We start from the raw sequence: 72,089 nt of genomic DNA, 5'->3' as shown, positions 1-72,089 counted from the left end.
CCGCTGCTGATGAGAATATTATTCGGAATCTGATATCTTCGTTTGGGAATAAGTTTACAATTGTTTTTCTGTCATTACGCTCTCTGATATCCAAGCTTACAATGGAAATTTTTATCTTCCTGTTTCGACTATCAGTTTCCGCTGTTGAAAACTATCGAAAAAACAGTGGAAGCAAAGTTGTGCACCTAATAACTAAAATTTCTTATTCTTCTGAATGTCCCATATTTGTCTTCATTGAGGCAGAACTACTATATGAAATTTTTATCAAATTATTTATGACTGTTATCGGAACATAAAATATGCAGACTACCAGGTGGGATCGCCATTAACTGGCATTTCTTTATAGTTTCTATATATTTTTATTCTTCAAGAGATTGGAACCAGCGCACATTAAATTTTTCCATAGCCGAAATGTCTTTTTTTTGAAAAATGGTAGGGTTCCAAGAGATGTTGTAAATTTGGCCATATATGAATATGGCTGTAATCTGAATCCTTATAACAAGTGACAGATTTAATTACTTGTTCAATTTTGAACAATCTTATCTGTTGTTTTCATTAAATGGAAATTCTGAATCAATATCAAGAATGTCATTTATATAAATGCCAAGATAAGGTATACAAGAGACTTTCGCAGTCTGCATATGGTTCCGAAGATTTTTAAAATTTTGTTTCCAAGACAGCAGATCAGAAAGATGGCTATAGGATTGCTTTTGCTTTTTTGAAAGGAGTGACCATGTAATTTTTAATCGCTTGATTGGTTCGCTTTCTAGAGCTGTAAGTACTGCAATCATAGAATTAAAATTTTTTAATTGATGCAGTTCCTCTGCAATTTTTATAAAATGGCATATAGTTTTCGATCGGCGTTTTTGGCAGCTTTCGTATAGAATTGTGCGCTGGCACCACATTTTTACATGATTGAAGTGAGCACATGATTCAGCGACAACTGGTCCGAAAGGGGGATAAAGTAGTTCTGCAAAGCGAAATTTTTGGAAGATTTTAGCCTCAATAACAGTCAGTTGCTCGGCGTAGATTTTAGCAGAAACATCCACGAATTGTGCAGCAACAGGTATATTTATACTTGGAACAGGAATTAATTTTCTTTTCAAATAATACCACAAATTGGATGCCATTTCGAATCGTTGCTTGAGATATTAAATTGCTGAACTGGAAGATCAAAAAAGGTTTCTTTAAAGGTCAAAAAGTTATTCTTAGTTCTGAAAAGAACTGTTTTTTTTTCTCCGATAAAAATATAATTTTTATATTGAGAAGGATAAAGTTGATGATGTTATTAGATTAAAAAGTTAATATAAATAAACAAAATAGCTCAATATATCGCAGTTTAATTCGCTGCGATGGAATAAACAAATGATAAGAAAAATTTAGTTCAATAATAGTTTCGTTTATTAGTTGCAATAATGCAAAATAATTAACACAGTATAAACAATTCATTTAAGAACATTGTTTACCTTGAATGTTTCTAAGAAAAAGCCCACACACACAAAAAAAAGAAAAATGAATTTGAATAATGTTGTATGCACAACAGAGGTTTCAGAAGGCAATTGTTTCAAAATTATTTCAATTTTTAAACTTTATTTAAGAATATATATCTATACTTATAATAAAGCTCAATGTGTGTGTGTGTGTGTATGTGTGTGTGTGTGTGTGTGTGTGTGTGTGTGTGTGTGTGTGTGTGTGTGTGTGTGTGTGTGGGTGTGTGTGTGGGTGTTGGCGCTCTACAGGCCAGTTCATTTGACATACAGCTATCAAATTTGGTACATGTATACCTTAAAGGTCGGGAATGTGCACCTGGGTTCCCTTTTTTTTGAAATTTTAATTAGTATTTTAATTATTAATTAAAAACTAACTTTCCCGCCAAAATAATATTCCATTTTCCCCACCGCCAACTTTGCCGCCAAAAAAATCTATTTTCCCCACCGCCAAACGAGTAAGGATTCAGTTTTTTTTTCTCCCAACAGTATTGAGGTTAGGGTTAGCATTTTTCGGCGGATTATTTCAAACGATTCTGTTTATTTTCTTAATGTTTTATGCATTTATAATTAAACATTGTTAATTAATCCATGTTTCAGATTCATTCTGAAGTACTTTTGAATTAAAATAACACAGAATAAAGGAAATTAAAAATGTATAATCTGCATAGCGTTACCCCAACTGGCGTAGAAAAATTGACGCATTTGCGTTACCGTAAAAGGAGAAGAAAATTCAGGCATGCGCATTGTTTTCTGATTGTTGGCATGGCAACCATTATCAACGGACGATTTCAATTACTTTTAGGTGTGTTGTATGCTTTTGTAAGTAAATTGTATTTATGTTAGTTATATATTTTTTGTATATGCTTACAGTTTTAAGTACATCGTTTTTTAAGTAGTTTTTTTAAACCTGTTTTCGACCGATTATTTTAAACGATTCATTTTATTTTCTTTGTGTTTGATGCATTTAAAATTAAACATTGTTAATGAATCGATCTGTTCATGATGAATCTGAGAAAATTTTGTTGACAAATTCTTGAGATATTACATAAATTAAGAAAGATATTCTTTAGTGCCCATAAAGTGTAAACGCTCAGTGACTCTATTATCAGTAATCATATTATTAAAAAAAATGCTTTTTGTCAGTAAAAAATATTATTATATTAATTGCAGATTAATCATTTACACTTTAATTTAAATCATAAATTCTACGAGGGGTAACAGAAAATGAAAGAGATACATATCACGTTATGACTGAAGGCGTTTATAATATTATGAGTGAATTATATGACTATCAAAATTTGAAGTTTTAAAATATTTTGCTGAAGAATCTATTAAAGTTGGAATTGCGTAAAATATTTAAGGGTACGATCGGAGTTTAACCCCCTGCTTTGAGCAATTTTTAAAAATCTCCAACAATGGCTTTACGAAATGTTCGAAAGCAAAGGAGCAGATGTTCAATTATAGTGCATAATAAAGATTGCCAGCTTTGGCGCGTTATCGCAACTTGGCGAAGAAGGGGGTTAAACTCCGGTTCAACCTATTTAATTATTAAAATTTAAACGAACATTAAGATTGGTGAACCGGCTGGTCGCCAAAGGCGGCTAGTATTTAATATATTTAAAACCTTTTTCTATTTTGCTTCCAGATATTATTTTTTTCTTCTTCTTTTTGCAATAAATAATTTTAAAACTTAAAGATGTCCAATTTAATTTTGACCATTTCTTTCATATTAGTATACATTTCAAGAAATCATGATTATTGTTAATAATACTTCCGATATATAAATAGTATACTTTATGTAAGAAAAAAAACTGTAGGAATTTGCATTAGCCAAAAGTATGCAAAACCCGCTTTCGAATGGGATAATTTAGACAATAATAAATTTAGATATTGCACAGTAAAAACACACTCAAAAATGCAAACGGATTCAATGCTGAATTTTATAATCCAAATTTTTCGAAACAGGGAAGTATTCAGATGAAAAATAAAAACACAAATATTTCCTGAATTTGATATTTTTATTTAAGAATCACCATAAATAATATTTCATCATATACATTTTTTTTTCAAGGGGTTATTAAAGTAAACTAAAGAGGAGTTTAGATTATTGTCCCTTTGAAATATAATTATAATAATGTCATGATTAAAAGTAAAATCTACGGATGTTTTAGATTGGACATTGAAATTCTATACTTTATTTAATGGATGCGGACGACACTTGATATAACAGCTACTTCTTCATACTTCTGGACCTCACTATTTGGGATGCTTCTCTCCAAAGATATAAGATTTAACGTGCCCTATTCCAGCATTAGAATAGATCATTATCAGAATTGGATTCCGAAAGGCCTTACAAGGAGAGGGCACGTCTTTGAAAATTCAGTTCTGAATGAGGTTTAGTATATTGGTAGTATAGGATGCTCACTCATGAAAATATTAAACAAAATAGCCAGTCCATATCTAAAAAATGGCCCTCAAACACTGTGCATAGTTTATATACTAACTAGCCGCCTTTGGCGACCAGCCGGTTCGCCAATCTTAATGTTCGTTAAAATTTTAATAATTAAATATTTTATGCAATTTCTACTTTAATAGCTTCTTCATCAAAATATTTTAAAACTTCAAATTTTGATTATCATATAATTCATTCATAATATTATAAAGGCCTTCAGTCATAACGTAATATGTATCTCTCTCATTTTCTGTTAGCACCCGTAGAATTTATGCTTTAAATTCAAGTGGAAAGAATTTATCTTCAATTAATATAATAATATTTTTTACTGAAACAAAGCATTTTTTTTATAATCTGATGGCTGAAAATAGAGTCACTCAGTTTAAACTTTATGGGCACTAAAGAATATCTTTTTAAATTTATGTAATATCTCAAGAGTTGGTCAACAAAATTTTCTTAGATTCATTATGAGCAGATCGATTAATTAACAATGTTTCAATTTAAATGCATCAAACACTAAGAAAATAAAACGAATCGTTTAAAATAAACGGTTGAAAACAGGTTTTAAAAAAACTACTTAAAAAACGATGTACTTAAAACTATAAGCATATACAAAAAATATATAACTAACATAAATACAATTTACTTACAAAAGCATGCAACTAACCCAAAAATAATTTAAATCGTCCATTGATAACGTTGTCATGGCAACAATCAGAACAGAATGCGCATGCGTGAATTTTCTTCGCCGGTTACGTAACGCAAATACGTGATTTTTCCTACGCCAGTTGGGGTAACGCTATGCGGATTAGAAATTTTTAATTTCCTTTATTCTGTTTTATTTTAATTCAAAAGTACTTCAGAATGAATCTGAAAGATTGATTAATTAACAATGTTTAATTTTAAATGCATCAAACATTAAGAAAATAAACAGAACCGATTGAAATAATCCGCGGAAAAATTTTAACCCTAGCCTCATTACTGTTGGGAGAAAAAAAAAACTGAAGCCTTTCTCGTTTGGCGCTGGGGATAATGGAAGACTTTTTTGGCGGAAAAGTTGGCGGTGGGGAAAATGGAAGATTTTTTTGGCGGGAAAGTTAGTTTTTAATTAATAATTAAAATTCTAATTAAAAATTCGAAAAAAGAAACCCCAGGTGCACATTTCCAACCTCCAAGGTATACATGTACCAAATTTGGTAGCTGTATGTCAAACGGTCTGGCCTGTAGAGCGCCAACACACACACACACACACACACACACACATTGAGCTTTATTATAAGTATAGATATAGATAATGTGCCACTAATGCCGAAGCTAGAATAGTATAGTGGTTAGGAGACTGATATAACAAAAAGAAGACCCACTTTCGATCTTGGGCTAGCATTTTTAGCTTTTTTTATTAATTTTTTCAAATTAATTAAACAATTTGCAAACAGCTTTTTAATTAATCTTTTTTATTTTTTTAAGCAAAAATAAATGTTTATTTAAATGCAAAAAAAACAGACGGATGCATCTTCAAAAGAGAGTCACTATCATTATCATTGCCATTATTCTTTCCTTTTATCGAATCTTTCAAAAAATCTTTTCTAAAATGAAGTTGATTATCAGAAGAATTTGAGATATCATGGTTTCTTTTGGTGCCAAGTATACCGGCACGTTTGGCAGCTTTGTATTCTTTTACTTTCTCAATTTGATCCGAATTTTTTTATTTGCTTTTTGTTGTCACGGAAACTTTTAGAATTAGAATTTAGTGTAGGAGTATTCTTTGTGTAGGCAGTGTACTGGAATGAGAAACAGTTTTGTTTAAAACAAATTGTGTATTAAATGAATTAGCTATGGGAGGTATAACAGCATTTGTAAGAGACTCAGAACTAATGTCTGTGGAGCTAGTTAGAGATTTTTGAAGAGTTGGAGAGACAGAGGGAGAGGTGGAAGTTTCTTCCCAAACTTTTTGAATGACAAATAGTGCGAGCTAGTCGCTTTTTTTAATTGAAATTGTATCATGGTTTGCTGATGAATTCACCATTGGAACTGCAGGAGTATTATTTTTAGCAGAGGATATTTCTTGCGAGTTTTTTATATTTTGTTCTGAAGGTGGAGAGGTTGAATTTAGTGCTGATGAGTAACTAAACCCTGATTTCGGCATTCTGTCACTATTTTCCGAGCTTCCGGGAGCGAAATGTTTTTGTAATTTTAATAATTTCGATCTCTATTTTTTGTTTATATTTTGGACATGAACGGGAATAAGCAGGATGCTCCCCATTACAATTAAGACATTTTGTTTCCGTAGAAGCACAGTTATTACTATCGTGATCAGGAAGAGACCAGCTGCCTCAGATTTGTTTACCTCCTCAAGCTATTATGATGTGACCGAAATTTGGATACTTAAAGCACCGTAGTGGATTTGGTATGAATGGCTTTACAGGACAGTTTATATATGCTATTTTAACTGATTTTGGCAATGTTGGAGTGCTGAATGTAAGAATCAAATGTTTGGTTGGAAAGATTTGACCGTTTCTTTTTATAGTAATTCTGTGGATTGCAGTAACATTTTGATCGTTATGGCAATCTAATATATCTTCTTCAAGATCTCTCTGCAGCTCACGATCGGATACTACACCTCTGTAGTGATGTAAAGTACGGTGTGGAGTAACTTTAACATTGATGTTTCCTATTTTTTCCAGTGTAGTAATATTTTCAGATTCTTTTGCATTCATAGTTTCAATGAGTAATTTTGAATTATTTAACGTTTTAATAGATTTTACGCTACCTACAATTGAAATGACAATTTTGTGAATCAAAATTGGGGAAAAATTTCTTAAATCATTGTTGTCAAAACTAATTATAAAAAAAATTAGGATGTGCATTAATGTGGTGTGAATTAGAACTAGCCATGCGACATTAGAAAAGATCCGGGCCTGATGGCATCGCCCACTACTGAACCCAACATGAGATGGCAGCTGACGAGTCTGTAAAATCCCAACCATGACACTTGCCATAATGCTAGAAAGAGCCTATATGTTGAGAGTCACCACTGGGGACAGTGACCTCCCCTTCAGCCAAACCCAAGAAGTGACCCCTTTACTTGATATCCTTGAGCAGATAATTATAACACTATTAAAAAAGATGAATTCAAAGAATATAATGTATCTAATTCTAGGTAAATTAACGAGTAAGAAACTTAATGCGCAGATGTTCACCCAGGAGGTGAAATTGAACCACTCTGACTCTCATCAGCTACGGGTTTGAAGCCCGCACACCGGACCACCAATGCTCATCTGGGCAATTTGCTCTTTAAAGGACCTAGCTATGTATAGCACTTATTTCATAGGGAAATAAAAAAGTGGTAATTTTTTTATTATAAATGATAAATTTTTCTTTCTTTGATAGCAAAATATATAAAGGTATTTTTTTATTGTGCAGTTTAAATATTCCCAGTGACTAAATAATATATTTTCACGGATTTTATAATGAAAAATTTCCAAATTTTAAAACAACTTTATTAATTTTCTTTGCAAACACAAAAAAATTAACGAAAATGTATACGACTTGTTAAATTTATTTACATGGCAGAAATGTAGCTTATTTTTCATTTTTAGTTTTTCTGATTTACATAATTTTTGATGTTCCGCCCTTACTGGCCTCCAAGATATTACAATTCCTTATAACAAAATTTGGGAAAGTATACTGGAAGAAAGATGGCAGGAATCAACTGAAGAGCGCCGAAAAAAATATTTGTACTATTGTCAAAATTTTGTTGAACAAACGTTTAAGATTTATAAAAATCTTTTTCCTAAAGTTATATATGAACATATTCATAATACACATATTCCCAAATTAAGCTACAGTGTTATTAAAAATTCCCAAAGTTTTAGAATCAAATTTCATACTCTATTGAGCAAAAAATTTCCAAATTTTCGTTCGCTGCTACAACATTTTAACACCACATTACTTTAGTTCACTTAGTTGATAAAATCTGAATAGTAACTCTTTCAGGAAAAAATATGGCCAAGTGAAAGCTCTGTTTTCTTTTATTTTTATTTATTTTTACTAGAGTATCTTAATGCTCAAAGTTTGAGCCAATAGTTTATGAGAATTACAAAATTGTGAGAGAATATTGAAATAAAAATAAGAGAGATTTACAAAATGGGCCCATGGTATGAATTTGAACTTCGACTACAGAAATTTCATCGCAAAAAATTATGAAATTTTCGCCTATTTTTTAATTAAATAATGCAATTTTAAAACAATGCCATTACAGAATCAATCATAAGTTGTTTTTTTTTTCATTATGTGAAAATAATTTAATATGTGTTCATGTTTATCATTAAGGGAAAGTTGTGAAATGAAAAAAAAAGTAGATAAAATATTTAATTGGTTTAAATTATGAACTGTTTCTTAATAAGCTTCTTTTTAGCACTGCGATAAAATAGGAAATTTAAAGCATTAATAACAGTAACAGTGATTGAATTTTATTTAATCAAACACTATAAATATGGAAGCAAATTATGTACCACTTTTAAATAAGTCAAGTTTGATTTATATGATTTCAAAAATCTTCAAAGCCTTAATGGTAACTTTGGACAACCCTTTTGATACTATTTCGGATCATTAGCAAGTTGTTGAACCTTGCTTCATAATTTTAAATAGGAAGTTTGCCTCCAGTAACTATATGCACTTTGGCATGTTAGTGAAATTTCGGAAATAAAAGTTTGTTGCAGCTCAATTGTGTCGGAGTAGTTGGTAAAAAATAACTTTCCACTTTAAATTGCTTTCTTTTGTTCCAAGTGAGATAAAAATTGATCTAAAGATATATAAAATAAAGCGCTTGACATTTATTAACTTAAAAGATTTCATAGAATTATCCGCCGATAGGTTGCGCTGTAATACTATTATATCATTTAATATGCTTTATACAGGATAAATAATGTAAAAAACTAGCATTAAATCTGTTCAATCTATTTCCCATCATATTTAACATTACATTTTAGTCAAAGAGCCGTGGTTCTGCAGTTTTTAACCGAACAATATTGCTTATAATGCCTTTTGTTGCAACATGGACACAATTAGTAAAGAACTAACTTTTCAATCTTTTTTATATCTAAAAATAATGCTAATTGTCCTCTGAAAGATTCTGTAATGGGAAAGTTATTTCTTGCTAATATTGTAAGTAATTAAAATTTATTATTCATAAATTTATATCTGTTAAGTAAAATTGACTTTCGAATCTATGCCAAAATGTACCTTGTCACAATGGCAAAGCAGCCTAGATGATTAAATTACTCATTGCCTCAGCTGAGACCTTATTGCAAAGAAGTTTGGAAAAATAGTAAAAATTAATTATTTATAAACTAACGAATTTTTCAGCAAATTTGTATCCAGTTTCATCAAAATTTCAAAATATTTAAATGCCCTTAAAAATCAGTAAAACACAAGGAACATCAGTATTTAAAAAGCACTTTAAAAATATTAGATAATAAATTCATCAGTCACCTCAACGTTTAATTATAATCTTGTGAATCTTTCTTATAAAATCTTATAGTATATTGCAAATATTTAAAAAAAAAATGTTTTTAGTATTTTTCAAAAGATTGTTTCATTTTAAGCAGGGAGTCTAAACAGTACAAGTAAGTATGAGGTTTTAATAAATTAAATTACAAGTATCCAAATGATAAGCATACAAAGCATGTTAAAACAAAATTGAATGATTATCATGTTGGCTTACAAAAAATATATACCTGCGTAAGTCATTGACTATTTAATTCATCATTACACTGCATCAAACAGTTAAATCAAATACAAATGAATGAATTGAGGAAGAAGAGCATTTTTTATTATTATTTGGTTTTACAAATCAAAATCTAACTAACAAAAAATTAAAAATCCTAGCTGTCGCCTAGAATGTGGAATTGAATCACTCTGACTCGGTTATTTACGGGTTTGAAGACTGCACACCGGACCACCGATGCGCATCTGGGTAATGCATTGTTTAAAGAACTTAGCTATATATATATAGCACTTATATGCTAAGGAAATAAAAAAGTGGTATTTTTTTTTTTTTATAAAGGAAAATTTTTCTCTATTTCATAGCAAAATATATAAAGGTATTTCTTCACTGTGCCGTTTAAATATTCCCAGTTATTAAATAATAAATTTTCCTGAATTATATAATTAAAAATTTTTAAATTTTAAAAGAATTTGATTAATTTTCTTTGAAGACATAAAAAATGAAAGGCTGTTGAATTTATTTGTATGACACAAAAGTAACTTATTTTCTTTTTTAGTTTTTCTGCTTTACATAATATTTGATGTTCCGCCCTTTCTGGCCTCCATAATATTAGAATTATTTATACAAAATTTAGGAAAGAACTGGAAGAAAGGTGGTAGGGATCAACTGAACAACATATTAAAATTATTTGTACTTCTGAAAAAATTTTGTTAAACAAAAGTTTAACATATTTATAAAAATTAGTTACCAAAAGTTATATATGAGAATTTTCATAATACATTTATTCACAAATTAAGCTACAGTGTTATTAAAATTTCCCAAACTTTTAAAATCAAATTTCATACTCTTTTCAGCGAAAAAAAAATTCTTTTAATGTTTCAACATTTTAACACCACATTATTTTTTTTCACTTAGTTGATAAAATCTGATTAGTAACTGTTTCAGTACAAAATATGATCAAGTGAAAACGCTGTTTTTTATTAAATTATTGTAATATACATTTTTTGTTTACCATAACATTACAATATTTTATAGAGTATTTTATTATATTTCAATCATTACCAGAATGTTTTAAAGCTCAAAGTTTGAGGCAATAGTTTATATGAATTACAAAGTTGTGAGAGACTGTTGATATAAAAATTTGAACTGATTTACAAAACGAGCTCACGGTTAAGAATTTGAATTTCGACTACAGAAATTACATTGCAAAAATTATGAAATTTTCGCCTATTCTTTAATTAAATAACAAAATTTTAAAACAATGCCGTTACAGAATCAATCACTAGTTGTTGTTGTTTTCCATTATGTTGAAATAATTTATTATCTGCTCATGTTTATCACTAACAAAATGTTGGAAAATGGAAAAAATAGGTAAAATACTTAATTGGTTTAAATTTTGAGTTATTTCTTAATTACTTTCTTTTTAGCACTGCGATAAAATAGAAAAAAGAAAGAATTAATAACAGTAACAGTGATTGAATTTTTTTTAATAAAACACAATAAATATGGAAGCAAATTTTGTACCACTTTTAAATATGTCCAATTCGGTTTATAGAATTTGAAAAATCTTCATTTGATATTCGTTTGTAGAATCATTTCTGATCAGAAGCCATTTGTTGAATCTTGCTTCATAATTTAAAGTAGGATGATACGGGTTTGAAGCCCGCACACCGGACCACCGATGCTCATCTGGGCAATATGAACGCTACAGCAGAGAGCTATATATAGTACTTGTTTGCATGGGAAACAAAAAAGTGGTACTCTGATGACAATTTTTAAGTGTATCTGACTTCCCAACTATGATAAATACCTCAATACATCTAAAAATCAATACTATTATCATATTTTGTATGATTTTAAACCTCATAACTGTTTTGCTTTCTCTATTATGTAATCAATTTACATCCCCCGTTCAGGAAATGTATTGTCCTATTAAATCAGCTTGGAATCTACAGATTACATGAGAGTTTTGCGAATTATGTGAAAAAGTATATTTATTTTTATAAATTTATAACATCATTTTAACATAATTTTATCATATAATTACATTTCTCAAAGATATTTAGGTATCATTTTTTTAAGTTAAAGGAACGATAGTTTGAAATGTATAGGTTGAATAGACATAATAGCTAAGAAATTAAAATAAATTAATCCAGATGAAATAAATCAAATATTTTCATGTTGTATACTAGTAATCAAATTCTAATGTTAGAATTTTTAAGATTAAATGGCATGATTCAAATAAAATAAGCTATATTGGAAAATTATCTGCAAAATTGTCAAATTTCTGTTTACAGTTTAAGAATGCAACTTTAAAATGATGGAATCAAAATTTTTTGAAATAAATTTATAGATCGAAACAGAATAAAATATTAATTTTTATATATTTTAAATACTTCTGAAAGAAAGACATAAAAATTATGTTTTATGAAAAATAAGGAAATGATTTTTGTAAAAATAATTTGATTTTTTAAAAAAATATTGCATACATTGCGGAAGTTATTCTGTAGTGCACATAAGATTTCAATGTCAAATTATTCTATTTTTTGTATTGTTATCTAAAAAAACATGCTTGGTTCAGCAAAAAATGATTTTGTAATAATTTTTTAATAATTTTAATAGACCACTTGTTTTATTATGTAGATATATAGGATTAATGTTTGCACAGAATTGATTTGATTTGATTGTTTTTTAATGGCGCAAGGGCCAATACTGGCCAAGCTGTGCCAAACTCGAATTAACTTAAAATACAAAAAAATAAACTCATTTCAGTAAGGGGATGTAAAGTTAAAATAACAAGGTGAAAATAGAATTTTAGATATTATGCATGAAATGAATGTCAAGTAAAAATGAAAATACATTAATATGGAAAGGTTCGCCAATTATATCTGTCAAATTTGGATAATCACTGCCGAAATATTTTGTTCTTAGAAAGCGGTATTTAGGGCATTCACATATGATATGCCGAACAGAAATTATAGCATTACATTTTGTACAAATTGGAGCTGTGACTGAATGAAGTAAATGTTTGTGAGTAAAATGAGTATGACCTATGCGAAGCCTTGTTAACACAACACTCATTCTACGGCTGAGAGAGTCATTCTTAAACCCAGAAATAAATGGTTGGATGGAATGCAATTTATTATCAAGTTGCGGGTCCCAAGTACTCTGCCATACACGAAGTGAACATTGCTTTAGAATTTGATCTAAGTCTTGAAATGGAACAAAGGTTTCCTCATTTGAATTAGCTGTTTTTGCGGCAACATCAGCTTGATCGTTCCCAAGGATACCAACGTGTCCGGGAATCCAACAAAATAGAATATTAAAATTACGATCCAGCAATTTAAAATATAGTTTTACTGTACTGAGCACTAAAGGATGGCTTTGTTTAGATGAGTTCAAAATTGCTTCAATTGAACTTTTTGAATCGGTATATATGATCCAGTCTTTCTTTGATAATAGTCTTATCGCTCTTAAAGCAGTGTAGATGGCAAAAATCTCTGAGGTAAAAACAGAACAATGTTTGTTTAGCTTTCTGGAAAGTACAATGTGGTCAAATATTACAGCTGAGCCAACGTGGTCACCGATTTTGGAACCATCTGTAAAAACAGTGCCGTATTTTTCAAACGACTGCCTATGATCACAAAAAATTTGTATGTAAACAGATGGTGCAGTTGTAGATTTTGGTAGCTTATTAAAATCATCGACAGTTAGAATGCTTTTGCATGTCCAAGGAGGAATTTCGTCTTCTTTAGTTAAAATGTCAATGTTCTTTAGGTTAAAACTATCTAAAAGAGGGCGGATTCTAAAACCGAATGATGGAATAAATGAAATCTTTTTCTCGTATAACTGTCCATAAATCGGATTCACGATTCTGTCATATAAAGGGTGTGACGGATTCTGATTTATTTTAAAAAAGTATTTGAGAGAAAATCTCTGGCGTCGTAATTGTAAACCTGGTTCTTTAGTTATTATATATAAGCTTTGAACAGGAGAAGTTCTAAAAGCCCCTGATACAAGTCGGAGCCCCTGATGATGTATTGCGTCAAGATGCTGCAGAATAGACTTTGCTGCTGAGTTGTAAAACAAACTACCCTAGTCTAGTTTTGATGAAATGACAATTTTGTAAATTTTTAATAGAGTTGAAGTATTGCATCCCCACGTTGTATTTGACAAAACTTTGAGAATATTTAAAGACTGAGCACATTTTTTCTTTAGATGAAGAATATGAGAACGGAATGTTAGTTTAGAATCAAATAAGAGGCCTAAAAATTTAACGACTTTCACAACGGGAATAGCTGTGCCTTTTAACTGAATTGCTGGGTCGGGGTACAAACCATGAACTCGACAAAAATGAGTGCATTCTGATTTTTGAGTAGAAAGGACGAAACCATTTTTATCAGACCATTCCGTTATAGATTTGACAGCAGCTTGCAATTGTCGTTCGATAAAGGGCATGTGAGTACTTGAGCAATGGATTTGAAAATCGTCGACAAATAATGACCCATGAACATATGGTGGAAGTTTTTCCATAATTCCATTAATTTTAATAATAAATAAAACAACACTTAAAATACTCCCTTGCGGTACCCCTTCATTTTGAATAAAATCATCAGATAAAACATCATTAATACGAACGTTAAAAATTCTTTTCTGAAGAAATTTTTGAATAAATATTGGCAATTTTCCACGAAAACCCATATTATGTAAATCTTTTAAAATGCCATGCCGCCAAGTACGATCATATGCTTTCTCCATGTCGAAAAAAATAGATACTAGATGTTTTTTTGTAATGAACGCTTCTCTGATGGCCGTTTCCAGGATTAGTATGTTATCTAAAGTACTGCGACCATGTCTGAATCCACTCTGATATTTAGAGAGCAGTTTCTTCTCTTCTAGAACATGGATTAATCTAGCATTGATCATTCTTTCCAGAGTCTTACAGAGGCAACTGGTAAGGGCTATAGGTCTGTAGCTTGATGGAAGCTCTGGATTTTTACCAGGTTTTAGAATGGGAATAATCGTTGCTCGATTCCAGGACGTTGGGAAAACATGCTCATTCCATATTCTATTGAATAAAATTAGAAGCGAATTTAACGAATTGGAACTCAAATTTTTTATCATGTCATGATGAATGCCGTCAGGTCCAGGTGCTGTAGGATGTGAGTTCTGCAATGCTCGCTTAAGTTCATGAAGCTGAAAATCAGCATTATAAGCATATGACGCTAAGGTATTAAAATCGATTTTTCTTTTTTCTTGTTATTTTTTATAGGTAATAAAACTTTTAGGATACGATTCTTCACTGGCTACATTAGCAAAAGCTGTACCCAATGTATTCGCTATATCTTTTGTATCAGTGATGGAATTTCCATTGCTGTGTAAGAATGAAAGTTTCTGATATGATTTATTGTTCCCTAAAATTTTCCTAACTTTTTCCCACATGCGCTTGGAAGACAAATGTCCGTGGATGGAACTAACATATTTTTGGAAGGAGTTAAACTGACTCTCTCGTCTAATTCTTCTAAAAAAAGATTTAGATTTTTTAAAGGCAATAAAATTTGGGGTGGTAGGATATCTTCTGAATTTATCCCAAGCCTTTCTTTGTGCTTTTTTAGCAGCAGCGCATTTTTCATTCCACCAGTGTTTGTAAAACCTTGGCAAATTTCCAGAGGATTTCGGAATGGCTATTTCAGCAGCTTTTATCAAGCATTTTGTTATTGAATCTACTGTATTATCAATATTTGGCTGTTTTACTATGTCTTCTGTAATTTCGGAATGTGATCTAAAAAGTTGCCAGTTGGCTTTGTCAAAGATAAAACGCTCAGGTCTTCTTGGAAGGCTAACATCAGATTTTGAATATTTTAAAATAATGGGAAAATGGTCACTATTGAATAGATCGTCTGAAACTGAGAAATCCCAAAGGGGAACAAGTGAAGGTGAGCAAATGGCAAGATCAATGGTGTGAAAAGTTTTATTTTCCTGATGAAAATAAGTAACATTTGAATCATTTAAAAGACAAAGAGAATGGTCATCAATGAGTTTTTCGATCTGTCGACCTCTTGCATTTGTATCTGTGCTACCCCAAAGCGTATTATGCCCATTAAAATCTCCAAGAATAATAAAGGGAGCTGGTAACTGTTTGATAAGATCATCAAGATCTTTCTGGTGAATGGTGTCATTAGGTGGAAGGTACACAAAACAGACGGTAGTTACAGATTTGATCTGAATTTGTACAGCTACAGTCTGCAGTGGAGAGGTAATATCAATATTCTTGGACGGAAAACAGCTGGGTATGAAAGTGGCGACACCTCCAGAAGCACGAGCATTTTGTAAATAATCTTTTCTATTTATTTTATAATTTTTTATTCTCACGTCAGTCATAGAGTTGAGATGTGTTTCTTGGATCCCTAAGCAAACTGGTTGATATTTATTCAAAATAGATTTGATGTCATCAGAATGGGTGCGGTATCCATTACAGTTCCAAGAGATTAAATGAATAGCCATTATTTGGGTTTTTTAAAAAATTTTGATTTAAAATGTTCGGATGTCATGTGAGTAGAATAAGAATTAACTTTGTCCTCATCCATGCTACTTATAGAATCGTCTGACGGATGAATTTTCAGTTGTTCTTCCTTTTCGTCGATTTGATGTTTTTTATTTTCTTTTTCAAGATGTTGACAAGCTTTTACTTTATTCAAAATCTTTTTTCGCTTAACGGTTTTAGGAGGCTGGGAGGAATTTTCTTCATATGATCTTTTTATCTCAAGAAGTGCGAGCCAATCACTTCTTTTTATTGTTACAGTATCTGGGTTGGTATTTGAAGGTGTTACAGGATTATTAACAGTCGGTTTAGGTATTGGCTGCGAATTTCGTTCAGTTGTTGAGTTTAATGCAGCAGAATACGAGAGACCTGGTTTAGGTGTTCTGTCTGTTACTATTTTTCGAGCTTCTGGAAAAGGTATGTTTTTTGTGATTTTAACTGTTTGAATTTCTTTTTCTTCTTTGTAACGTGGGCATGATCGGAAGTATTCCGGATGGTCACCGCTACAATTGAAACATTTTGGTGTTGTCGAAGTGCAATTGTTACTATTATGATCAGGAAGGGAGCATCGAGCACAAATTTCTTTTTCTCCCCTGCATGCAATTATGGTGTGTTCAAATTTCTGACATTTGAAACATCGGATGGGATTCGGTATGTATGGTTTAACAGAACAGTTTATATAGGCCATTTTCACAGATTTTGGTAAAACAGGAGTGTTGAATGTTAAGATAAGGTGCTTTGTAGGCTGGATTTGATTGTTTTTTTTAATCGTGATTCTACGAACAGCTATTACATTTTGTTCTTTGAGGCAATTTAGGATGTCTTCCTCAAGGTCTGTCTGGAATTCTCGTTCCGATATAACGCCTCTAGAATGATTTAAAGATCGATGGGCTGCAACAGTGACTTGGGTTTCCCCTATCATTTTTAGCTTTTCAATGTTTACTGATTGCTGTTTATTTTTCACTTCTATAAGAAGGTTACCATTAAATAATTTTTTTATATTACTAACTTCTCCAATGAGACTAGTTATACATTTGTGAATAACAATTGGTGAAACAAATTTCAATGAACTTTTCTAAGCACTTATAACAAAAAATTTAGAAAAAGCATTACAATAGTTAGAAATAGTAGAAGCCATGCTACTTAGAGAAGGTTTCGGGCCCGACGGCACCGCCCACCACGGAGCCCAACAAGGGATGGCAGCCACCGGCTCCAGACATTCCCAGCCTCGGCGCTTACCATGGTGCTAGCCGGAACCTATACGCTGAGAGTCACCTCCGGGGACAGTGACCACCCTTAACGCCAAGCCCAAGAAGTGACCCCTTCGCTTGATCCCCTTGAGCAGCCCAGTCAAATATCTGGGATACCGGCCGATTGATACACCAGGGACCGAAATGTACCACCCGAATAAAGGGTTGCCACGCAAGGCGAACACGTGGGGTTTTTGGCTGTCCATGAGAAGCAAGAAGCAAACAGAGCGGCGACAGCTTCTCATGGTGAGCTCCTTCGCTTATCGTCGAGGGATGGAAGAATGAAGAAAACAGAAGGGGAAGGGGGGGTGGAAAGAGAGAAAGGGAGAGAAGAGAAAAGGGAGAGGGGAGAGAAGAAAGAGTAAAGATCCCTGGGTACCTCGGGATTGGGACACCCGTACTCACCTAAAGTAGGTGAGCCCCGGAGAGGTGCACAGAATTGAGGTGCTTATCATTTTAATGCAAGATTATATTTGTATTGAAAGGGACGTGGAGGCCTGGTTGTAAGGTCTCCACTGAGCCGAACATGAGATTGCAGCTACCGGCTCTGGAAAATCGCAACATCGACACTTGCCATAATGCTACCCATAACCTATACCTATAAAAATAACCAGTCACCCCCGGAGATAATGATCACCCTTAAGCCAAGCCCGAGAAATGACCCCTTCGCGTGATCTCCATGATCAGCCCAGTCAAATATCTAGGATACCGGACGATTGATACGTCAGGGACCGAAATGTACCACCCGTCTGATGGGTCGCTACTCACGGCGAACACGTGGGACTTTTGACTGTCCATGAGAAGCAAGAAGCAAATAGAGTGGTGTCAGATTCTCATGGTGAGCTCCTTCGCTTATCGTCGAGGGTTGGAAGGAGTAAACAGAGAGAACGGGCAGCGGGGAGTAAATTTAAAGAGAGAAGGAAGTAAAGAAGAGAGAAAGGTCAGTGGAAAAAAAAGAGTAAAGATCCCAGGAAACCTCGGAATGGGGACACCCGTAACAACCTAAAGAAGGTCAGCCGTGAGGGGTTTGTTTAAATAATAACAACTTAACAAACATATTGATCGCTAAATTTCCACATTAAAAGACAACAGGAGAATATGTTTTAAACGAATGCCGTTAATGAAATATACTGATTTCCTGACACACAACTATTTGAATCTGAAGTACACATATTAACTGCAGGCCATTGGGTTACAAGATTGCTCAAAAAAAGATAATTTCTACACTATTCAATAAGATAGATTCAAAGAATATAATGTATCTGGTTCTGGGATAATTAGCGTGGAGATTCGCCCAGAAGGTGGAATTGAACCACGCAGACTGTCATCAGCTACGGGTTTGAAGCCCGCACACCGAACCACCGATGCTCATCAGGGCAACGCGCGTTAAAGAACCTAGCTATGTATATCACTTATTTGCTAGGGAAATAAAAGAGTGGTAATTTTTTATTATAATTGATAATTTTTTTTCTTTGATATCAAAATATATAAAGGTATTTTTTCATTGTGCAGCGTAAATATTCCCAGTGATTAAATAATAAGTTTTCATGAATTATATAGTGAATAATTTTCAAATTTTAAAAGAATTGTATTAATTTTCTTTGCAGACACAAAGAATCAACGGAAATGTACACGGCTTGCTGAATTTATTTCCATGACAGAAAAGTAACTCATTTTTCTTTTTCAGTTTTTCTGATTTACATAATTTTTGATGTTCCAACCTTTCTGGAATCCAAGATATTACAATTCCTTCTAACAAAACTTGGGAACGTATACTGGAAGAAAGGTGGCAGGAATCAACAAAACAGCGCAGAAAGCATTTTTTGTACTGTTGTCAAAATTTTGTTAAACAAAAGTTTAATATATTTATAAAAAACAGTTACCAAAAGTTATATATGAGAATTTTCATAATACATTTATTCACAAATTAAGCTACAGTGTTATTAAAAATTCCCAAAGTTTTAGAATCAAATTTCATACTCTATTGAGCAAAAAAATTTCCAAATTTTCGTTCACTGCCTCAACATTTTACCACCACATTACTTTAGTTCACTTAGTTGATAAAATCTGAATAGTAACTATTTCAGGAAAAAGTATGATCAAGTGCAAACGCTGTTTTCTTTTTATATTAATATACTTTTTTTCGTTTACTAGAATATTTTAATGTTTTATAGAATAGATTTTCTTTTATTTTTACTAAAATATCTTAATGTAAAAGTTTGAGGCAATAGTTTATGACAATTACAAAATTGTGGGAGACTCTTGAAATAAAATAAGAGAGATTTGCAAAAATAGCTCACGGTATGAATTTGAATTTCGACTACAGAAATTAGATCAATGCAAAAAATTATGAAATTTACGCCTATTCTTTAATTAAATAATGTAATTTTAAAACAATGCCAATTCTTTAATTAAATAATGTAATTTTAAAACAATGCCATTACAGAATCAATCATAAGTTGTTGTTATTTTTTTTTTTCATTATGTGAAAATAATTTATTATGCGTTCATGTTTATCACTAAGAAAAAATTGTGAAATGGAAAAAAAAAATATAGGTAAAATATTGAATTGGTTTAAATTATGTCCTGTTTCCTAATAAGCTTCTTTTTAGCACTGCGATAAAATACGAAAATTAAAGCATTAATAAAAGTAACAGTGATTGAATTTTATTAAATCAAACACTATAAATATGGAAGCAAATTATGTACCACTTTTACATAAGTCCAGTTTGATTTATATAATTTCAAAAATCTTTAAACGTTTACTGGTAACTTTGAACAGCCCTTTTTGTATAATTTCGGAGCATTAGCAAGATGTTGAACCTTGATTCATAATTTTAAGTAGGAGGTTTACCTCCAGTAACAATATGCACCTTGGCATGTTTGTGTAATTTTAGAAATAAAAATTTGGAGCAGAGGAGTTGTGTCGGAGTAATTGGTCGAGTCATTTTCGTTAATAAGCCGTGGTTCTGCTGTTTCTGAAACAATTTTTCTAATAATGCTTTTTGTTGCAACATGGACACAATTAGCAAAGAACTAACTTTTCTATCTTTTTTATATCTAAAAAAATGCTAATTGTCCTCTGAATGATTCTGTAATGGGAAAGTTATTTCTTGCTAATATTGTAAGTAATTAAAATTTATTATTCATAAATTTATATCTGTTAAGTAAAGCTGACTTTCGAATCTATGCCAAAATGTACCTCGCCACAATGGCAAAGCAGCCTAGATCAATAAATTAATCATTGCCTCATCTGAGACCTTCTTATTGTAAAGAAGTTTGGAAAAATGGTAAAAATTAATTGTTTATTAGCAACCGAATTTGTTATCAAATTTTTAAAGTATTCTTCAAACATTTCAATGCCTTTAAAAATCAGTAAAACACAAGGAACACCCCTATTTAAAAAGCTCTTAGAAAAAAATTAGATAAGTAATTCATCAGTCAACTCAAAATTTAATTATAATCTCGTGAATCTTTCTTATAAACTCTTATATTATATTGCAAATATTTTTTTTAAAAAAAGTCTTTTTTTTTGTATTTTTCAAAAAATAGTTTCATTTTAAGCAGGGAGTATAAACAGTAGACGTAAGTATGATACTTTAATAAATTAAATTACAAGAATCCAAATGATAATCATACAAAACATGTTAATACAAAATTGAATGATTATCATGTTGGTTTACAAAAAATATATACCTGCGTAAGTCATTGGTTATTTAATTGATCATTACACTGTATCAAATAGTTAAATCAAATAAAAAGGAATGAATTGAGGAAGAAGAGCATTTTTTATTATTATTTGATTTTAAAAATCGAAATCTGTCTAACAAAAAATTAAAAATGCTAGCTGTTGCCTAGAAGGTGGAATTGAACCACTCTGACTCTCATCGGCTACGGGTTTGAAGCCTGCACACCGGACCACCGATGCGCAGCTTTGTAATGCATTGTTTAAAGAACTTAGCTATATATATAGCACTTATTTTCTAAGGAAATAAAAAAATGGTATTTTTTTTATAAATGAAATTTTTTCTCTATTTCATAGCAAAATATATAAAGGTATTTCTTCATTGTGCTGTTTAAATATTCCCAGTTATTAAATAATAAATTTTCATGAAGTATATAATTAAAAATTTTCAAATTTTCAAAGAATTTTATTAATTTTCTTTGAAGGCATAAAAAATCAAAGGCTGTTGAATTTATTTGATTGACAGAAAAGTAACTAATTTTTCTTTTTTAGTTTTTCTTTTTGACATAATTTTTAATGTTCCGCACTTTCTGACTTCCAAGATATTATAATTCCTTATAACAAAATTTAGGAAACTACTGGAAGAAAGGTGGTAGGGATCAACTAAACAACGTAGAAAAAATTATTTGTACTGCTGTAAAAATTTTGTTAAAAAAAAGTTTAACATATTTATAAAAAACAATTATCAAAAGTTATATATGAGAATTTTCATAATACATTTATTTAAAAATTAAAGCTACAGTGTTATTAAAAATTCCCAAAGTTTTAAAATCAAATTCCATACTCTTTTCAGCAAAAAAAAAATTCTTTTACTGTTTCAACATTTTAACATCCCTTTTTTTCACGAAGTTGAAAAGATCTGATAGTAACTATTTTAGGAAAAATTATGATCAACTGAAAACGCTGTTTTTTCATTAGATTATTGTAATATACATTTTTTTGTTTACAACAACCTTTCAATATTTTATAGAGTATTTTCATATTTTTCTTCTATTTTTATCAGATTATTTTAATGCTCAATGTTTGAGGCAATAGTTTATATGAATTACAAAATTGCGAGATACTGTTGAAATAAAAAATAAGCGCGATTTACAACACGAGCTCACGGTTATGAATTTGAATTTCGACTACAGAAATTACATTGCAAAAATTATGCAATTCTCGAATATTCTTTAATTAAATAACACAATTTTAAAACAATGCTATTACAGAATCAATCACTAGTTGTTGTTGATTTCCATTATGTTGAAATAATTTATTATCTGCTGTTGTTTATCACTAAGAAAATGTTGGAAAATGGAAAAAATAGGTAAAATACTTAATTGGTTTAAATTATGAGTTATTTCTTAATTAGTTTCTTTTTAGCACTGTGATAAAATAGAAAAATGAAAGAATTAATAACAGTAACAGTGATTGAATTTTATTTAATAAAACACATTAAATATGGAAGCAAATTTTGTACCACTTTTAACTATGTCCAATTCGGTTTATAGAATTTGAAAAATATTCAACCCTTTAGTGGTAAATTTTGGTATTCCTTTTTGGAATCATTTTTGAGCAGAAGCAAGTTGTTTAATTTTGCTTTATAATTTAAAATAGGATGTTTGTACGGGCAACAATATGCTCCTAGGCGTGTTTATGCATTTTCGTAAATGAAAATTTGTATCAGCGAAATTTGAGTAGTTGGTGAAAAATAAGTTTCCTCTTCAACAAGCATTCTTTGGTTTCAAAATGAGATAATATTTTAGTTATAGAAAAGTAAAATAAAGTGATGAACATTTATTAACATAAAAATTTTCATAGAAATATCCGCCGATAGGTGCACTGTAATTCTAGTATAACATTTAATATGCTTTAGAAATAATAAATAATGTAAAATAGTAGCATTAAATCTGTTCAATGTATTTCCCATCATCTTTAACAATACACTGTAGTCAAAGAGCCGTGGTTCTGTAGGTTCTGATTGAAAAATTTTGCTAATAATGCTTTTTGATGCAACATGAACACAATGTGCAAAGAAATAATTTTTCGGTCTTTTTTATATCTAAAAATATTGATAATTGTCATCTGAATGATCTGTAATCAAAATTCCATCCTATTTTGGTCGTTTAAACGTATTTTAAAGTCTGTCGAAATGGGAAAATTATGTCTTGCTTATATTGTAAGTAATTAAAATTTATAATTCATAAACATATATATGTTTAGTAAAAGTGACTTTCGAATTAATACCAAAATGTACCTTCGCCTCAAAGACAAAGCAGCCTAGATCAATAAATTAATCATTGCCTCAGCTGAGACCTTCTTATTGTAAAGAAACTTGGTAAAATGGTAAATATTTATTGTTTATCAGCAAACGAATTTTTTATCAAATTTTTAAAGTATTCCATAAAATGATCCTCATTTGCAAAACATGGAGTTTATTAAATCTGAATATATTATTTAAATTAATGACGATAATATGCATAGGACTTATAATTCAACCACTTATGCATAAATAATATTCAAACAATTCGATATATTTTCTTTCTTCCCTTGTGATGAAAAATATTTTGCACTACTCGTTATTAATTAATAAGTAATTTTTCTCCTAATTAATTTGGTCACTTTAGATGATCTATTGTCAATTTGGAAAGAAGTTTTAAAAATAAAGATTCATACTGGGAAGATTGTTTCATTTTAAGGAGGGAGTCTAAACGGTAGACGTAAGTATGATATTTTAATAAATTAAATAAAAGAATCCAAATGATATGCATACAAAACATGTTAATACAAAATTGAATGATTATCATGTTGGCGTACAAAAAAAATATGTAACTCCGTAAATCATTGGCTATTTATTGATCATTACACTGGATCAAACAGTTAAATCAAATCAAAATGAATGAATTGAGGAAGAATAGCATTTTTTATTATTATTTGATTTTAAAAATCGAACTAACTAAAAACTAAAAATGCTAGCTGTCGCCCAGAAGGTGGAATGGAACCACTCTGACTCTCATCAGCTACGAGTTTGAAGCCCGCACACCGGACCACCGATGCTCATCTAGGCAATAGGAACGTTACAGCAGAGAGATATATATAGTACTTGTTTGCTTGGGAAACAAAAAAAGTGGTACTCTGATGACAATTCTTAAGTGTATCTGACTTCACAGCTATGATAAATACCTCAATATTTCTAAAAATAAATACTATAATCATATTTTGTATGATTTTAAACCTCATAACTTTTTTGCTTTCTCTATTATGTAATGAATTTACATCTCCCGTTCAGGAAATGTATTGTCCTATTAAATCAGCTTGGAATCGACAGATTACTTGAGATTTTTGCGTATTATGCGAATAAGTATATTTATTTTTATAAATTTATAATATATATTTATCTTCACATAATTTTATACTATAATTAAATGTCTCAAAGATATTTAGATAACATTTTTATAAGTTAAAGAAACGATAGTTTGATATGTATAGGGTGAAAGACATAATAAATAAGCATTAAAAATAAAATAATTCAAATACTTTCATGTTGTATGCTTGTTACCAAATTCTAATGTTATAATTTTTAAGATTAAACGGCATGATTTAAATAACAGAAGCTATATTGAAAATGTATGTATAAAGTTGTCCAATTTCTGTTGTTTTTAATAATTAGTAATTAGAAAAATTTATATGCTGAGCAGGCAGAACAGAATGCAACTATAAAAGGATGGAATCATAAATTTTTGATATAAATTTATAGAATGAAACAAAATAAAATATTAGTGTTTACTTTAGACCACTTGAAGTAATAGACCACTTTTTTTATTATGTAGATATATAGGATTAAAGTTTGCACAGAAGTGAGAAGATTATGATTTAAATGCAAGATTATATTTGCACTGAAAGGAACATGGTGGCCTGGTGGTAGGGTCTCGATCTTGACGAAACGGTTCCGAAGTCGAGACACGATCCCACCGAAGAACCGCCGTGTAAGCGGGCCGTCCGCGTCAAATTCGTAGTGGCCTCCTGCCACTGTGGTGTGGGAGTTTGGAGAGGAGATGCCTTCTCAAGTGTCGTCCTGGTCTACATTCCTTCATAGAAAAAAAATCCCTATTTTTGAATCCTTGGCTGAGGGTGACCCTTGAAAAATTCTTCAAGCCGGTTTCTTTTTTTTTTTTTTTTTGTTTAATTTTTATTTGGTTTAATTTGATTTTCCTATTAACTAGTTTTTATAATTTTTGTCTCTATTCATCTGTGTTTTAGAAGTAGCTGCATTAGCGCTCTCTAAATACTTTGAAGTTTTTCCTGTTCCTTTTTTTGATTTTAGTTTGAATAAGAAATACTTTTTAGTAGCGATTCCGAAACTGTTCTGTATAACTTATATTGATTAACAATATGTTTTTCTTTCATAAAACAGTCATTTCTTTGAACTCCAACTAAATTCAGCATTAGTATTATCTCTGAATTCATCATCAGTATTTGTTGGGGAACAGGAAAAGAAGAATATTTCGCACTGAAAATCGAAGAATACATGACGAAGTTGGGTGTGCTTTGTGATCACAAATTCCATTCACATCAAAGGCTGTTTGACGTGTGCAGACGGTCGTCATCTGGCAGTATATGCATCTAACTTACGGTGCGTATATGCATGTAACTTACGGTGCCGTAGGAAAATAATGTTTTCTATTAACGTAAATGTATGCAGAGTGTTACCCCAAACGGCTCGTGACGCAGCATTAAATGTTTTTACTTGTGCATTGTCAATCGTGCAAATGAGGATCATTTTCTGGTGTTCATGTTTATCGAAAATTGCGCCAATCGGCACGGACAGTTTCAGTAGAGGAAGTAGACCTAAGTTGTATCGAAAAATAACTAATATATAGCACATGAAGTACAGATAGTCAGTTTGGACTTTCGCCACAATGTGGTTGATATTAAACAAGGAAAGTTTATAACCTTTTTGAAAAGATAGCAGTTACTGGAAGCAGATGATCAGCCAAAGTGTGTTACTTTTTGCCAGTGGTTCCTTAACAGAACAGGCATTGATCCGAATTTAACAGCATGTATCATTTCCAACGATAAATCGTTCTTCTCATGAAGGTATCTTCAACACCCACCATTAGCGAAGGATAATTGCAACCCACACAATATGAAAAGTTGAGAAAAGCAACAAAGTTTTTCTGTCAATGTATTGATTCAGATCGTCGGTAGCTGTTTGCTAGGGTCGTATTTTCTGCCATCCCAGTTTGAACGAAGCAACCAACTCATGTTTCTTCAGACTATGTTATCGGATATTATGAACGAGGTTCTTGCTGTTCTTCTCCGATAAATATGGTTTCAATATGATGACGTTCCAGCACAATTTGTTCAAGATATGCGTGGTTATTTCATCAGCAAATTTGGAATTCCATGGACTGGTCATTTTGAAATCATTTGTTATAAACCATGGTCGCAAAATTTATCTACATTCGATTCCTCTATGTAAAGTATATATGGAAAACATGGAATACGGAACTCCTATTTCCACTGTAGTGGACTTCATAGCAAGGATATTGAGTGCCAGTGCAAACATTCAGGAAATTCCAGGCACCATCCACAAACTTCAGTTGTTCATGCAACGTTGTTTGAGACGCTTGGTCTGCAAAAGTTCGGAATTTTAATCACCTCTTATAAGTCTGAATAAATGTTTGAAAATAAATGTCTTTAGTTCCTTACCAATCACTCTCTTACTTTCTGTCCATCCTTGAACCAAACTCATGCTCTTTTCATATATGATATCTGTCCAGTAATTTCCTATGTGAAATAGTCTTCTTAATCTATCCCCAACAAATATTGATAATGCAAAAAAAAAAAAAAATCCCATTCTATCCATTGTTTTTTCTTTTCATCACAGTTCCTGGGACATGCTTCCTGCTACAAGACGTCTCTTCTGTACTTCCCTATGTGAAATTGTCTTCTTCTTTTCCCTTCGAAATATTAATGGTGCAAATTAGATGTTTCATTTTTCTTACCATCCTCTTTGTTCTTTTTCCATCACTGCATCGGTGTCATGTTTCCTACTACTTGGAGTCTTTTCCGCACTTTTCTATGTGAAATGGTCTTCTTTTATTCCATTTCAAATATTGATGATGCAAAATAAAAGTTTTTTTTTCTTATAATCTCTTTCCCTCATTGCACTAGGAGCATGTTACCTGTTACAAGACGCCTGCTCAATACTTCTTCTATTCCCAACCAAATATCTATGATAAGAAATAAATTTCTTTTTTTTTTTCAAATTATCTTTTTTTTTTTTTTTTTTTTTTTTGTTCTTTTTTCAGCACTGCTTTGGGGTCAAATGTCCTGTTACTTGAGATGTCCTCCTTAAATTTCTATGTAAAATGTTTCTCTTCTTCCATTCCCTAAAAATTTGATGATGCAAAATAAATGGGTTTTTTTTTCATATCATCCTTTTTGTTCTCTTTCCATCACTGCACTTTGGTCATGTTTCCTGCTACATGACGTAAGTTCGATACTTTCTATCTTAAATGGATCTCTTCTTCTGTTCCTCTCCAAATAATTAACAAATGTATTTTTCTTATCATCCTTTTTGTTCTCCTTCCATCACGGCACATGGGTCATGTTTCATGCTACATGATGCCTCTTCTGCAATTTCTAATGTGAAAAGGTTTTTCCTATTCCCTTCCAAATGTTGATGATGCAAAATGATGATTTTTTTCCTATCATCATTCTTGTTCTCTTTCCATTAATGCATGGGTCATGTTTCCTGCTACATGTTTCCTGCTACATGGGTCATGTTTCCTGCTACATGATGTCTTTCCAATGAGAAATAGTCTTTTGTTCCCTTTCAAATATTGATGATGCAAAATAAATGAGTTATTTTTCTTATCGCCTTTTTCTTTTCTTTCCATCTCTGCTCCTGGGTCATGTTTCCTGCTATATAACGTCCGTTCGATATTTTTTTATGGGAAATGGTACTCTTCTTCTGTTCCCTCCCAAATATAATTGTTGCAAAATAAATGGTTTTTTTTCCTTTCTTATCATCCTTTTTGTCCTCTTTCCGTCACTTCACTTTTAAATACTGATGGCGCAAATCAAATGTTTTTTGCTTATCATCCTTTTTGTTCTCTTTCCAATACGGCACTTGTTTCATGTTTCCTGCTACATGTTCCGTAATTTCCAATAAGAAATGATTCTCCTATTCCCTTCCAAAGGTTGATGATGCAAAATAATGAATTTTTCTTATTGTCCTTTTTGTTCTCTTTCCATCACTGCTCCTGGGTAATGTTTCTTGCTATATAACGTCCGTTCGATATTTTTTGATAGGAAATGGTACTCTTCTTCTTTTCCCTTCTAAATATAATTGTTGCAAAATAAATGTTTTTTTTTCTTTCTTATTATCCCCTTTGCCCTCTTTCCGTCAATGCGCCCGAGACAGGTTTCCTACTTTTGACGTTTGTTCCGTACCTTTCTAAGAGAAATTGCCTTCTTCTATTCCCTTCTAAATACTGATGACGCAAATAATGTTTTTTTTTCTTATCCTCCTTTTTGTTCCCTTTCCATCACTGCACTTGAGTCATGTTTCCTGCTACATGACGTCCGTTCGATAATTTTCTATGGGAATTGCACTGTTCTTCTGCTCCCTTCCAAATATTGTTGATACAAAATAAATGGGTTTCCCCCTTTCTTATCATCCTTTTTGTTCTTTTTCTGCCACTGAGGTGGGGACATATTTCCTGTTATTTGACTATCCCTCTAAGGGTTCCACACGTATTTCGACGTAGCCCCATAGATGTCTTTAAAGTGCACTGCACGGATTTTAACGTAGGGTAACGAACGATGCAAATTCGTTTTGCACTGAAAATCACGTAGGGGTGTTACTGCACCGCAGATGGTGTCGACGTATTTTAACGTATTTCTTTCCCCCTACCAGTTTCGACATCTTGATGAATTGGAGGGGAGACAACACAATGAAGTTTTACGGCCATTTAAGGAAGTCACAGGATCTGAGAGCCCGAAGATTCCTTTAGGCATAGGGCATTGTGATGGTGCCGGCGTTATGGAGGAATGAGGGGTGAAAAAGGAAAGGGCTCGCCCAAGAAAAGAGGAACAGGAATTTTTCCCCAATTGTGTCTCCCATAATGGCTCTTTGTGGACTTAAATTTAAATTGCATTTTGTTTCAACAGTATATTCAGTTGATACGTCTATGGCGGAATTACTTCCAAAACCTTTTGGTATTCTACTTGCCCCAGTCATTCGACCAAATCTGTCAATTTATATTTCATAATAAAACCATTGGCCATTAGATATATCATCAATGATCGTCTGCTCTATATAATTTTTCAATTTCGAAAAAAGAAAAAAACGCCTTTTTTTAATGTATTTTCATTTTGAAATAAATAAATTCTTTCTTTCCACTATTTGGCTGCATGATTCATCAACAATTCAATCAAGTTTATTAATTTTTTCTACCGCTTGGAGATATATTTGATAAATTATAAAAATAAAGTATCAAGCGTTGTGGATGGGTACAATTTGTTTCAAACATTTTTTTTTTTTTTTTTTTTTTTTTGTAACCATGTTTCTCTGCGCGCTGGGGAACGTGAATACAGAATTTCTGCGAAACATGCGAATAACTTTGTATAATAAATTTTACGAAAATCAGTTCTGTGATACTTGAAGTTTATAAATATTTTACTGAAGCAGATATGTATTATAATGCTTAAAACTAGTTAAATGAATATTATAATTCGGTATAACTATACTGCATAATATTTTAATTATTCTAATAATTTATATATTAAAAATTTTCTGTTCTTTATATAATATATATTATAAAGTGACAAAAGAAAGCGACAGGAATTTGAGGTTGAGTTTTGAGGTTGAAATGGATTTCTCTTCATGATTCCTCTATGAGCTTATACTGCGGCCATGAATTTATACTTTTGTTCCTTTTGCTTGGCTCCTTTTTAGTATTGGTTTCTATATATGTATTTCCTCTTAAAAAAATTAAAATTACTGAATTTGTGTATTTTAGTAATGCGTTTATTATTCTTGTTGTCACGTGAAGTATTTCCTTTTAAAATATTTTCATTCTATTACTTTTTTTAATGGATTTTGCTGTTGAATTCTGTTCATCATTGTCCTTATTGTGAGGATATAGAAACAACGCAAGAATAAGCAACACATTGAAAATATTTAAAAAGTATATCAACTTTTTTTATTGAAATGGCTGTTATTTAATTATATAAAGTTTTTATAAAGTAAAATGCGTTTTCCTGTATTAAATCCAACATCCTACACAACTGTGAAAAAGATTTCAATTTTTGGTTAGTTCTTTTGGAAGTTATCAAGAAGTACAGTAAGTAAAATGTTCTGTTGAGTAAAATGTTGAGTTGAGTAAAATGTTCGATCTGTAGAAAAACGGCGGCCCAAACTCATAGCGACACGGGTGGCATTTGAATCCGTATAGTGTGAGACGAGCCTTAGGGCCACACAGATGGTTAATCGCGAGATGGTCTTTCTGATTTAAAGGGGGGGGATCCATAAATCAATGGAATAGCTTACAAATTAGAAAGTAACTGCTTTATAAAGGCTTTTTTTTTATCAAGATTTAATTTGATAAGTTTGTGAAATTAAGTCAGTAGATGTAATCGTTTAAACACTATTATTAATTTTCGACAAAAAATATGATTAAAAACTAAAATCAACTTTTGATAATAATATGACGTGATGTTCTAAGACTGGGCATATTTTGTAAGTATCAAATTTCGAGAATCTGTGAATTATTCTTTTCAATAACGAAATACAAAGAGTGATTATTTAGTTATGGTAAAAGATAGCTTCATACTTAATGAACTAAGGTATGCGATTAATATATTCCTTCTAATATTGAATGTGTTTATTTACTAAATGCGATCTTCAGATTTATTTTGAATTGCTCTGAATAATCATATCATAAATCACCATAGCACTCATGACATAAATCATCATAAAACAGATTTCAAAACAAACATCATAATATTGATTTATTTAGAGGAAATAACAGGAGATGTAAATGTTATTTATGATTTCCAGGTATGTTAATTGTTGTAATATAATTTAGAATACGGTTTATTAAGTTATAATCAAAATAAGAAGTGTTTACGTCCTACGCGTAACTACTAAACCTTTTTTTACTAATTAAAAAAAAAGAAAGAAAAGAAAAAAACTTTATTTTTGTGTATTTCAAAACCGATTCAAGGTTAATGTCAATGATTCTGGATACAACAAGGCTACTTTCATAAATGAAAGTAATTGCTTACACCGGTAATTACTTCTAAATTAGGAACCAGTTACCTCTTACGCTGGTTTTCGAGAGTTTTCACACTATGCTGTCAAATATTTGTAAAATTTATACATCCCAATTTCACTGAAATACGAATATCACTATTTCTTCACTAAATCCATTTACTTATATAGTTTGATATTTTTACAATGTCTATGGAGGTAATCAACAAAAGTAAAAACTTTTCTAGTAAGCAATTAAAACTTCCAAACTTTGTTTCAAATACAGTTCTGAGACATAAAATTTCTTAATTCAATTGTGGAATTGTTGCGGTTCCTACCAAAGCAAGACGCTTATTTTTTTATTGAATCCATCGTCATGAATTATTGTTAAAAAAAATGTTTTCGGTGATTGTTATCTTCACTCATAGCGATCATTAGAAAGAGAAAGAAAATGGAATGTTGCAAAGATACGTTAATGCAACATATGCTTTACAAGTTTAATTTTACATATTTAAATCATCAATTACTTTTCCACAGTAAATTTTATAAAAATATGTAAGCACAATTGAAACTTTTGTCATTTAAATTTTTTTTTGATAAAACTAGCAGAAATAGCAATGAATAAATAGTGTTTTCTTTTTTAGAATGCACGAAAATTAGAAAATTATTACGTCCATTGTATTTTTTTAAAGAACATCATAAATGTATCGAAATTTACGAGGAATGAAATACTCCTGTATAATATTTTAAAAGAATCATTTGTTTGTTCCTTTGAATATTTTTGAAGATAGCAATTTCTTTGAATATCCACACAAAATAGTGAAAAAAGGTGGGAAAAAAATAGCAAAAAAAAGTCGATAATTTCAATAAATTTCTAAAATATTTTAAAATCAATAGAACAGTCTATAATTTCAAAAATAAATTTTAAATAAGGTCATTTAATCTGCATTTACCCTGATATATTTGATGAGGTTTTAATTGAAATTTTCATTATTTTGAAACATTTAAAAGCGAATATGCCATTATTTTTCAATAAAAAAATGATTAAAAAAAGTATTGAACTTTAAAAAAATTGATGTGATATATTTTAGAGCCTGGGTCATTAATACATAAGTAGCAAATCATATGGCTCTAGATTTGTATATTTTTTAAGCTACTCAATCAATTTGCTGATTTGCATATTTTATTATAATAGAAGATAATGCTATTTTAATGATAAATCGGTTATATATTGTTATTTATACACATCTGATTGACATAACTATTTGTGATTAGTCCTAATTTTAGACAAATGCTATTCAAATATTGATTACTCAGTAAAAAATATTACAATGATTTATTTGAAAGAATAACAAAGGAATATGAATGGAATTTGAATCCTCATTAATTACTTATTTTATATATATATATATATATATAGTGAGACCGATGAGAGTTTCTGTGCTTAAAATACCTAGCAAAAATTAAGAGAAAACCCTTCTGTTTATATTTGCTCTGTACAACTTTTTACAGAGCGATATTATCTACTATCGGGGTTAAAAAGCAACAAAACTGGATCCCCATACACTATTCCTAGAAACCATCTGACTTTTCTAGCCATAAACGAAAGCTATAAGATCTGACATGAATGAGCGGTAATTTGCGCATACCCCAGGGTTTGTAGACCACCCGTGAAGAAGAAGAGGGGAAAGAAAAAAGTGCTCGCGCTTGCTGTACATTTCTTTAGGAAAACCGAAACGATTGTGAGAGAGAATACTAGTCAAGTTTAGTTCCCTTTTTAGAGGTTTCAGACGTAGAATGAAAACGCTCAGAGGGCTATTCTGTTCACTTGTAAATGCAGATGGCGCAAATGAAATGTTTTTTGCTTATCATCCGTTTTGTTCCCTTTTCATCAATGCACTTAGGTCATGTTTATTGCTAAATGACGTCCGTTCGAACCTTTTCTATGTGAAATGTTTTTGTTTTTTTTGTCCCTTTCAAATATTGTTGATGCAAAATAAATGTTTTTTTTTTCTTTTCTTCTCATCATTTCTATTCTCTTTCCATTTCTGCATTGAGGCCATGATTTCTGCTACTTGATGAATTTCCAATGCGAAATAGTCTTCTGTTCCCTTCCAAATATTAATGATTGAAAATAAATGTTTTTCTTTCTGATCATCATTTTTGTTCTCTTACTATCGCTGCTCTTGGGTCATGTTTCCTGCTACACGGCGTCTGTTCCATAATTTAAAATGTGAAATGGTTCTTTCTATTCGCTTCCAAATGTTGATGATGCAAAATAATGTTTTTTTTCTTATCATCATTTTTGTTCTCTTTACATTTTTGCTCTGAGATCATGCTTCCTGCTAAATGACGTCCATTCGATACTTTTCTATGTGAAATTGTACTCTTTTTTTTTCCCTTTCAAATATTGTTGATGCAAAATAAATGTTGTTTTTTCTTTCTTATCATACTGTTTGTTCTCTTTCCATCACTGCGCTTTGAGCATGTTTCCTGAAAAATGACGTATGTTCCATACCTTTCTATGTTAAATGGTCTTCTTCTGTTCCATTCTAAATACTACTGACGCAAAAGAAATCGTTCTATTTTTCTTTTCATCCTTATTGTTCTCTTTCCTTCACTGCACCGGGGTCATGTTTCTTGCTATTTTTATGTCTGTTCCAAGCTTTTCTAAGTGAAATTGTCTTCTTCTATTCCCTTCTAAATACTGATGACGCAAAACAAATGTTTTTTTTTTTGTTGTTGTTATCCTTTTTCTTGTTTTTCCTTCACTTCGACAGGTCATTTTTCCTGCCTTTTCACGTCTCTTCCTTACTTTTCTAATTGAAATTGTCTTCTAGTCTCTTCTAAATATTGATGACTCAAAAAAATGTTGTTGTTTTTTTCTTATCATCCTTTTTGTTCTCTTTCCTTCACTGCACGGGGTCATGATTCTTGATGTCTGTCATCTGTTCCGTATTTCTCTAAATGAAATTGTCTTCTTCTATTCTCTTCTAAATAGTGATGACGCAAAACAAATATTTTTTTTTCTTATCATCCTTCTTGTTCTCTTTCTTTCACTGCTCCGGGGTCATGATTTTGACATTTGCCATCTGTTCCGTATTTCTCTAATTGAAATTGTCTTCTATTCCCTTCTAAATGTTGATGACGCAAAACATTTGTTTTTTTTTCCTTATCATCCTTTTTGTTCTTTTTCCTTCCATACACTGGAGTTATCTCAGCTTATCAAACCATAGCTTTTTATTTTTTTAAATCGTTCTTTTTTCTTCAATATCCTCTCTTCATATCCTCTTGCTATTAAAATATTTAAATTTAAAAATTCAATTCAATGTCTGGAAGATTTTTTGGATTTATCTGGAAGATTTTTTGCATTTTATTTGATATTTCGATGAACAGTAGAACTGATTATGGCTATCTTTCCTTTCAAGAATATAGTACAAGTATAAGTTTGTTATTGTTAATCAAAATTCTACACAATATTTCTATAACTTATCATTTGAAGAGTGATATTATTGAATATTTGTTCTCATTTGTCACTGTCTTCCATTAAATGTTGAAATTTTTTTTTTCATTGTGGAAGAACATTTTATTTACAAAATCTACCACATTAATTTTTAGCCGTCATCAATTCTCTGAATCACATTAGAATAAAAAAATATCGCCACACTTAAATTTACTACTTATGTCTTTTCATTAATCTACTTTAATCTAAAGAATCATTCACGCCATTTTTTTGTAAAAATTTAATCAATATTCAAGTTTTTTTGACTATTTCAGATATGTTTGATGGAGGCAGACATTTTATTTAAAAGATCCGTTCTGCTATATTCAGTTTCATAAGGAAAGTATGTACATATTAATTTTATTCTCCAACCGAATTTTTCAATATATTTCTATTATTCAGAATTCATTATAATCCTATCGAGAGCATTATTATTCATTTATTTTGATTCAGCAACTGGTGAAAATTTTCTTCTTCTTTAAACAATTAAATTTTTTATTATTATTATAATTAATCTCTGTACTTAGAGAAATTGTTACTTTATGTTCGGCTATGCATTACTTTCATGAAAATTTCTGCTATATGTATATTTCAATCCTGTCAGTAATTCTATACTTCCCTAAATCTCATTCATGTTTCTTCAGAGTTATTCCTATCACGGAGAATATTATTTATATGTATTTGAGACTTCTCTCACAGTTCTCTTTTCTAGAAATTGTTTCACATGTTTTTTGTTTGTTTCTGCGAAGAGCTTTATTGTAGAGGTTCTGTAGAAATTTTTTTGCATATCTTCTATTTCATAAATAAAACAGCAGATTTAATTTTCCTCTCTGGCAAAAGATATTTTATTTATCACGCATCTATCTTTCTTCAGAGCCTATAGATTAGAAGATTATTTGAATTTTTCGTGTTCAGAGATGTATTTAATTATTAGGTGCATGTTTTTGATTTCCGGTGTTTTTCCCAAAGTTTAAGGTTTTATTCTTAGAAAGTGATTATCGATTCATGATGCAAAGTAATGTCCTCCGATAGCTATTACTTTTCACCATCTTTTCTGCAATTGTTGGGCTCTATCTCGAAAATAAAGAAAAACGATGCTTTTTTTGAGGTGATTCATTAATCAATCCGTTTTTGGGTTTCTTCAAAAGCGCGAAGATGCTGAGCTGGCAGGACTTATGCCGTCTTTTGAAATAAATAGTAAATGAAAGGATCAACGTCTCCAAATAATGTCTGGACGTATAAGATTTCCCATTCTATCGTTTTTAATTATGTCTTGGCCTGTCATTTGGTATGTGGACAAGCACTGACATACCGCAAGTTTACTTCTTCTTGTATCTCTTGGTACTGTCGGCATTTATCCTTTAATGTCCACTAAAACGCATTAGTTTTGTTCAAACCTGTAATATTTACTTTGTTTTCTACAGCTCATAATATATCGCACCAAAGTGTTCCCTCCATATGGAGCATCACTTTGGCACCATTTCGTATGGCTTTCGACATGGAGGCAGGTCTGATCATTTTACATTACTCTCTATATTTGGGTTTATCGCAATGAACCCGTTTTTCATCACCGGTTACTTTGCGACATTAAAACTTCTTCCTGTTCTTTCTTTGAAGCTGCAGTTCTGAGGCAAAGGAATCTCATAATCTCTGAACTTTAATTCGTACTGAACTAACTATCTTTTCTTCTGAATCATTCGTATTGGTTCGAAACATTTCAGAATGGATTTCTCAAGTAATGGATTCCACGTAGTTTTGTAAATTGGTCTCGCATTTAGCACGAGTTTTTACGAAATAGTGCCTGCAACGCGGAGTTTGAAAATTTTCTCTATTCCATCGCCATGCCTCACCTCGATCTCAAAGTATCCACTCTTGAAATGGTTTATCCCCTCTCGACATATTCTTTCACTAAACGCAGAGTTGCCGAAAGTATTTGCGACCATTCGATGCGTCGCAGTCGCTGTTTTCTTGAAATGGAGAAAATCGCCAATGTTGGGAATAATGAAAACTTCCAGCTGTTTATAAGAATATTGCTCGAAAGCTAACATCTTTATTATATTTCCATTATTCAGATTTCTTCGCGATCATTTGTGGAGCATTATTATATATTTATTTTGATTCTGCAAATTAAGAAAAATTTCTCTCTATTTCAACATCTTTATTTTACCTTTTCACTATCACAGTAAAGTTTTCTATTTAAAGAATCCGTCATTTTATTTTCGGCTATGTACTATTCTCAGAAACATTTTACCAAGCTATATGTTTCGGTCTTGCCATAGATTCTAAATTTTCCCCTCTCTAATCAATATTTCTTCGGATTCTTTCCTTTTTCTGACAATATTATTTATTGATTTGCATGTTTTTTCTCCAATTTTTCTGGTTTATTTCATTTTTTAATCGCTTCACATGTTTTATTTTAAGCGTAAAAGTTTTATTGTAGACTGTTGAAATAATTTCGCGTATCTTTTGTTTTCTGAATGCAACAAGTTTTCTTTCAGCGAAAAAAAATCTTTATTTTTTCCTGACTTTTAACCTTTTCCGAACCCTGTCGATTCCAGATTTTTTTTAAAAATTTTCAGGTTTAACGATGTATTTAATTATTAGCTCCACAACTTTGTGTCCGCTGTTTTTCTTTCCGCAATTTGAGTCTCTATTCTTAAAAAAGTGGTGACATATTCACGATGCAAAGTTATGTCCATTGCCAACTGATACATTTCATCATCTTTTTGGCAATTGTGGGGTGCCATTTCGAAAACGCGATGTGACTTTTTATGTGATCCATGAATCGATCAAATTTTGGAATTCTTTCATTAAGAGAAGAAAGGTTGATCAGTCAGGACGTGTGCCATCTTTCGAAATAAATCGTAGATGGAAGAAGCAACATCTGCAATGTATTCTGGGGGGAATGGTAAGACCTCTCGTTTTAGCATTTCCAAATAGGACTTGACCGATCATGAAATGTATGGCTTGTGCTGTAGGATTACTTTTTAGTGCCTCTCTTGATGCTGTCGAAATTTTGCATCGTATGTCAATCAGTTTCTTGTGATACCAATCCCCTATAATACTTCACTCGGTTTCAACCACCCATAATATATCATACTGATGTGATCCAACAACTGGAGCGTCACTTTGGTGTTATGAATATTCGGTTTGATCAACAACGTGGAGGCATATCCGATCATTCCACATTATTTTATGTATTTGAGTTTATCGTAGTGGAACCAGTTTTCGTTGCTGGTCACGATGCAACGTAGTAACTCTTTTCTGTTTTTGTTTGTAGCAGTTTTTCTCAAGCAAAGAAGTGCCATTCAACTTCACCTGGTTTAAACTCGTACGGAACCAAGTTGTATTTCATGTGATTCATCACTTTGGCTTTGAGGCATTTCGAAATGGCATGCTGATTCACTATCAACGATCCTGAAAGTTGTTCTTCTGTTTGGAAAAAGTCAATTCAAAAAGTAAATCGGAATCTTTGAAAATTATATCTCTTTCATCACCATTTAACTTCTCTAACTCCAAATTGTCACTCTTCAAACATTTAACACGTTCACATGTTATTTGCCAAAAAGAAGACTTGCCAATAAGTACTAGTGAACATTCGATGCATCGCAGTTGCTGTTTATTTCAATTGCAGAAAACCGCAAATGTTGAGAATAATAAAAACTCTCGCTGTTGATGAGAATGTTGTTCTAAAGTTGACATCTTCGTTTTGGAATAAGTTTACAAATGTTGTGCTGTCATTATGCTCTCTGATATAGAAGCTTACAATGGACATTTTTATCTTCCTGTTTCGACTATCAGTTTCCGCTGTTGAAAACTATCGAAAAAACGGTGGAAGCAAAGTTGTGCACCTAATAACTAAAATTTCTTATTCTTCTGAAAGTTCCAGATTTGTTTTCGTTGAGGCAGTACTACTATATGAAATTTTTATTAAATTAATTATGACTGTTATCGGAACATAAAATATGCAGACTACCAGGTGAGGTCGTCATTACCTGGCATTTCTTTATAGTTTATTTTTATTTTTATTCTTCAAGAGAGTGGGACCAGCGCACATTAAATTTTTCTATAGCCGAAATGTCTTTATTTGAAAAATGGCAGGGTTCCAAGAGATGTTGTATATTCGGCCATATATGAATACGGCTGTAATCTGAATCCTTATAGAAAGGGACAGATTTTATTACTTGTTCAATTTTGAACAATCTTATGCTGTTATTGTTTTCATTAAATGGAAATTCTGAATCGATATCAAGAATGTCATTTATATAAACGCCAAGATAAGGTATACAAGTGCCTTTTACAGTCTGCATATGGTTCCGAAGATTTTTAAAATTTTGTTTCCAAGACAGCAGATCAGAAAGATGGCTATAGGATTGCTTTTGATTTTTTGAAAGGAGTGACCATGTAATTTTTAATCGCTTGATTGGTTCGCTTTCTAGAGCTGTAAGTATTGCAATCATAGAATTAAAATTTTTTAACTGGTGCAGTTCCTCTGCAATTTTTATAAAATGGCATATAGTTTTCGATCGGCGTTTTTGGCAGCTTTCGTATAGAATTGTGCGCTGGCACCACATTTTTACATGATTGAAATGAGCACAAGATTCAGTGACAACTGGTCCGAAAGGGGGATAAAGTAGTTCTGCAAAGCGAAATTTTTGAAAGATTTTGGCGTCAATAACAGTCAGTTGCTCGGCGTAGATTTTAGCAGAAACATCCATGAATCGTGCAGCAACAGGTATATTTATACTTGGAACAGGAATTAATTTTCTTTTCAAATAATACCACAAATTGGATGCCATTTCGAATCGTTGCTTGAGATATTAAATTGCTGAACTGGAAGATCAAAAAAGGTTTCTTTAAAGGTCAAAAAGTTATTCTTAGTTCTGAAAAGAACTGTTTTTTTCTCTAAGACAAAAGTATAATTTGTATCTTGAGAGGGATAAATCTGATGATGTTATTAGATTACAAAGTTAATACAAGTACACAAAAATTGCTCAATATATCGCAGTTTAATTCACTCCGATGAAATAAACAAATGAGAAGAAAGATTTATTTTAATAATGATTTCTTTTATTAGTTGGAACAATGCAAAATAATTAACAAAGTATAAACAATTAATTTTAAAACATTGTTTACCTTGAATTTTTCTAATAATCAGCAAAAAAAGGAAAATGCATTTGAATAATGGTGTATGCACAGCAGAGGTTTCAGAAGGCAATTGTTTCAAAATTATTTCATTTTTTAAACTTTATTTAAGAATCTTGACATTTTACATTTAAAACCTTTTTCTATTTTGGTTTTAAATACCCAAATGTTATTTTCTTCATCTTCTTTTTGCACTAAATAATTTTAAAACTTTATAATGTTCAATTTAATATTGACTATTTCTTTCTTATTAGGATACATTTTAAGAAATAATAAATATTGTTATAAATTCTTCCGATATATTAATAGTATAATTTATGTAAAAAAAATTATAATAAATTTTGTAAGACTTTAGCCAAAACTGTGTGAAAACCGCTTTCGAAAGGGATAATTTAGACAAAAATAAATTTAGATTTTGCACAGTGAAAAACACACTCAAAGATGCAAACGAATTCAATACTGAATTTTATATCCAAATTTTTCGAAACATTAAAGTATTCAGATGAAAAATAAAAACACAAATATTTCCTGAATTTGAAATTTTTATTTAAGAATCACCATATTTCATCGTATAAAAAAATCTTTCAAGGGTAAACTAAACAAAAGTTGAGTTTAGCTTATTCACCCTTTAAAATGTGATTATAATAATATGATGATTGAAAGTAAAATCTAAGGATTTTTTGGAACGGACATTGAAATTCTATATTCCATTTAATGGATGCGGACGACACTTGACCTGATATCTATTTGAGTCTTACTATCAGTGAGGCCTTTGTCCAAAGACAAAAGATTTAATGCGCACAAGTCCCGCATTACGATAAATCATTAGTGGAATTGGATTCCGAATTTAAGGGCCTTATAAGAAAAGAGCAAGAGTTTGAAAATTCAGTTCAGAATGAGATTTAGTATAATGGTAGTATACATTTAGGATGCTCACTCATGAAAATATTAAAGTGCTATATCTAGTCAATCTCTAAAAAATGACCTTCAAACTTTGTGCATAACTTTTATATTAATAATGTGTCGCAGTTGCTGAAGCCTGAATAGTATAATGGTTAGGACTCTGGCGTAATAAAACGATGACCCACGTTCGATCGTAGGCTAGCATTATTTTTTTTGCTTTTTTTATTAATTTTTTTCAAATCAATTTAAAAATTTGCAAACAATTTTCTAATTAATCTTTTTTTAAATTTTTTATGCAAAAATAAATGTTTATGTAAATGCAAAAAACAGACGGATGCATCTTCAAAAGAGAGTCACTATCATCATCATTGCCATTGTTCTTTCCTTTTATCAAATCTTTCAAAAAATCTTTTCTAAAATGAAGTTCATTATCAGAAGAATTTGAGATATCATGGTTTCTTTTGGTGCCAAGTATACCGGCACGTTTGGCAGCTTTGTATTCTTTTACTTTCTCAATTTGATCCGATTTTTTTATTTGCTTTTTGTTGTCACGGGCACTTTTAGAATTATAATTTAGTGTAGGAGTATTCTTTGAGTAGGCGGTGTACTGGATTGAGAAACAGTTTTGTTTAAATCAAATTGTGTATTAAATGAATTAGCTGTGAAAGGTATAACAGCATTTGTAAGAAACTCAGAACTATTTGTGGAGCTAGTTAGAGATTTTTGAAGAGTTGAAGAGACAGAGGGAGAGGTGGAAGTTTCTTCCCAAACTTTCTTAATGGCAAGTAGTGATAGAGAGTCGCTTTTTTTAATTGTAATTATTTCATGGTTTGCTGAAGAATTTACCATTGCAACTGCAGGAGTATTATTTTTAGCAGTGGATATTTCTTGCGGGGTTTTCATATTTTGTTCTGAAGGTGGAGAGGTTGAATATAGTGCTGATGAGTAACTAATCCCTGATTTCGGCATTCTGTCGCTAACTATTTTCTGAGCTTCCGGGAACGAAACATTTTTTATAATTTTAACAATTTAGATCTCCACTTCTTGTTTACATTTTGGACATGAGTGGGATTAAACAGGATGGTCCTTATTACAATTAAGGCATTTTGTTTCCGTAGAAGCGCAGTTATGACTGTCGTGATCAGGAAGAGAACAGCGGATGCATATTTGTTTACCTCGGTAAGCAGTTATGTTGTGACCGAATTTTCGATACTTAATACACTGTAGTGGATTTGGTATGAATGGCTTTACAGGACAGTTTATATATGTTACTTTAGCTGATTTTGGCAGTGTTGGAGTGCTGAATGTAAGAATCAAATGTTTGGTGGGAAAGATTTGACCGTTTCTTCTTATAGTGATTCTGCGGACTGCAGTAACATTTTGATCTTTTAGGCAATCTAATATATATTCTTCAAGATCTCTCTGCAGCACATCTTCGGATACTACACCTCTGTAGTGATGTAAAGTACGGTGTGAAGTAACTTTTACATCGATGTTTCCTATTTTTTCCAGTTTAATATTTTCAGATTGTATTGCATTCATAGTTTCAATGAATAATTTTGAATTATTTAGATTTTTAATAGATTTTACGACACTCACAATTGAAATGACATAAAAATTGGGGAAACATTTCTTAGATTATTGTTGTCATAACTAATAACAAAAAATTTAGGATGTGCATGAATTTGGTGTGAATTAGAATTAGCTATGGGACATTAGAAAAGATTCGGGCCCGATAGCATCGCCCACCATTGAGCCCACCATGGGATGGCAGCTACCGGCTCTGGAAAATTCAAACCTCGGCACTTGCCATAATGTTAGCCAGAACCTATATGTTGAGAGTCACCCCCAGGGACAGTGACCACCCTTAAGCCAAGCCCAAGCAGTGACCCCTTCGCTTCATCCCCTTGAGCAGCCCAGTCAAATATCTAGGATACCGGACATTTGATACATCAGGGACCGAAATGTACCACCCGTCTGATGAGTCCCTAAGCACGGCGAACACGTGGCGCTTTTGACTGTCCATGAGAAGCAAGAAGCAAATAGAGTAGTGTCAGCTTCTCATGGAGAGCTCCCTCGATGATAGGCGGGGGATGGAAGGATTAAACAGAGAGAACGGGCAGCGGGGATTAAATTTAAAGAGAGAAGGGGCAGGGGAAAGAAAAATAAGAGTAAAGATCCCTGGAAACCTCGGGATTGGGACACCCGTACCAACCTAAAGAATATGAGCCCTTAGGGGTTGTTTAAAGAATAACAACTTAATAAACATATTGAGCGCTAAATTTTCACATTAAAAGACAACAGGAGAATATGTTTTAAACGGATGCCGTTGATGAACTATACAGATTTCCTAAAACACAACTTTTTGAATCTGAAGTATACATATTAACTGCAGGCCATCGGGACACAAGATTGCTCAAAAAAGATAATTACAACTCTATTAAAAAAAATTCAAAGAATATAGTGTATCTGATTCTAGCATAATTAACGTGTAAGAAACTTAATACGCAAATGTTCGCCCAGATGGTGCAATTGAACCACTCTGACTCTCATCAGCTACGGGTTTGAAGCCCGCACACCGGACCACCGATACTCATCTGGGCAATGTATTCTTTAAAGAATCTAGCTAAGTATAGCACTTATTTCTAGGGAAATAAAATAGCGGTAATTTTTTCGTTATAAATGATGAATTTTTCTTTCTTTCTTTGATAGCAAAATATATAAAGGTATTTTTTCATTGTACAGTTTAAATATTACCAGTGATTAAATAATAAAGTTTCATGGATTATATAATGAAAAATTTTCAAATTTTATACGAATTTTATTAATTTTCTTTAGAAACACAAATAATCAAAGAAAATATATCCGGCTTGTTGAATTTATTTGAAAGACAGAAAAGTAACTCATTTTTCTTTTTTATTTTTTATTTACATAATTTTTGATATTCCGCCCTTTCTGGTCTCCAAGATATTACAATTCCTTAGAACAAAATTTGGGAAAGTATACTGGAAGGAAGTTGGCAGGAGTCAACAGCGCAGAAAAAAATTATTTGTATTGTCAAAATTTTGTTAAACAAAAGTTTAACATATTTATAAAAATCAGTTACGAAAAGTTATATATGAGCATTTTCATAATACCTTTATTCACAAATAAGCTAGAGTGTTATTAAAAAATCCCAATTTTTAGAATCAAATTTCATACTCTAATGAGCAAAAAATTTCCAAACTTTCGTTCACTGCTTCGACATTTTAACACCACATTATTTTAGTTCACGATAAAATCCGAATAGTAAATCTTTTGGGAAAAATATGACCATGTAAAAACGCTGTTTTCTGTTTATTATATAATATTAATATACTTTTTTTCGTTTACTAGAATATTTTAATGCTTTATAGAGTAGATTTTATTTTATTTTTGCTAGAGTATCTTAATGCTCAAAGTTTGAGACAATAGTTTGAGAATTACAAATCTTTGAGAGACTGTTGAAATAAAAATACGAGAGATTTACAAAATGAGCTCACGGTATGAATTTGAATTTCGACTACAAAAATTATATCGCAAAAAATTATGAAATTTTCACCGATTCTTTAATTAAATAACGCAATTTTAAAACAATGCCATTACAGAATCAAACATAAGTTGTTGTTTTTTTCATTATGTGAAAATAATTTATTATGTCTTCATGTTTATTATAAGAAAAAGTTGTAAAATGGAAAAAAATTAGTAAAGTATTTAATTGGTTTAAATTATGAATTGTTTCTTAATAAGCTTCTTTTTAGCACTGCGATAAAATATGAAAATTAAAGCATCAATAACAGTAACAGTGATTGAATTTTATTTAATCAAACATTATAAATATGGAAGCAAATTATGTATCACTTTTAAATAAGTCCAGTTTCGTTTATATAATTTAAAAAATATTCAACCTCTCTCTCTGGTAACTTTGGACAACCCTTTTGGTACTATTTCGGAGCATTAGCAAGTTGTTCAACCTTGCTTCATAATTTTAAGCAGGAGGTTTGCCCCTGGTAACAATATGCACCTTGGCATATTTGTGTATTTTTGGTAATAAAAGTTTGCAGCAGCGGAATTGTGTTGGAGTAGTTTGTAAAAAGTAAATTTCTTCTTTAAAATGCATTCTTTTGTTCCATATGAGATAAAATTTGAGCTATAGATAATTAAAATAAAGCGCTTGACATTTATTAGAGTAAAAGATTTCATAGAAATATCCGCTGATAGGTTGCGCTGTAATTCTATTATATCATTTAATATGCTTTATAAAGGATAAATAATGTAAAAAAGTAGCATTGAATCTGCTCAATCTGTGTCCCATCATATTTTAAAATACATTTTAGTCCTAGAGCAGTGGTTCTGCTAATTCTGATAGAACAATTATGCTAATAATTTGCTTTTTATTTCAACATGGGCATAATGTGCAAAGAACTAACTTCCCCATCTCTTTTATATATATAAATAATGCTAATTCTCCTCTGAATCATCTGTAATGGGAAAGTTATTTCTTGTTAATATTGTAAGTAATTACAAGTTATTATTCATAATTTTATATCTGTTAAGTAAAATTGACTTACGAATCAATACCAAAATGTAACTTCGCCTCAAAGACAAAGCAGCCTAGATCAAAAAATTAATCATTGCCTTAGCTGAGACCTTCTTATTGTAAAGAAATTTGGAAAAATGGTAAAAATTAATTGTTTATCAGCAAACGAATTTTTTTATCAAATTTTTAAAGTATAAGTCAAACATTTTAATGCCTTTAAAAATCAGTAAAATACAAGGAACACCCGCATTTAAAAAAACACCCGCATTGCAACCCAACGCACCCTCCCCACTGCAGCTGAATTCCTATTGGACGGTGTTTCACCCACCTCTCCCTCTCCATCAGGGGACTACTCTGCGTAGCAGAGTAGCACCAGTTCTACTTCAACCACCTACCAACAAGGACCATAGAAAGTTCCTTGCATTCATGAAATGCCAAGCTACTTTACTACAACTTCTCGCCACTACAGGAGATAGCTTCTGAGTGAAGCGGGCTCTCCTTTAACCACCACCATCCAGCTACAATGAAGTGGTGTAAGTGAAGTCGCGTGAAAAGTAGCGAGTCGGCAGCTAAAGCGAGAAGGTCAGCCGTTGGAGAGACGGTAGAGCGAAGCTCCCAGGAACCCCTCTCCTGCTGGATTCTGTCTATCCGCTTCGTGTGCTGCTGTCGTCTACTGTGTTCGCCTCTGCTGTACATAGTTGTCGCCTGTGTACTCGTCGTCTTTGTGCTGTCCTGTATTCGTGTAAATAAACATCGTTGTTTTTTTTTTATACTGCCGCCTGCTGATTAAGCGTCCTCCACACCATATCACTTCCAATATCCAAATGAACCCGGGAATTTCGTAACAATATTTATAAAAATCAGTTACCAAAAGTTATATTTGAGAATTTTCATAATACATTTATTCGCAAATTAAGCGACAGTGTTATTAAAAATTCCCAAAGTTTTAAAATCAAATTTCATACTCATTTCAGAAAAAAAAAAAATCAAAATTTTCGTTTACAGCTTCAAAATTTTAACACCACAGTATTTTCGTTGACTTAGTTGGTCAAATCTAATTAGTAACTCTTTGAATAAAAAATGTCTTCAAGTAAAAACGCTGCTTTTTAATTTTACTTACTTTAGATACTTTTTTTGTTTACTAGAATATTTTATAGAGAATACTAATATTATTCTTTTATTTTTACCAGATTATCTTAATACTCAAAGTTTGAGGTAATAGTTTATCCGAATTAAAAAATTGTGATAGTCTGTTGAAATAAAAATAAGCAAGATTTATGAAACGAGCTCAAGGTATGAATTTGAATTTCCACTGCAGAAATTACATCGCAAAAATTATGAAATTTTCGCCTATTCTTTAATTAAATTACACAATTTTAAAACAACGCCATTACAAAATCAATCATAAATTGTGTATTTTTTTTTCAATATGCAAAAAATAACTTATTATCTGCTCATGTTTGTCACTAAGAAAAAGCTGGAAAATGGAAAAAATAGGTAAAATACTTAATTGTTTTAAATTTTGAATTATTTCTTAATTAGTTTTTTTTAGCATTGCGATAAAATAGAAAAATGAAAGCATTAATAACAGTAACAGTGATTGAATTTTATTTAATAAAACACAATAAATATGGAAGCAAATTTTGTACCACTTTTAAATATGTATAATTCGATTTATAGAATTTCAAAACTCTTCAACCTATTAGTGGTAAATTTTCGTATTCTTTTTCAGAATCATTTCTGAGCAGAAGCGAGTTGTTGAATCTTGCTTCATAATTTAAAATAGTATGCTTGTCCGGGTAACGATATGGTCCCGGGCGTGATTATGCATTTTCGGAAATATAAATTTGTATTAGCGAAATTTGAGTAGTTGGTAAAAAATAAGTTTCCTCTTTAATATGCATTCCTTTGTTCCGAAATGAGATAATATTTTAGTTATAGAAAAGTAAAATAAAGTGATGGACATTTATTAACATATATATTTTCATAGAAATATCCGCCGATAGGTGCGCTGTAATTCTAGTATAACATTTAATATGCTTTATAAATGATAAATTATGTAAAAGGTAGCATTAAATGTGTTCAAAATGTTTCCCATCATCTTTAACGATACACTGTAGTCAAAAAGCCTTGGTTCTTCGGTTTCTGATTGAACAATTTTGCAAAAAATGCTTTTTGTTGCAACATGAACACAATGTGCAAAGAAATAATTTTTCAATCTTTTTTATATCTAAAAACATTGATAATTGTCATCTAAATGATCTGTAATTGAAATTCCATCCAGTTTGGCCGTTTAAAAGTATTTTAAAGTCTGCCGAAATGGGAAAATTAATTCTTGCTTATATTGTAAGTAATTAAAAGTTATAATTCATAAACATACATATGTTTAGTAAAACTGACTTTCGAATCAATACAAAATGTACCTTCACCTTAAAGACAAAGCAGCCTAGATCAATAACTTAATCATTGCCTCAGCTGAGACCTTCTTATTGTAAAGAAATTTGGAAAAATGGTAGAAATTAATTGTTTATCAGCAAACGAATTTTTTATCAAATTTTTAAAGTATTCTTGAAACATTTTAATGCCTGTAAAAATCAGTAAAACACAAGGAACACCCGTATTTAAAAAGCTCTTAGAAGAAAATTAGACAATAAATTCATCTGTCATCTCACTACTTAATTATAATCTTGTGAATCTTTCTTATAAACTCTCATAGTATATAGCAAATATTTTTTTAAAAATGTCTTTTTTTTATAGTATTTTTCAAAATATCCAATAGCCAAGTTCGAAAAAAAATCAAATTTTCCAATCAAAGCATTGTTTGTTTGTTTTCTTATGGCACTTGCCACTGACAAGCCCGCTGTTACGAAGACAGCGATTTAAGCCTGAGGGGGACGTCTCTTATTTTTTATAGCACCGCCAACTAGGGCCAAGAGTACGACTCTGCTACTCACGCATCACTCATTCGCTTGCACAACCCCTTTTTACAGGAGGGCACATTCACACATCTCACAAATAGAACAACAGAAGAACAACCATGCCCATACCGGGACTCGAACCCGGGACGCCCAGATCACGGGGAAGACGCGCTACCCCTATGCCAGGACGCCGGCAATCAAAGCATAAAATAATGATTAAATAAAGATCCAAAATTGTTCAAATAAAATAGTTAAACAGAATGTGCAGATAATTCCAGTTAAATTATTCTTGTAAAGTTTCGCATTTATTTTTTATATATTTGTTTATTTATACTTAATCTTAAATATATGCTAAATTTTTTTGAAGAAAAAGCACCATAATTTTATTTTTATAACGCTGATGCATGTCTACGTTACAAAATACAATGCACAATGCAAACGATTTATGTCAATTAAATTTGTTTTGTTATTGATTACACAATATTAATAACCGAAAAATAAACTAGCCATACAAAAATTATTAAGGCTGATTGTAAGCTTAGCGGAACTATTTCATTTTCCGCATTCTATTCAAAGTTCACTCATTCAGTTATTCCAAAAAGACAATAATATACGTAATATATTGAGATAGTCTATGTTCAGAGACGAGTCAATATGGATGGAAGTATGTCTGTACGACACGCCTTCTTAATATTCTCTCAGAAAGTTAATTTTGTAATACGATTTCTCTTACCAGAAAATAATATGAAATCAATAAGAAAGTAATAAAATATTACCAGAAAAATTATTGTAACTTCTTTTAAGATATTTTTACCTTTTTACATATTTCCAACAAGGCATTTATAAATATGAACATGTTAATTAAAGTAAAGAAGACAATATGCATAGAACTTAGAATTCAGCCATTTATGCATAAATAATATTCAAACATATTCAATATATTTTCTTTCTTTTCGTGTGATGAGAAATATTTTGCACTACCTGTTATTAATTAATGAGTAACTTTTCTACTAATTAATTTGGTCAATTTAGATGAGCTATTGTCTTATCAGAAAGACGTTTCATAATAAAAATTCATACTGGAAGATTGTTTCATTTTAAGGAGGGAGTCTAAACAGTAGGCTTAAATATGAGGTGTTAATAAATTAAATTACAAGAATCCAAATGATAAGCATACAGCACATTTTATTGTTGGCTTACAAAAAATATATAACTGCGTAAGGCATTGGTTATTTAATTGATCATTACACTGGATCAAACAGTTAAATCAAATAAAAATGAATAAATTGAGGAAGAGTAGCATTTTTTATTATTTGATTTTAAAAATCGAAATATGTCTAACAAAAATCTAAAAACGCTTGCTTTCGCCCAAAAGGTGGAATCGAACCACTCTGATTCTCATCAGCTACGGGTTTGAAGTCCGCACACCGGACCACCGATGCTCATCTGGGCGATATGAACGTTACAGCAGAGAGTTATATATAGTACTTGTATGCTTGGGAAACCAAAGAGTGGTACTCTGATGACAATTCTTAAGTGTTTCTGACTTCCCAGCTATGATAAATACCTCAATATTTCTAAAAATAAATACTATTGTCATATTTTGTATGATTTTAAACCTCATAACTGTTTTGCTTTCTTTACTATGTAATCAATTTACATCTCCCGTTCCTATTAAATCAGTTTGGAATCGACAGATTACTTGAGATTCTTGCGAATTATGTGAAAAAGTATATTTATTTTTATAAATTTATAATATATCTTTATCTTAACATAATTTTATCATATAATTAAATGTCTCAAAGATATTTGGATAACATTTTTTTAAGTTAAAGAAACGATAGTGTGATATGTATAGGATGAACAGTCATAATAGCTAAGCAATTAATATAAAATAATTGAGATCAAATAATTCAAATATTTTCATGTTGTATGCTAGTTACCAAATTCTAATGTTAGAATTTTTAAGAATAACTCTCATGATTCAAATAACAGAAACTATATTGAAAAATTATCTGTATAGTTGTCCACTTTCTTTTCTTTTTAATAATTAATAATTAGACAAATTTTTATGCTTATCAGGCAGAATAGTTTAAGTATGCAACTTTGAAATGATGGAATCATAAATTTTTGATATAAATTAATAGATTGAAACAAAATAAAATATTATTGTTTATCTCATTTAAATACTTCTGAACGGTTGCTGTCGCCCAGAAGGTGGAATTGAACCACTCTGACTCTCATCAGCTACGGGTTTGAAGCCCGTACACCGGAACACCGATGCTCATCTGGGCAATACATTTTTTTAAAGAACTTTGCTATATATAATACTTATTTGCTAGGAAAATAAAAAAGTTGTAATTTTTTTTATTCTAAATGATAAATTATTCTGCATATGATAGCAAAATATATAAAAGGATTACTTCATTGTACAGTTTAAATATTCCCAGTGATTAAATAATAAATTTTCCTGAATTATATCATTAAAAATTTTCAGATTTTAAAATAATTTTATTAATTCTCTTTGGAGACACAAAAAATCAAAGGTTTGTTAATTTATTTATTTTTTGTATGACAGAAAATTAAATCAATTTTCTTTTTTAGTTTTTCTGCTTTATAAAATTTTTTATGTTCCACCCTTTCTGGTCTCCAAGATATTATAATTCCTTATAACAAAATTTGGGAAAGTACTGGAAGAAAGGTGGTAGAAATCAACTAAACAACGCAGAAAAAATTATTTGTACTGCTGTCAAAATTTTGTTAATCAAAAGTTTAACATATTGTTACAAACCTGTAATTTTCCTTCCCAGTACGACTAGTGTCCTCGTTGGGAAGACAGGACGTGCGATCTCTCCTGTGCGTGCTGAACGTCAATGAACTCACAGCTTGGTGACTATCTTGGAGACCATTTGGCGACTTGGCGATGAATTTGGCCACAAAATGGATCATACTGGAAAGTTGGAGAAGTTTCTAGATCCATCCAGTAGGAGCCGAGATACACACAGAGGCGTCCTGATTGGTCTGAAAGATTCTAGACCCGCCCCCCGCTACTATAAAAGACAGGCACTCTCAAGCTGCAATGAGGTTGACATTTGTTTGAATCAACACAAATGTCAACGATCAATAACCTACCAGACAAATGTGGAGTACTACTCAACGCGCAATGCTCAAACCCCCACTAATTAAAGTTCAGAGCCAATAATCTTAAAATCGTTTATTGGAACGCAAATGGGATTAGGCACAAAATCCATGAGCTGAGACTGTTTGTAAATAAGCATAAGCCCCACGCTATTCTTATTCAGGAAACCCACCTGAGATCCGGAAAAAAGGTATATCTAGCAAATTATGAAGCCTATTACAACTACAGGGATCATCAAGATCCCGCACATTCTAGTGGTGGAACAATGATTTTCATCAATAACTCTATCAAACATCACTAAATTATCCCACCTACACTGTATTATGTAGAGGCCACTGTTGTTGCATTTACCCCCAAAAATTATGATACTGTCACACTGACTTCCATTTACATTCCTCCAAACTCTGACTCGCAAATGTTCACACTAGACATTGAAACCCACCTTCAAATTAGCTCCAACCAAATTATATGTGCTGACTATAATGCTAAACACAGGAGCTGGCACAACAATACAAACTGCCCAAGAGGAAACACACTTAAGCGATTTGCTGACAACGCTGGCTTGGAAGTAATTGCCCCAGCAGACCCAACACGATTCGGAACCAACAGCGAAACCACAATAGACCTCGCAATAGTAAATTAATTTTTATTTCCTTACGAAATCACTTCACTCCCAGAAATGAGCACTGACCACAACCGGGTTGCTCTACACTTTCACTTTAAGTACACACTACCCGACATCACTGGGAAAAGAAAAACCAACTGGAAAAACTTTAAAAGTGACTTGAGCTGCACAATAGTAAACATCACAAACATCAACACCCCAGAAAAAATAGACAACCTAGCAGCACAAATTGAACAAGAAATTAGTAATGCCAAAAACCGCAACTCTAACCCGATCATCAACAGTAAAACTTATTTTGATCCTGAATTAAGAAATCTCAATGCTGAAAGGAACATGAATAGAAAGCAATATCAAAAATTCAAAAGGCCTGAAACAAAAAGATTACTAAATAACTTGAACAACAGAATTAGGAGGCTTGCAAATCAGATCGAAAACATGGAATTCATAAACAAGCTTGTGAATCTAAACCCTGAAATCCAAAACCTCTGGGACTTTGTGAGACCAAACTAAACTAAACATGAGAATAAAAAACTAAACATTCCGACCCTTAACGGTCCGGCAGGAATTGCACAAACCGACCTCGACAAAGCAAATTTCTTGGCAAATAGCCTGGAGAATCAATTTAAATTAAATCCACTATCCCATGAGGAAACAGAATTTGATATCGAGGAAACTGTTAGATCCTTTCATAGCACACAGATGGCGCCGCTAGACGACCCAAACTCAAACGTAAACATTGAACCTGTTAAGCCAACGGAAATCATAGTACACATCAAAAACCTCAAAAATAACAAAGCGCCTGGACATGACAACATCACAAACAACATGATTAAACACCTTCCTCTTAACTTCATACTATTTTTCACCCTTTTAGTACAAAAAACACTCGAACTTGGGTATTTTCCAGCTAGATGGAACACAGCCACAGTAGTACTCATTTACAAACCTGGTAAGGATCCCACGGATCCCTCCAGTTACAGACCCATCTCACTGCATTCCTCTCTTAGCAAAATTGCCGAAAGTATTATTTTAAAGAGACTCAACCAACACCTATTAGAAAACAACATACTTTGTCCTGAACAGTTTGCCTTCAGACCAAGCCTATGCACATCACATCAACTCATCAGAGCCACCGAATTCATCACTGCAGGATTCCAAAACAAACAAAAAACAGGAGCTGTCTTCCAAGATATACAGAAAGCATTTAATCGGGTATGGATAAATGGTTTAATCTACAAGTTACTTAAAAACAGTACCCCAAGATATTTAATTAAAATCATTGTTTCCTATCTCAACGATCGAAGCTTTAGAGTAAGGATGAAAAACGACTTTTCAGACACTAAACACATACAAGCAAGAGTTCCACAAGGCTCAAAACTAGGACCAATACTGTTCTCCTGTTACATCAACGACATCCCAAAACAATTTAACACCATGTTGTGTTTATCTGCAGACGGCACCGCAATTCTGGCCAAAAACCACAATGCAAAATTCATCAGAATCTTTCTGGATAGGCATCTGAATACCATAACTGAGTGGATGATCAGGTGAAAAATTGAGATAAATGCAGACAAAACAATTGCTATAATGTTTCACAAAACTCCCAGAGACAAAAACTTTGAAAGGATAAAAGTCAAAGGAAAGTACATCCCGTGGTCTCAGGAAGCCAAGTACATAGGTGTCATAATGGACAGGAAACTAAATTGGAGGGCACACTTTAATTAAGTAAAGGATAAATTCCGAGCTCAATCGCGCAAGTACTTCCCATTAATTTTTCGGAATTCAAAGATGCACAGGGACACTAAAATGCTTATTTACACAGCCTATTTGCTTACGATATTGACATACGCATGCCAAGTTTGGGGACATGTAGCAAAAACAAATCTTAAATTAATTGAAAGGCAACAAAACAGATTCATCAGACAGATATGTGGTGCTACTTGGGCCATGCCCAGCTCGGAAATCTATAAAGCCCTCATGTACCCCACTTTCAAGCAAACCATTAAGAAAATAGCAACAAATTTCTTTAACAAATTTGACGAACATGAAAACGAGGCAATTAAAGCTATTGAAAAATATATCCCCCAACATCATATCAATAGACCAAGAAATGTTTTGATACTTTAAAATCTCATCATCTTAACATTCCCAGATGTCATGATAAACCAAACTTAATTCCATCCCTTGTGAACGCATGCTGATTGGCTCTGAACGAACAATAGATTATCTCAAGTAGTAAACATAACTTTCTGCCGGCTACACACTCCGATCCGCATTGCAACCCAACGCACCCTCCCCACTGCAGCTGAATTCCTATTGGACGGCGTTTCACCCACCTCTCCCTCTCCATCAGTTGACTACTCTGCGTAGCAGAGTAGCACCAGTTCTACTTCAACCACCTACCAACAAGGACCATAGAAAGTTCCTGGCATTCATGAAACGCCAAGCTACTTTACTACAACTTCTCGCCACTACAGGAGATAGCTTCTGAGTGAAGCGGGCTCTCCTTTAACCACCACCATCCAGCTACAATGAAGTGGTGTAAGTGAAGTCGCGTGAGAAGTAGCGAGTCGGCAGCTAAAGCGAGAAGGTCAGCCGTTGGAGAGACGGTAGAGCGAAGCTCCCAGGAACCCCTCTCCTGCTGGATTCTGTCTATCCGCTTCGTGTGCTGCTGTCGTCTACTGTGTTCGTCTCTGCTGTACATAGTTGTCGCCTGTGTACTCGTCGTCTTTGTGCTGTCCTGTATTCGTGTAAATAAACATCGTTGTTTTTTTTTATACTGCCGCCTGCTGATTAAGCGTCCTCCACACCATATCACTTCCAATATCCAAATGAACCCGGGAATTTCGTAACAATATTTATAAAAATCAGTTACCAAAAGTTATATTTGAGAATTTTCATAATACATTTATTCGCAAATTAAGCGACAGTGTTATTAAAAATTCCCAAAGTTTTAAAATCAAATTTCATACTCATTTCAGAAAAAAAAAAAATCAAAATTTTCGTTTACAGCTTCAAAATTTTAACACCACAGTATTTTCGTTGACTTAGTTGGTCAAATCTAATTAGTAACTCTTTGAATAAAAAATGTCTTCAAGTAAAAACGCTGCTTTTTAATTTTACTTACTTTAGATACTTTTTTTGTTTACTAGAATATTTTATAGAGAATACTAATATTATTCTTTTATTTTTACCAGATTATCTTAATACTCAAAGTTTGAGGTAATAGTTTATCCGAATTAAAAAATTGTGATAGTCTGTTGAAATAAAAATAAGCAAGATTTATGAAACGAGCTCAAGGTATGAATTTGAATTTCCACTGCAGAAATTACATCGCAAAAATTATGAAATTTTCGCCTATTCTTTAATTAAATTACACAATTTTAAAACAACGCCATTACAAAATCAATCATAAATTGTGTATTTTTTTTTTCAATATGCAAAAAATAACTTATTATCTGCTCATGTTTGTCACTAAGAAAAAGCTGGAAAATGGAAAAAATAGGTAAAATACTTAATTGTTTTAAATTTTGAATTATTTCTTAATTAGTTTTTTTTAGCATTGCGATAAAATAGAAAAATGAAAGCATTAATAACAGTAACAGTGATTGAATTTTATTTAATAAAACACAATAAATATGGAAGCAAATTTTGTACCACTTTTAAATATGTATAATTCGATTTATAGAATTTCAAAACTCTTCAACCTATTAGTGGTAAATTTTCGTATTCTTTTTCAGAATCATTTCTGAGCAGAAGCGAGTTGTTGAATCTTGCTTCATAATTTAAAATAGTATGCTTGTCCGGGTAACGATATGGTCCCGGGTGTGATTATGCATTTTCGGAAATATAAATTTGTATTAGCGAAATTTGAGTAGTTGGTAAAAAATAAGTTTCCTCTTTAATATGCATTCCTTTGTTCCGAAATGAGATAATATTTTAGTTATAGAAAAGTAAAATAAAGTGATGGACATTTATTAACATATATATTTTCATAGAAATATCCGCCGATAGGTGCGCTGTAATTCTAGTATAACATTTAATATGCTTTATAAATGATAAATTATGTAAAAGGTAGCATTAAATGTGTTCAAAATGTTTCCCATCATCTTTAACGATACACTGTAGTCAAAAAGCCTTGGTTCTTCGGTTTCTGATTGAACAATTTTGCAAAAAATGCTTTTTGTTGCAACATGAACACAATGTGCAAAGAAATAATTTTTCAATCTTTTTTATATCTAAAAACATTGATAATTGTCATCTAAATGATCTGTAATTGAAATTCCATCCAGTTTGGCCGTTTAAAAGTATTTTAAAGTCTGCCGAAATGGGAAAATTAATTCTTGCTTATATTGTAAGTAATTAAAAGTTATAATTCATAAACATACATATGTTTAGTAAAACTCACTTTCGAATCAATACAAAATGTACCTTCACCTTAAAGACAAAGCAGCCTAGATCAATAAATTAATCATTGCCTCAGCTGAGACCTTCTTATTGTAAAGAAATTTGGAAAAATGGTAGAAATTAATTGTTTATCAGCAAACGAATTTTTTATCAAATTTTTAAAGTATTCTTGAAACATTTTAATGCCTTTAAAAATCAGTAAAACACAACTAACACCCGTATTTAAAAAGCTCTTAGAAGAAAATTAGACAATAAATTCATCTGTCATCTCACTACTTAATTATAATCTTGTGAATCTTTCTTATAAACTCTCATAGTATATAGCAAATATTTTTTTAAAAATGTCTTTTTTTTATAGTATTTTTCAAAATATCCAATAGCCAAGTTCGAAAAAAAATCAAATTTTCCAATCAAAGCATTGTTTGTTTGTTTTCTTATGGCACTTGCCACTGACAAGCCCGCTGTTACGAAGACAGCGATTTAAGCCTGAGGGGGACGTCTCTTATTTTTTATAGCACCGCCAACTAGGGCCAAGAGTACGACTCTGCTACTCACGCATCACTCATTCGCTTGCACAACCCCTTTTTACAGGAGGGCACATTCACACATCTCACAAATAGAACAACAGAAGAACAACCATGCCCAAACCGGGACTCGAACCCGGGACGCCCAGATCACGGGGAAGACGCGCTACCCCTATGCCAGGACGCCGGCAATCAAAGCATAAAATAATGATTAAATAAAGATCCAAAATTGTTCAAATAAAATAGTTAAACAGAATGTGCAGATAATTCCAGTTAAATTATTCTTGTAAAGTTTCGCATTTATTTTTTATATATTTGTTTATTTATACTTAATCTTAAATATATGCTAAATTTTTTTGAAGAAAAAGCACCATAATTTTATTTTTATAACGCTGATGCATGTCTACGTTACAAAATACAATGCACAATGCAAACGATTTATGTCAATTAAATTTGTTTTGTTATTGATTACACAATATTAATAACCGAAAAATAAACTAGCCATACAAAAATTATTAAGGCTGATTGTAAGCTTAGCGGAACTATTTCATTTTCCGCATTCTATTCAAAGTTCACTCATTCAGTTATTCCAAAAAGACAATAATATACGTAATATATTGAGATAGTCTATGTTCAGAGACGAGTCAATATGGATGGAAGTATGTCTGTACGACACGCCTTCTTAATATTCTCTCAGAAAGTTAATTTTGTTATACGATTTCTCTTACCAGAAAATAATAGGAAGTCAATTAGAAAGTAATAAAATATTACCAGAAAAATTATTGTAGCTTCTTTTAGATATTTTCACATTTTTACATATTTCCAACATGGCATTTATTAAATATGATCATATTAATTAAAGTAAAGAAGACAATATGCATAGAACTTAGAATTCAGCCATTTATGCATAAATAATATTCAAACATATTCAATATATTTTCTTTCTTTTCGTGTGAGGAGAAATACTTTGCTTACTTGTTATTAATTAATGAGTAATTTTTCTACTAATTAATTTGGTCATTTTAGATGAGCTATTGTTATATTGACAAGAAGTTTTAATAATAAAAATTCATACTGGGAAGGTTGTTTCATTTTAAGGAGGGAGTCTAAACAGTAGACGTAAGTATGAGGTTTTAATAAATTAAATTACAATAATCCAATTGATAAGTATACAAAACATGTTAAAACAAAATTTAATGATTATCATGTTGGCTTACAAAAATATATATAACTGCATAAGTCATTGACTATTTAATTGATCATTACACTGGATCAAATAAAAATGAATGAATTGAGGAAGAGTAGCATTTTTTATTATTATTTGATTTTAAAAATCGAAATCTGTCTAACAAAAATCTAAAAATGCTTGCTGTCGCCCAGAAGGTGGAATTGAACCACTCTGACTCTCATCAGCTACGGGTTTGAAGCCCGCACACCGGACCACCGATGTTCATCTGGGCAATATGAACGCTGCAGCAGAGAGCTATATATAGTACTTGTTTGCATGGGAAACAAATAAAGTGGTACTCTGATAACAATTCATAAGTGTATCTGACTTCCCATCTATGATAAATATCTCAATATTTCTAAAAATAAATACTATTATCATATTTTGTATGATTTTAAACCTCATAACTGTTTTGCTTTCTCTACTAAGAAATCAATTTACATCTCCCGTTCCTATTAAATCAGTTTGGAATCGACAGATTACTTGAGATTCTTGCGAATTATGTGAAAAAGTATATTTATTTTTATAAATTTATAATATATCTTTATCTTAACATAATTTTATTATATAATTAAATGTCTCAAAGATATTTGGATAACATTTTTTTAAGTTAAAGAAACGATAGTGTGATATGTATAGGATGAACAGACATAATAGCTAAGCAATTAATATAAAATAATTGAGATCAAATAATTCAAATATTTTCATGTTATTTTCATGTTTATATTAAATTTTTGATATAAATTTATAGATTGAAACAAAATAAAATATTACTGTTTATCTCATTTAAATACTTCTGAAAGAAATACATAAAAATTATGTTTTATGAAAAAAAAGGAAATAATTTTTGAAATTAAATTGATTTTTTTAAAAATATTGCAAACATTGTGAAAGTTATTCTGTAGTGCACATATGATTTCAATGTCAAACGATTCTATTTTCTGTATTGATATCTAAAAAAAACTTGCTTGCTTCAGGAAAAAATGCTTTTGAGATAATTTTTTAATAATTTTAATAGACCATTTGTTTTATTATGTAGATATATATTATTAAACTTTGAACAGAATTGAGATGCTTATGATTTTAATGCAAGATTATATTTGTATTGAAAGGGCCTTGGTGGCCTGGTTGTAAGGTCCCGACCCTAATGCCATCTGGTTCCGAAGTCGAGACCCGATTCCACCGAAGTACCGCCGTGTAAGCGGGTCTGGGGAATCGGAACCGTGGGGGCCTCCTGCTACTGTGGGGTAGAAGTTTGGAGAGGAGGTGCCAGCTCATGTGCCCTCCTAGTCTTCATTCCTTCATAGAAAAAAATCCTTTTTTTGAATCCCTGGCTGAGGGTGACTTTTGAAAAAGTCGTCAGGCCGGATTCTTTTTTTTTTTTTGTCTAATTTTTATTTGGTTTAATTTGATTTTCCAATTAACTAGTTTTTATTATTTTTGTCTCCATTCATCTGTGTTTTAGAAGTAGCTGCATTAGCGCTCTCTAAATACTATGAAGTTTTTCCTGTTCCTTTTTTTCTGGTTTTAGTTTGAATAAGAAACACGTCAAATCCGTGGAGGCCTCCTGCTGCTGTGGTGTCGAAGTTTGGAGAGGAGGTACCAGCTCAAGTGTCGTCCTCATCATCTGACCGTGGTTCGAAAAACTACGAGGTCTGTTCCCAAAATAGAATTAGTGTTGCTTTATAACGGGACGTTGATATAATTAAACTAAATTAAAATTAATCATTTCCACTTTCACTTAAAGCTGAAATTTTACGGGAACTCATTGAAAATTAGAATGAGATACCTAATACAATAAGTAAGTCGGCTTACAGCCTTCATGATCGTATGAGCGATCTGTATGATTATCAAAATTTGAAACTTAATAATATTTTGTTGATGTAAAATTGTAGCGAGCATTAATTTCAGCAAACCAGCTGGTTGCCAAAGGCGATAATTATTAGGATTATTGAGACCAAGAGATTTCATAAACATTTAGAATTAATAAATATAATTTGGGCAGATATATAAACACAACAAAACACAATTTTTTTATCATTAAAGCATCTTTGTGTTTGGAAGCATATATTTAGCAACTTAAAAATCAGCTATTTGGACATGATTGGAGTTTAAAGCCAGTATATAAAATTTGAGCAAAATATAACAGTGTATCTTAAATGGGAATTAAATTGAAGTATCAAAAAAGCTAAATAAGCATCGAATCTATTTTATTAGAGGTCAAATATATTTTTGTATAATCAAAACTGTAAGAATGAAGAAGTATGTGGTATTTTTTCAGGAAATTACGTGCACAACTTCAATTCCCTTTCATTGGAAGCATTTCAGAAATCAATGAATTTCGAAATTGCATAAATGATGGCATTCAGAAGAAAAATATATGGGAATTTGATCGGCCTCTTTTTGGGGCATGAGAGTAAAACTTGTCATTAATAGCTCTATGACTCAGTTTACTATTAACTTTCATATCTTCTTTTGTTATTGGAAACTAATTTAGTAACTTCACAACCGCTGAGAAATCTACTTGTATGATTCTAATTCTCAGAAATGAGTTTTTAAATAAATTTTAATAAAAAATACACAAAATATGACTCTAAAAGATAATAACAATTGTTTGAAATCTCGAAGTGAATGATGGATCTTTAAAAACTACGAAAATTATAAATGAACATTTTTAGAATTTAATAGAATTATAGTTTATACTGATTATAAATTATTTAAATTTATAAAAAATCAAAATTTAATAAAATTATAAAAATAATAAAATTTCAAAGCATTAACATTTAATTCTATTCCCTTCTAAATACTGATGACGCAAAACAAAACTTATTATTATTTTTTCTTTTCATCCTTTTTCTTCTCTTACCTTCATTGCACTGGGTCATTTATCTTGCTATTTGACGTCTGTTCCATATTTTTCTAATTGAAATTGTCTTCTTCTATTCCCTTCTAAATACTGATGACGCATATCAAATGTTTTTTTTTTCTTATCATCCTTTATGTTATCTTTCCTTCACTGCATCAGGGACATGATTCCTGCTATTTGCCGTCTGTTCCGTACTTTTCTAATTGAAATTGTCTTCTATTCCCTTCTAAATACTAATGACGCAAGACAAATGTTCTTTTTGTTATTCATTTTCTTCTTTTTCCTTCACTGCACCTGGTCATTTTTCATGCCATTTGACCTATGTTCCATACTTTTCTAAGTGAAATTGTCTTCTTCTATTGCCTTCTAAATACTGATGACGCAAAACAAATGTTTGTTTTTCTTCTCTCATTGCGAAAGAATTGATTCCTATTTTGATGGCAGATATCCCAAAACTTCATTCTAGTGTTCTTTAAACTCATCAATGAGAAACATATTCTGCCAATATTATTCTTCAAAACAATGAAATGAGATTCAAGTAAGCAATTTGTTTTGAAAAAGGAAATCAATTGAAATCAGTTTATTAATTATCATTAAATTGTATCTTTATAAAATTTCAAATCATTCATTTGAGTATATTATGGTGTTTAGACTTTTCCATATTAAACTGACACACCGTCCGTGCAAATTACTTACTAGAGGATAGATTTGGATATCATTTATATATATATATATATATATATAAATATATATATATATATATATATACAAAAGTATTAGAATCAAGTTAATAGGAAAAACCAAAAATCAAAGAAAAATTAAACCAAAAAAATTATTAAAAAATATTAAAAAAGAATCCGGCCTGAAGACTTTTTCAAGGGTCACCCTCAGGCAGGGATTCAAATAAAGGGATTTTTTCTGTGAGGACATACAGACATTAAGTCTAATAATGATTCCTCGTGACCCGAAAATCCCCCGAAATTATGCTCAAGAGATATACCATTTTAACAGAAAGGAAATACTAAATAACAAATTAGAAAAAAACCACAAAGTAAAAATACAATAAAAACAATAACAATAAAAACAAAAACAGCATTAAAATTAAAATTAAAATTAAAAACGAAAAGCCAGAACATACCATCCAACAGTGAAGTAAACTTTAAACAATCGATTGTGATTTCCTGTTTTTGAAAGTTAACGGTAAATTATGTAAACAGAGGTAGGCACCCAGCGCCATCTATTGAGTGATCCAATATGCAAGTAAATTTCTATTTTTATTTAAGCCAAAAGATTAATCCCAAACCATACCTTGTTTAATTAAAAAATTGACATTACAGTAATTTCTAGGAAAATCATTTTTAATTAAATTTTTAAGGAGGTTATTTGATGCTTAAAAATCCATTAAAATTCAGATTCGTAACCTGTAGCACTGGTAGTTATAATTACTATACGGGTAAACATTTCTTTAAATACTTAAAAATTATCCTGGACAAAATAAAAAATGAAGACAACTTTATTATTTCTAGTAACAAAGAAGTATTGGATTTTCTTAAAGATAACAACATTAATAAACTTAATACTTTTGATTTCGAAAATTTATACACTAATCTACCTCATGAAAAATTAATAAAGGTCTGCACTTTTATATATGACGAATATTTAAATGAAAATATCATTCCTAAAAATAACTGGCTTGAGTTATGTAATTTTAATATTACTGAAAATTACGTGTTTAATGGTATTAATTTTTATAAACAAGTCAAGGGCATTCCAATGGGGACAGCTTTCTCAAGTGCTTTAGCTAATATTTTCCTGCATTACTATGAGAAAAAAATAATTAAATATAATTTAATAAACGGGTGGAGATATATTGATGACCTACTTTTGATTAACTTCGACAATACTAATATTATTACTAATTGCTATCCAAAAGATTTAATTCTAAAAGATACAAATATAAATCAACTTGAGGCTACCTTTCTGGATTTAAAAATCGAAATTGCTAATGATAAAACAATAGTTGGTATATACGATAAAAGGGATGATTTCAACTTTAAAATAACAAAACTATGTAACTACCATTCCAATCTAAACTCTAAAATTTTCAAAAATCTAATTTTCTCACAAGTTAACAGGATCAAAAGGGTTTGCAATAATAAAAATTCTTATATTGAAGCATCAAATAACCTCCTTAAAAATTTAATTAAAAATGATTTTCCTAGAAATTACTGTAATGTCAATTTTTTAATTAAACAAGGTATGGTTTGGGATTAATCTTTTGGCTTAAATAAAAATAAAAATTTACTTGCATATTGGATCACTCAATAGATGGCGCTGGGTGCCTACCTCTGTTTACATAATTTACCGTTAACTTTCAAAAACAGGAAATCACAATCGATTGTTTAAAGTTTACTTCACTGTTGGATGGTATGTTCTGGCTTTTCGTTTTTAATTTTAATTTTAATTTTAATGCTGTTTTTGTTTTTATTGTTATTGTTTTTATTGTATTTTTACTTTGTGGTTTTTTTTCTAATTTGTTATTTAGTATTTCCTTTCTGTTAAAATGGTATATCTCTTGAGCATAATTTCGGGGGATTTTCGGGTCACGAGGAATCATTATTAGACTTAATGTCTGTATGTCCTCACAGAAAAAAATCCCTTTATTTGAATCCCTGCCTGAGGGTGACCCTTGAAAAAGTCTTCAGGCCGGATTCTTTTTTAATATTTTTTAATAATTTTTTTGGTTTAATTTTTCTTTGATTTTTGGTTTTTCCTATTAACTTGATTCTAATACTTTTGTATCAATTCATCTGTGTTTTAGAAGTAGCTGCAATTGCGCTCTCTAAATACTATGAAGTTCCTTTTTGGTTTTAGTTTAAATAGGTAATAAATTTTAGTTGCGATTTCGAAACTGTTTTGTTTCGTTTTCATTTTAGTTTCGTTTTCAAACTTTTTCTTACTTTAGATTGGTTATATATATATATATATATATATATATATATATATATATATATATATATATATATATATATATACTGACTGGAGGCTGTAAATAGAGGACATAATTGGTGTTAACTCGTTTTACATCCTATATCTTTCGTTTGAAATAAAAACAACTTTCCAGGATAGAATTTCATTCCCGGTTACCCCCACTATCATCGAAAAAAATTTATAATTTATTTCAAAAAAAAAAAAATATTTCCTAACCTTGGCTGAACAAAGTTGGCTGATAAAAGCTCTGTCCATAAATATTTTTTAAAAAAATATTTATTCTCTTAGAAATTGAAGTATAATAAAACATTGACAAAGACATCGCAATATATACTGACTCCATAACCTTGTTAGTTCCAGTTTGCAATTTGTGCACATGGTATGAGAAGGAGATGAACCAGAGGATTCGCGCACATGCGAAGAATTAAAATCCCTTAGTAGTTGCTTTCCTGTAACAGCCTAAAACAAAAAGATATCAAGCAGAATTAGAAAATAATACATTTGTTTTTCTATAAGTCTTTGTAATCATTCCTAGATATCTTCATACAAAAAATTTCCAAAGAAAAATTTGTCATCAATTTGTTTCACATTTTTTTCCAAATATTATTTAAATTAATTTTGTTTTAATTTTTCATTCCAAACAGATTCTAACCTTGTAAATTCAGTAGCAAACTTGAAATGCAGAAAACAAATAAATAAGACATTATCGTGGTCATTTGGTAATTCAATGCTCGAGTACTATCGTGTCCATTGTATAATTTAATCGCTTCATTACATCAAAAAAGAGAGAGAGAGAGAGAGAGAAGGCAGCTATTCGGTTAGGTTCGTTCTTTCCAACTACGAGACGTTTGCCTAAGGCAATGTCAATGAGTCCTAAGAACAGCTAATTTCCAACTACATGGGTGCGGTTGTCTACCACTTTCCATTGAAGTTGACTGAATCTAAGCGTATGAAAAAAATATGAACCGGCGATTCATCCTTGGGCTTTCTAATAAATAAAACAGTAATTTCCGCTTGGTGATCATTTATAATATCTCCAGTCAACATGCTTGTTAAGATATGCTTGATTATCTTTTGCTACAGAGGAAAATCAAATTTGCAAATACTTTTATACATGTTAGATCAGCATTCTTTTGTATAAAATGTAAGTTAATAATTAGAATTTATCCAAAAATTGAATACAAAATTTAATAATTATTTAAAATAAGATTGCGGCTATTTTTGAGATGATATTGCAAAGAAATTTATAACCAGCAATAATACGTTTCAAATATTTTAACACCTAATCAAAAATACAAACATTTATTTCAAAATTATTGTAGCAAGAATAAAATGTATTTCACAGTTTTGTTGAGTTTTATTTTTTATGAAGTCTAAAATGTAATATTTTTTTAAAAAATGGGAGGACAAAGATAAAATTTTACCATTTATAACTCTATATATACAGTAGACTCCCGATTATCCGCGGACGGGTTATCCGCGACTGCCGCACTAGTTTTTTTTTTTTTTTTTGACTGATTTTTTTCAAAAAGGGGCAGTTTTACAGTTATGCTTTTGTAATTACATAATACATTACAGTATTAAAAAAGTAGATATGTATTAATTTTTTTGTGTATCCTTGACGCCTCTCGTAAGTACAAAGCACTTTTCTGTTTTCATTAACAAAATGCATTTTAGGTTAGTTTTGAGTGATATACTAAAATATTAAGCATCAGTTAAACATTTCCTGCTGTTTATTTTACGTTTTATTGTACATAAAACGATTTTTCAAAGTTGGAATGACTTTTTTCTCTTTTGCTATACCCGTTTTTAGCTTTAATCGGGAGTGTACTGTATACTGAAAGGTATCAAGCCCCTGTTCAACAAAACGTCAGGGGACCCGCGAAATGCCTGAACATCAGTGCGAAATTTCTTTACTCTTTATTAAAATATGTGTATTTTATTTGTTAGACACTGGCATGCTTTAAACGCTACCATGTTATACACATGATATGAAATGCCTGGAAACCACTTTCAAATTTCTTTCCCCTTACAAATAAAGTAATTGCTTGAATGTCCGTGCTTCATTTGTTGGATACACTGGATTACTTTAGACACTGCTATGTTATAGGCATGAAGCGAAATATCTGGATTACACTGCCAAATTTCTTCCCCATTCATTAAAAATTATTCATTGGAAATTCGGGCTGTATTTGTTAACGACATCAGCATGCTTTAAATATCTGTATGCTATAAACATTAGCTTAAATGAGTTTGGCAGAATTGAAGGCAAAATTACGTCCAAGCATATATTTCAATAAACTGTAAACTAAGTGGGGTCCTCTTTTCTATATCAACCTTTTGAGAAGACGGTGGTGAGAGGAAGCGAAATTTTCCTTACTTTCAAAAGGAAAAATTGGAGGTTTTAATATTTAAATTCGAAGGAAATTAAGAATGAGGAGTTTAAACAGCAAATAGTTAAATAAAACGTATTACAAATGATGAATTAGAATTCTCTGGGTGAATTTAAAAAAATTGAAAAGAAGTTGGTTAGTTTGATTTTATGACGCAAGGACCAGATTTGGTCATTCTGTGCCAAATATTTGTTAAACATGGTTTTCGTGTTGAAATTTAAGGCATTCTAAAAAAAAGATAGAATTAAATGTGATTCAAAATTTGAATATCTTTTAAAAAGAAAAAAATATTTGAATGAAATTGAAAATAAATTTATTTACCTGTAAGTACACTGTAGAATTCGAAGGATAACCACAATGAAAAATCGGGAAAAAAAGACAATTTACAATAGCATTTTAATGATGTAATTCAATCTTAATTACTCCATTTAAATATTTTTATTGAAATTTTTATTAACTTTAAAGTTATAAAAACCATATAAAGCTGATGGATTGTCAAAAGGTTGGTTTACATTCATTATTCATATCAGATTTGACTTGCTGTCTAAAACAGTTTTGGCTTATTGAAATAGGAAATAGAGTGCCTGAATCATACCATATTTGTCTTTTCTATAAATTACTTACTACTTAAAATTATTTTAAAACTAGCCGCCTTTGGCGACCAGCCGGTTCGCCAATCTTAATGTTCGTTAAAATTTTAATAATTAAATATTTTATGCAATTTCTACTTTAATAGCTTCTTCATCAAAATATTTTAAAACTTCAAATTTTGATTATCATATAATTCATTCATAATATTATAAAGGCCTTCAGTCATAACGGAATATGCATCTCTCTCATTTTCTGTTAGCACCCGTAGAATTTATGCTTTAAATTAAAGTGGAAAGAATTTATCTTCAATTAATATAATAATATTTTTTACTGAAACAAAGCATTTTTTTATAATCTGATTACTGAAAATAGAGTCACTCAGCGTTTAAACTTTATGGGCACTAAAGAATATCTTTTTAAATTTATGTAATATCTCAAGAGTTGGTCAACAAAATTTTCTTAGATTCATTATGAGCAGATCGATTAATTAACAATGTTTAAATTTAAATGCATCAAACACTAAGAAAATAAAACGAATCGTTTAAAATAAACGGTTGAAAACAGGTTTTAAAAAAACTACTTAAAAAACGATGTACTTAAAACTATAAGCATATACAAAAAATATATAACTAACATAAATACAATTTACTTACAAAAGCATGCAACTAACCCAAAAATAATTTAAATCATCCATTGATAACGTTGTCATGGCAACAATCAGAACTGAATGCGCATGCGTGAATTTTCTTCGCCGGTTACGTAACGCAAATACGTGATTTTTTCTACGCCAGTTGGGGTAACGCTATGCGGATTAGAAATTTTTAATTTCCTTTATTCTGTTTTATTTTAATTCAAAAGTACTTCAGAATGAATCTGAAAGATTGATTCATTAACAATGTTTAATTTTAAATGCATCAAACATTAAGAAAATAAACAGAACAGATTGAAATAATCCGCCGAAAAATTTTAACCCTAGCCTCATTACTGTTGGGAGAAAAAAAAACTGAAGCCTCTCTCGTTTGGCGCTGGGGATAATGGAAGATTTTTTTGGCGGGAAAGTTAGTTTTAATTAATAATTAAAATTATAATTAAAAATTCGAAAAAAAAACCCAGGTGCACATTCCCAACCTCCAAGGTATACATGTACCAAATTTGGTAGCTGTATGTCAAACGGTCTGGCCTGTAGAGCGCCAACACACACACACACACACATTGAGCTTTATTATAAGTATAGATATAGATAGGATATCTGTCTACTTTTGCAATGCATTAAATCGCTTGATATAAAAAATAATAGTCAATACAGTTTGAAGAATTCTGTTTAAGAAATAATATTTTGCAGGATCGTTTCTTTAAATATTTTTATTTAGAAGCATTATTCTACTAAGGGGTTTTTCATGTTTTAGAACGGATTCCAACAATATACAAAATATACAAAAAATACTTTCTAATGTGACGTTTTTAATATTCTTTGGTTTAACTTTCCTAATTAACGTCAATAGATTTCATCTATTCATACTCCCCACCGAACACCTCCTTCATAATTATAATATTGTATATAGTTACTTTTTAAGTGTATTGATGATATTTTATATCTTTTTATGTGTATTGATGATATTTTATGTCTTTTTATGTGTATTTTTTATCTTAATAAATACTTCCACGTATATCCTTTCAACCGACAGGGAATCCTAGAGATTCCAAGTTAAGGGATATTCTGTGGTGAAAGAAAGAAGAAAAAGATTTCTCTGCTATTAATATTTTTTTCAAATAAGTTTAAGATGATTTTAAATATTTTGAACGCATTAACCTGCAAAGTTCTATCATAGTCGGGGTGGGATATCTTACAAAAAGACTTTTATAGAATCTTCATGGCTTTGTTGATAGTAGAAACTTTGGAGCCATGTGGTTTTGTTATAATTGATGAGCCGAGTTGGTTTTACCCAATGTTTTGTAAATATTCTATATTGCGTTTGGTTTTCTATCCCGAAAGTTCTTCTAGTAAAGTTTTTCTAATTTTTGTTCAGTAATTTTGAAGAATATAAGAATGAAACTTTCTGTTGGCTTCTAAAAAATTAATATTTAGTTTTTTTTCCTAATAAGGAAAGTTAGCTATAGGATTTTATATCGTTCTGATAAAAGGTTTTATCACCTTTTATATATGTATTTTAATTACCTTATACTTTTTCGAAACACACTTAAAAGATTCTTTTCTTTTTTAAAAAACTTACTCACCTTCTACTAGCTCATCATCATCCTGACTACTCTTGCAGCTATCAACACCGATATCGTCGTGAAACTAAGTGTTCTAGTCAACAATGGGGTCAGTACCAATGCCCGTTCTCAATATATAAGTAAATGCGACTTCAAAGTGCTATCTATCGAAAATAATGTAGATAACATTAAATAAAAAAAATTCTTAAATGATATCTTGAAAAGGGAAAATAAGAACATGCTTTTCAAATCGACAAACATTTCTACTTTTAGAAATTTGGAAATTATTCTTTCGGCGGGGCTCTGGCCAGCGCTAGAGTCAGCGTTAGTCCTCCATCACAAGATTTGAGATATTTTGTTTCGTATGCCTGAAAAATGTACATTTTATAAATGTTTAAAATTCGTTTCTTTATGCTTTCGGCAACTACGGTTTTAATTACGGCACCAAAGGAGGATGGAGAGGATGTAGGATCCCGTTTTGTCCTACAGAAACAAAAAAAGGATCCTACACCTTCGCCGACATCGACTGAATGAGCAAACGAGTCAGTCAACTACATCGCCGGCGGATATGGATTCCAAGCCGTCGTCAAGACCAATGAGCCTGGAACTAAAGCTAGCACCCCAACAGCCGTCATCGTCTAAAGTCCATATGACGGGCATTCGCTCTTGTTGTCAACCATACAGCCAGTACTGCTCTCTACGCTGTTCCTAAGGTGGTTGCCACTCTAAATTTTATTGCATCTGCTGCTTATGTCACTTTTGCCCCATGAAGGAGTATTTCGTAATTGAGGATGAGAAACTTCCGGCATGATGGTTGGTTCTCGCCACTATAATGGTACACAAAAATGTAAGGGTCTGGCTTCTGGTATAAATAACGGTACGTACTTCTCAAGGGAAGTGTTGTACCGTGGCCGGTGATGGCCTTTAAGACTCAACACAATTCCTGCCAGTGTTGCTGTTGCGGTGGTCAGGTTTTTCATTGTGCCGCCCGGCGGGTCGGAGTAGCCAGTTTGTGGTTAATCTATGTTTACACGGAAGTGCAACTGCCACCCCAGTAGCCTATAGTGGACTCGTTGGACATATAGGCCCTCCGGTTTTGTTATAGACGAAAGGAGGGCCAGCAGTTCCCCCTTCAACCAATGGCAAGAAAGGAGGGGCAATTGGAAATCAAATTAAGGAAATCCTGTTCGAATTTGAAAGATCGATTTTGTTATTGTCTGATAACACGAGCTTTTCTTATGTTAATTTTCCTGGTTTAATTCCATTCTGTCATTTGAAAAAAAAATGGTTGCTTAACGAAAATAATTATTCAATTTTAGAAAACAGTTCTTTTAATTTTACAAATTACAAAATTTTAATGAGCTATTTTCCTAATTTATACTGTATTCCTTAAAATTTTAAGTGCACTTTAGAAGATAAATATGCTGGTTAATAACTATAATTCTAAGGATTTTTTACTCAAATTATTTATCCTTTTATTGCATTAATAAAGTTAATATAATATATCTACGGTAGCCTTCACATATTTTTATAAGTTTTACGATAATCAATATTTTCAAGAATTCTTGTGTGCGTTTGTATTGATACATAATTTAATAAACATATATCAATGATGAAAATTATTATCATCATTATTATTGATATATGTCCTTACAGAATACGTATTGATGTACACAGAATTACTATAAAATAACCGCTGTAAGATAGTCTTTGTAATACGGCATTTCAAAAAATGCTGTTTTACAGTTTATATTCTTTTCTAAATAATCTTGCATTAAAATCATAAGTATTTCAATTCTGTGCAAGCTTTAATCCTATATATCTGCATAATGAAACAAATAGTTTGTTAAAATTATTAAAATGAGATTGAAATGAATAGTGTAAATTTAAGATAAGAGTCCTATTAATGCAATTATTTTAATTTAATTGATCAGAAATTTTTCATAAAGTTTTAAAAATAAAAACTTCCACGTAATTTCTTCTGTAAGAATTTACCAATATTTAACTCTAATTTCTCCATTAATTTGATAACTAGGATTTCCAAAGATGACAAATAAAAGACTTTATTAAGATTAAAGACTTAATTCAGACTGAAAGACTTAAAGATAGGCTTTAAAAAAGTCTGAATTAGAGAAATCAAAGATAAATCATTTACTTTTAAAGAGCAGTCATTTTTTTTCCATTGGATGAAACCGATGGATAAAATATCTATGTCTATTACAAATTGAACGATATCATTATACATGACAACATCATTATCAGGTCATTAACTATCCTTCTTACGATTAATGATGTGTCAGGCACTCTTATTAAAAAGAAATAAATCATTGGAAAAATTAATTGCGTCGCGAAGAAGATAATTACTTCTTTAAGAACAGCGGTAACCTGTTCACCTTGTTTCCAGCGACAACTTCGAATTACAATAGAAATTTTAGATGAAGTATATTTCAATCACAGATTCAGAAGATATCATCGAATAAGTAATTACTGATTGATTTTTATTAATGTGAAGTATATGAAATATTATATTAATGCTACTTTAGGAATTAGAATGGATCTCTAGCTTTATACTGAATGCAAACTATTATCCTTGTCTAGCTTGTTTAATAGTCGGTGTTATGTTTATCGTAGGT

General features: G+C 31.2%; 2 protein-coding genes and 8 non-coding genes across 10 annotated transcripts; all 10 read right to left on the bottom strand.

Moving 5' to 3' along the window:
• Positions 1–7,139: 7,139 nt before the first annotated feature.
• Trnastop-uca (transfer RNA opal suppressor (anticodon UCA)) lies at positions 7,140–7,226 on the bottom strand. Its single transcript has one exon. It is a non-coding gene; the product is annotated as a tRNA-Sec (tRNA).
• Positions 7,227–16,173: 8,947 nt separating this feature from the next.
• Positions 16,174–17,133, bottom strand: LOC129971849 (uncharacterized). The gene has a single exon (XM_056085824.1). It carries the CDS (start codon positions 17,131–17,133, stop codon positions 16,174–16,176), a length of 960 nt encoding a protein of 319 aa, XP_055941799.1.
• Positions 17,134–18,752: 1,619 nt separating this feature from the next.
• On the bottom strand, positions 18,753–18,839 carry Trnastop-uca (transfer RNA opal suppressor (anticodon UCA)). The gene has a single exon. It is a non-coding gene; the product is annotated as a tRNA-Sec (tRNA).
• A 2,473-nt stretch (positions 18,840–21,312) lies between these two features.
• Trnastop-uca (transfer RNA opal suppressor (anticodon UCA)) lies at positions 21,313–21,394 on the bottom strand. Its single transcript has one exon. It is a non-coding gene; the product is annotated as a tRNA-Sec (tRNA).
• Positions 21,395–24,168: 2,774 nt separating this feature from the next.
• Positions 24,169–24,255, bottom strand: Trnastop-uca (transfer RNA opal suppressor (anticodon UCA)). The gene has a single exon. It is a non-coding gene; the product is annotated as a tRNA-Sec (tRNA).
• Positions 24,256–42,073: 17,818 nt separating this feature from the next.
• On the bottom strand, positions 42,074–42,544 carry LOC129971848 (uncharacterized). The gene has a single exon (XM_056085822.1). It carries the CDS (start codon positions 42,542–42,544, stop codon positions 42,074–42,076), a length of 471 nt encoding a protein of 156 aa, XP_055941797.1.
• A 974-nt stretch (positions 42,545–43,518) lies between these two features.
• On the bottom strand, positions 43,519–43,605 carry Trnastop-uca (transfer RNA opal suppressor (anticodon UCA)). The gene has a single exon. It is a non-coding gene; the product is annotated as a tRNA-Sec (tRNA).
• A 6,238-nt stretch (positions 43,606–49,843) lies between these two features.
• Positions 49,844–49,930, bottom strand: Trnastop-uca (transfer RNA opal suppressor (anticodon UCA)). Its single transcript has one exon. It is a non-coding gene; the product is annotated as a tRNA-Sec (tRNA).
• Positions 49,931–50,685: 755 nt separating this feature from the next.
• On the bottom strand, positions 50,686–50,772 carry Trnastop-uca (transfer RNA opal suppressor (anticodon UCA)). The gene has a single exon. It is a non-coding gene; the product is annotated as a tRNA-Sec (tRNA).
• Positions 50,773–58,546: 7,774 nt separating this feature from the next.
• Trnastop-uca (transfer RNA opal suppressor (anticodon UCA)) lies at positions 58,547–58,633 on the bottom strand. Its single transcript has one exon. It is a non-coding gene; the product is annotated as a tRNA-Sec (tRNA).
• Positions 58,634–72,089: the final 13,456 nt, after the last annotated feature.

The sequence above is a fragment of the Argiope bruennichi genome, chromosome 6 (genome assembly GCF_947563725.1).
Source record: "Argiope bruennichi chromosome 6, qqArgBrue1.1, whole genome shotgun sequence".
Taxonomy (NCBI): domain Eukaryota; kingdom Metazoa; phylum Arthropoda; class Arachnida; order Araneae; family Araneidae; genus Argiope; species Argiope bruennichi.
The sequence above is the reverse complement of the archived record's forward strand: the minus strand, read 5'-3'. Positions and strand labels throughout refer to the sequence as shown.

What these genes read in the sequence shown, in the direction of transcription:
- LOC129971849 (XM_056085824.1), bottom strand. Translation starts at nt 17,133, where the DNA reads ATGATAGGGGAAACCCAAGTCACTGTTGCAGCCCATCGATCTTTAAAT.
- LOC129971848 (XM_056085822.1), bottom strand. Translation starts at nt 42,544, where the DNA reads ATGAATGCAATACAATCTGAAAATATTAAACTGGAAAAAATAGGAAAC.